This window comes from Cetorhinus maximus, chromosome 28, assembly GCF_964194155.1.
Source record: "Cetorhinus maximus chromosome 28, sCetMax3.hap1.1, whole genome shotgun sequence".
NCBI classification, from domain to species: Eukaryota; Metazoa; Chordata; class Chondrichthyes; order Lamniformes; family Cetorhinidae; genus Cetorhinus; species Cetorhinus maximus.
In genome coordinates this window covers 24,122,416-24,193,716 of record NC_135906.1, presented here as the reverse complement: position 1 = coordinate 24,193,716, position 71,301 = coordinate 24,122,416, and the positions used below count along the sequence as shown (strand labels likewise).

The 71,301-nt window shown below is 48.8% G+C and overlaps 2 protein-coding genes across 2 annotated transcripts; one reads left to right on the top strand and one right to left on the bottom strand.

Moving 5' to 3' along the window:
- Positions 1-12,373: 12,373 nt before the first annotated feature.
- Positions 12,374-19,046, top strand: gadd45gip1 (growth arrest and DNA-damage-inducible, gamma interacting protein 1). Its single transcript, XM_078531451.1, has 2 exons — positions 12,374-12,795; positions 17,725-19,046. The coding sequence occupies exons 1-2, from the start codon at positions 12,410-12,412 to the stop codon at positions 18,014-18,016; spliced, it is 678 nt and encodes a 225-aa protein (XP_078387577.1). The 5' UTR covers positions 12,374-12,409; the 3' UTR covers positions 18,017-19,046.
- A 1,970-nt stretch (positions 19,047-21,016) lies between these two features.
- Positions 21,017-63,668, bottom strand: LOC144668945 (tetratricopeptide repeat protein 39A). The gene is made up of 16 exons (XM_078531439.1): positions 63,541-63,668; positions 56,968-57,044; positions 52,815-52,882; positions 50,390-50,454; positions 48,312-48,411; positions 47,289-47,354; positions 45,538-45,646; positions 44,038-44,105; positions 40,827-40,886; positions 39,001-39,162; positions 35,219-35,310; positions 33,287-33,407; positions 30,296-30,407; positions 24,624-24,738; positions 23,818-23,934; positions 21,017-21,156 (listed from the first exon to the last, which is right to left on the bottom strand). The coding sequence occupies exons 1-16, from the start codon at positions 63,657-63,659 to the stop codon at positions 21,042-21,044; spliced, it is 1,566 nt and encodes a 521-aa protein (XP_078387565.1). The 5' UTR covers positions 63,660-63,668; the 3' UTR covers positions 21,017-21,041.
- Positions 63,669-71,301: the final 7,633 nt, after the last annotated feature.

The following is a 71,301-nucleotide window of genomic DNA, read 5'->3' as shown; positions in this document are numbered from 1 at the left end:
TGTAGCACAGTAGGTACTCTTACCTCTCAGTCAGTAAGGCTGTGGGTTCAAGTCCCACTCCAGAGACTTGAGTGCAAGATCCAGGCTGACCTTCCCTTTGCAGTACTGAGTACCGTGCCTTCCCTTGGAGGTGATGTCAAACTAATATCCCTGTCCGGCGGATGCAAAAGATCCCATGGCACGTTTGTGAAAAGGAGCAAGGGAGTTCTTCCCCAGTGTCCCAGCCAATATTTATCCCTCACCCAAGCAGAAGCATCTTAAAACTATCGAGCAGCTGTATTGAACTGCTTCATGCTGATAGATATTAGCGCTCGCCACCATTTCTGTTTGATGCAGATCTATGAAAGTTCTGCCCAAAGGGCTGGCTTCATGTGTCACTTCGCAATGTCTGGTGGAGGGTCAAGTCACTTTCCGTTTGCTCGAGTCGGGGAATAAGCAGCACCTCAGCTCCCAATCTACGTTCCCCTGCTTGGAGTTGATGGGGTTGTACTCCTTTCTTAATTTCTCTCCTTATTAATTACTGTCCCCTCTCTTCCTTCAGCTCCTCCAACTGTCTCTGTACTTTGACATCTCTCTCTCTCTCTGTCTCTGCTCCTTCACCCCCCCTTTCTCGGTTCCTTCCCTCTCATTCTTCCTTCCTCCCCCTCACCCTCTCCATTCCTTCCCTCTCTCCATTGCTCCTTCTCTTTCCCTCTCTCTTCCTTCCTTCCCACTCTCTCTCTCTCTCTCTAGTCCTTCCCACTCCCCCCACTCTCTGTTGAAAATCTACTTCAAGCCTCCCACTCTCGCTTCTGTCTCCTCTGGAGTGAGAAGCTGCGGGTCCCCTCACACCCCCTCAGCCTTCTCCCGCTCCTACAATTCACAAGCTCCCAGGCCCAAAGCTGGGGTGCGGCCTAGCCATTACAGCTCGATTTATCCCATCTGCTCTGCAGTTTGCACCTTGAGGCTTTATGAATAATTCTCCCCGTGCCAAAAGCTTTCTTCGTGAACACTCAATGGGGTCTAATGCTCCTGAACCATGTCCAGGCACTATCACAAGTGCAGTAAACTGGGGTTGCTCTAGACCTTTAAATGGTGTCAACAAGTGCAGCAGGCAATCGATTTCACACTTCCCCAAATCTTCCAGAAGCTGCAGCCATAAGGATGGTCTGGGCTAGGCTGTTGCACATGGCAGCCAACAGGATACACTTGTAGCAGGATAACCAAGCCAAGCTTCTCACCCACACACTCACTGCCTTCCCCTTTATTGCAGCAGCGTGCCACAGCAGCTCCCTCTGGTGGCCAGGCCAAGAGCACCACCGAGGCCGCTTTCGACCGTGGCAGCTGGGGTTCAAGAGAGGAAACCAGCCCGGGGACCCCCCCCCCCCAGCCCGACCCAGAACCGTTTGGAGCAGACAAGGCGCTCAACTGCTTCCATTAGCAACCTGACCCTTACCGACCTCCCCTCTTCCAGCCGCCCCCCTTCCCTCGCTGCCAGCCTGCCCCTGATCAGCCTTTGCGAGCAGACCTGGGCTGGGTTGGGAGAAAAATGGTTTAAAAAATTAATGGCTGGCACTAGGGAATCATTGAGCTTTCAGGACATGTTCCTTCTCTCTCCCTCTCTCCCCCCCCCTTCTCATTCTCTCTCTCCCTCTCTGTGCTCCCTCTTTGTTCCTTCACCCTCCATCTCAGTCTCTGTCTCTCTGTACCTTTCCTCCCTCTTTCTCTATTCCTTCCCTCTCTTTGTCTCTCTGTGCTCCCTCTTTCCTTCCCTCACTTTCTCCCTTTCTGCACTCCCTCTTTCCCTGTTCCTTTCCACCCTGTCTCCCTATATATATATCTTTTCTCCTTCTTTCTCTGTTCCTTCCTTCTCTCTCTCTCTCTCTCTGTACCCTCCCTCCTTTTTTCTCTATTCCTCGCACCCTCTCTCGTTCTCTCTTATCTGTTTATTCCTTTCCTTTTTCCCTTCCATTTGTTTTGCTCGCTCGCTCTCTCTCTCTCTCTCTTGGTTTCTTCGCATCTGAACATAGGGAACCATTTTAATAATTCAGACTGTGCAGCTGTCTTTATTCTTTAGCTGGCTGCGCACATTAAAATGGGATTGTTAACCCATCATTATGTGCCTCATCCAGTGTCTACTGCAGCGATCATTGGGACAGCGGTGAGACCAATACAAACCTTTTGTGTTATTTGTTTAAGGGTTTTTATTGAATTCAGCAACATTAACACCCATTATACTATGTTACAGGTTATATAGGTACCTGCAGACGAGACAATAGGTTCCTTTTTAGTTTTTCCATTGGAAGTGGGTGTCGGTGGCTAATTCAGCATTTATTGCCCACCCCTAATTGCCCCTGAGAAGGTGGTGGGTGAGCCGCTTTCTTGAACCGCTGCAGTCCACGTGGTGTAGGTACATCCACAGTGCTGTTAGGGAGGGAGTTCCAGGATTTTAGCCCAGTGACAGGGAAGGAGCAGCCGATATATTTCCCAAGTCAGGATGGTGAGTGACTTGGGGGGACACTTGCAGGTGGTGGTGTTCCCCATGTGCCTGTTTCTCTTGCACTTCTAGCTGGTAGAGGTCACGGGTTTGGAAGGTGCTGTCGAAGGAGGCTTGTTGAGCATCTTGTAGATGGTACACACTGTGCTGCCACTCTGTGTCGGTGGTGGAGGGAATGAATGTTTGTGGTGGGGTGCCAATCAAATGGGCTGCTTTGTCCTGAATGGTGTTGAGTTTCTTGAGTGTTGTTGGAGCTACACTCAGCCAGGCAAGTGGGAGCATTCCATCACACTCCTGACTTGTGCCTTAATTGGAGTGAGCTTAGATTGGGAAAGGTAGTTCGACCAAGTAACCAATGGGAACCGGGTTAGGTCAGCGCTTTTGAGGTGGGCAGTGGGTGTCCTGAGCCTCTCTGGTCACCCAGTAGTCCCAGCATTCCTTTAGCTATGTGTACTGATGATGTCAAGGAGCAGAGTGCAATAAGAAAAAGAGAGGGACAAGGAGGTAATAGCACAGGGTGGGGTAAGAGAAGCCGTTGTTGGAGATGCCCTGGCCATGACTGGATAGTGGAGAGTCCACCCAGGCAAGAACAAGCCCATTCGACTGGGGCAAAAGAATCACTGTTCACCCAATGGCCCCAATGACCTATTAGTTGAGGGGCGGAGGAGGGGTGGGAAGGGCTGTGTGCATTTTTTGGGAGTTAAAGAATAAAGATTAAGGACTAACGACAATGAAACCACACTTTTACTGGCACAACTGCCAAAGTTAATGCGGACAATGGAAAGACTGAATGTCAGGAGGACTGTGATCGTTCCCATTGACAATCCTTCTTAAAAAATGGAAGTGCATAAAATGTGTGGCATAGGAGCAGGTCATTTAACCCAACTGGTCCCTGTCAGTATTTATGCTCCACATGGACCTCCTACCACCCTACTTTATTTCACCCTATCAGCACAACTTGGAGAAAGTGCAGACACAATGGGTGGACTGGCCTCTTTTGGCGCAGTAACCATCTGATGAGGTTACTGACGTATCTGAATTAACACTGGCCATTGAAATTCGGTTTATAGAACTACTCTGGGCGACTGAAATTTGCTGATTCTATTCAGCTCCTCTATTTAACCTCAGTGCGCGTCTGATGAAACCAAGGCTCACCACACACAAAGAACGAGGATGGAACAGTACTATCACAGTCCTAATTTTCCGAGGAATTCTGATGTTGGGATTCCCTTAAGAATAAGCAATCGTTCAAATTAACAAACGATAACTAAAGTTAAGCCAAACCAAAGATCGGCCAAAGTCACAAATGGCAGCAGATCGGGCCTACACCCATTGGAGTTTCGAAGAATGAGAGGTGACCTTACTGAAACACATCAGATTCTAAGGGGGGGTTGTCAGGGTAGATGCTGAGAGGATGTTTCCCCTCGTGGGGGGAGTCTAGAACTAGGGGGCACAGTTTAAAAAGAACAGGTCTCCTATTGAAGATGGAGATGAGGAGGAATTTCTTCTCTCAGAGAGTTGTTAGTCTTTGGAATTCCATCCCCCAGAGAGCAGTGGAGGCTGGATCATTGAATCTGCTTGTGGAGTAGATGGCGGTGTAGTGGTAACATCACTAGCCTAGTGGCCTAGCCTAAACTCTCTGAGAAAATGAGTTCCAATCCCACAACAGTAGCTTGTGGAATTTAAGATCTAGAATATAAAGCCGGTTTCAGTGAATGTGAAGCTATCATTTTTTTGTTGCTTAAAAACCCATCTAGTGTCCTTTAAGGAGGGAAATCTGTCATCCTGGCCTACATGTGACTCCAGACCCACAGCAATGTTGTTGACTCTTAACTGCCCTCTGAAATGGCCTAGCGTGCCACTCAGTCGGGAGAGTGGCACGAAGTGAATTGTTTTTGCAGAGGGCCAGCACAGACCCGATGGGCCGAATGGCCTCCTCCTGTGCTGTGACCATTCTGTGACCCCGTTGCACGGTTCTGCATTTTCACAAGGAGCGAGTGAGAGGGGCTGAAAGAATATCGATAGCGGTTCTGACATAGGAGTTACATTGTCCACTCCTCTCCACAACTGATTGAGCTCAGAGCTAACTGAAGGTATTTGTCATACTGAGCTCACCAAACTAACTCGTGTACAGTGTGGTACCAGAAAACAATACCTATTTAGAGCAATCAATTGTCTGTAAAAGTAAATAAAGCATTTTCTTTGCTCACATTTCCCTAGCCATTTTATTTATTCCCCTCCCTCTCACTGTAACCCTACCCCTAATTCTGGCCTTTTGCACTTCCCTGATTTTTATTATATTACTCCACCACAACCTTATGACTTTGAGGTAAGTCTGAGCCAGAACTTAATCCTCTCATGATCTAATTCCTGTGCTATTCCACACTTACCTCCAGCACTCCCTCAACTCTGTCTCCAACAGCACCTCAAGGAAGGGAGACGCTTGGCACAACCCACACCTGTGGTCTTTCAACATGGAGAGGCTGTTGGCTGCAGCTACCACATGGTCCTGGCTGACCAGGAGACTCTCCTACTCTTACCACCTGCATATCAGAAGGGTTTGCAGGCTGATAATCAACCTGTTTGTCCATGTTACAAATGCATCCTCAACGGCCACCAAGTCCTACAGTGGGACTAAAACCTGCAGCTGGACACTACCCACTGCACCACAAGACTGCCTCAACTCCCGCAACTACCCGGTGTGTGGCTCAGGTGTCACCCTCCCTGGATGAATAGTCCAAGTCTCTCATCTCTCTCCTCATAACTCAGGCCCAGGTACCAGGGATCAGCCTCCTATCTTTCTCTGCACTGTCTCCAATGCTTGACTATATCCCTTGTGCCTCACTTTATACCCATCGGTGCAGTTATTGTGGAAATGTAGCTTGAACCTGAACTCCAGACCAAGCGTAATACAAAAAGAAAGATTTGTATTTATAGAGCATTTTTCATGACCGCCATATGTCTCAAAGAGCTTTACAGCCAATCAAGTACTTTTTGAAGTGTAGTTACTGTTGTAATGTAGGAAGCACGGTAACCAATTTGTGCACAGCAAGCTCCCACAAGCGGCGAGGTTTTTTGTGATGTTGGTTGAGGGATACAGCTGGGTCAGTACACCGGGGCTAATCCCCCTGCTCTTCTTTCAAACAGTGCCTGGGGACCTTTTACACCCACCTGAGAAAGCAGATGGGGCTTCAGTTTAATATCTCTTCCAAAAGACAGCATCTCCGACTGTGCAGCACTCCCTCAGTACAGGTGTGTCAACCTTGATTTTTGTGCTCGAGCCCTGGCGTGGGGCAATGAACACAGAACCGAGGCAAAAATGCTACCAGCTGAGCCACGTTTACACACGTAAGGATGAAGCATTGTGAATTTCCTTGGAGTAGGGGCTCTCACTTGACTTTAATCCACATTCAGTTTGGGCTGCACCCCCCCACTTCACAATAAAGCCCTACATGCCTGACAATAAACACACACTAGCAATTGAGAGGTGGTGGTGTAGGGTAGTGGTAACGCTACTAATTAGTGATCTAGCAGGTCTAGGCTAATGCTGCAGGGATACAGGTTCAAATCCCACCTTAGTAGCTGATGAAGTTTAAATTCAATTAATAAATCTGGAAGTGAAATGATGACCATTAAGCTATCATTGATTGGTGTAAAAGTCCCATCTGATTCACTAATGCCCCTTTAGGGAAGGAAATCTGCTATCCTTATCTGGTCTGGCCCTACATGTGTCAACTACACTGTGGTTGACTCTTGAAATGGCCTAGCAAGCCACTGAGTTCAAGTGCAATTAGGCTTGGGCAACAAATGCTGGCCTTGCCAGCGACACCCACATCCCATGAAAGAATAAAGTAAAAAAATTATGAAGGGAGCACTGACTGAGGCTCTTTCCTTTCGAGAAGACAGAAGGGAGGCCTTTCAGAGGTTGTTAATGTAATGCAAGGGCAGACACCCTTCCACATATGGAGAAGCCCAAAACTAGAGACCATCAATATTAGATAGTCGCTAATAAATCCAATAGGGATTTCAGGAGGGATTCCTGTACCCAGGTGAAAACAAGGAGCTCCCGACTACAGGGTCACTGAGGCAAAAAAAAGCATAGATGTGTTTAATGGGAAGCTAGCTAAATGCATGTTAGAGAAAGAATAGAGGGGCACACTGAAAGATGAAGAAGGGCGGGAGAGGCTTGTGTGGAGCATAAACAGCAACATGGAGCAGTTGGGTTGTTCTGAGCGCTAAACACTCTGTAAATCTATCATGTAAATAGAACTCTTAAATAGCAACAGCAGCGAGAACAATCATAGAATTTAAAGTGTCTCATCAGTCTTTGTTTTAGCATCTATGTGTGGACCTTTAATCAGTTTTACTTTTCTCCCCGCTTTACATATCGGTCACTAAATCACAGAGTTGTTACAGTGCAGAAGGAGTCCATTCGGCCCATTGTGCCTGCACCAGCTCTCCGAAGGGGCAATCACTTAGTGCCACTCCCCCACCTTCTCCTTCTAACCCTACACGTTCTTCCTTTCCGGATCACATTCTGACTCTCTCTCTCTCTCGAATGCCTCAGTTTAATCTGTCTCTACCACACTCTCACTCGGTGCGTTCCAGACCTTGGCCACTCGCTGCGTGAAATAAGTTTTTCCTCCCGTCTCCTCTCCTCCTTTTGCCAATTACCTGAAATCTGTGCCCTCTCGTTCTGGGTCCTTCCGCAAGCGGGGAACAGTTTCTCCCTCTTGCTCTGTCCAAATCCCTCATGACTTTTAATTGCTTCTCTATCAAATCTCCTCTCAAGCTTCTCTTCTCAAAAGGGGAACCATCCCAACTCCTTCGATCTATCTTCATTACTGAAGCTCTTCCTCCCTGGAGCCATTCTGCACTCTCCCCAGTACCTACAGAGCTTTTCCCAGAGCGGGACACAATACTGCAGCTGAGGCCAAACCGGCGTCTTGTACAAGATAAATTAGACACAGCTTTTGATCCCCGGTTAGTCCACCTACCTGTGTAAAAGGTAATGTTCTGCAGTTTGTTCTGGTGGCTTCACTTTCTGTCAGAGGGAGGACAATCTCCTCTGTGACCCCCCTCCCCTTCTCAATCAGTCTCCTCCATGCCTCCTCAGCTGTCCTCTGCCTGCTTTCTGCGTCAAGTCTCGTAGGGAGCGCGGGTGGATCCCAGCCCCTGGCTTTGGCCTTCAGCTTGGTCCGCAGGCTGTCGTTTGGACCGGCACCCGAGCCCCGGACCCCGTCGTCTGTCACCCGTCTGGCTGGGAGACGGTCAGCGCCCTGTCGAGATGGCCTGTCGTGGCCGATCTTCGTCTCGGCCTGTAGGCCCCGCGTCCCCTGCTTTGCCTGGAGACGCTCCCTTTGGGTGAAATATGGCGCTGGGCCCCAAACGCCGTACCCTGCCGCCTTCCGAGTTTGGAGGGCAGCCGCTGCTGCCTTCCGGCTTTCCCGAAGGGGCCACGGGAAAGCCGGAGCTGGGCCTCGAGCCTTGGCCGCGGGCCCCGGCGGCCAGGAGGAGCCTCCCCCCGGGGCTGGGGGGCGGGCCGGACTCGGAAAGCCCGGGCCGCGGAAGGTGGGGCCTCCTCCTTTGGCCGGACGCCCCCTCTGCAGCCCCAGGAAGGTCGACCACTGGCGGCTGGCTACCTCCGGGAGCGGGGGCGAGAGGCGGGGGCCACGCCCCAAGGGAAAGCGGGCGGACGGAGGCTTGGGCGGTGTCACTGCCAAGCCGGGGATTGGCCCATGGTCCAGCTCGCTGCTCTCCAGCGAAGAGTAAGCAGAAGAAGTCATTTCTTCGTTGTCGTCCGGGTCGTACTGCGCTCGCTGTGGAAAATGCCTGAGGCTTGTCGCGGTGAGGAAGAGACTGAGAATCAGCTCCCTTCGAAAGGCTAACATTTCTGCGTTCCTAACTTTCTACCTAAATCCCAGTTCAAGGCTGCCGTGGTAGTGACAGGCCTTGCAGTCGGTTTTGGATTTCCCCTCCCTCCTTGCTCTTTATATCCCATTGGCTTCCCTTGCTGAAGAGGTTAGCACAGGAAGCTGTCATCTCACATCCTCAAGTGTCATTGAAATCTCTAGTTTTATTGAATCAATAAATCATTGGGCGGAAGGAGAGGGAGGGGGAGGAAAAAAAACTTCCCCATCTTTTTAAGAATTCGGTGCTAACACCTGTTGTTTGAGGCTGTTGGCGTTAGTGCTGAAGATATTCGCATCTATAGTCGGCCAGGCGAACAGATTTGTGTATTAGCAACAGCAGAAAGCAAGATCTATTTGCAGAAATTAATAACAACTAAATATAAACCTAATCTTTGGCTCGTGATTCTGCACTAATCCTTGCTCGGTTACCCGGACTTGCCAGGCTTCTCCGTCGGGATCCTCATCTCCTCTGGGCCTCCCACCTTGCACCCCTCCGTAAGCCTGAGGTCATCCAAAACTCTGCTGCCCCCCCCACCCACCTCCCCCACCAGGCACCAAGTCCGGTCCACCCATCGCCCCCTGTGCCTCCTGACTCACACTGGCTGCCAATTCGGCCATGCCCTGGTTTTAAAATTCTCGTTCCTGTTTTCAAATCCCTTCATGGCCTCGCCCCACCCCCACCCCACCTCCCTATCTCTGTAACCTCTGCCAGCCCCACAAACCGCAAGCCCTCCCCCACCGCCAACCCAACCCCCACCGCCCCCCACCGGCCCCGAGATATCTGCGCTCCTTCAATTCTTGAGCAGCACCAATTTTTATCACTCCACCATCGGCGGCCGTGCCTTCAGCTGCCTGGGCCCTAAGCTCTGGGATTCCCTCCCTAAACCTCTCCGCCTACCCCTCTCTCTCTCTCTCCTTCTTTACCGATGTTCCTTAAAAACCTGCCTCCTTGACCAAATTTTCAGTCGCCTGTCCTCGTATCTCCTCACGTGGCTCGGTGTCGAACTTTGTTTCGAATTGCCTCGGGACGTTTTAACCACACCAAAGGCGCTACACAAATGCAAGTTGTTGTTGTATTTCCCAGGCCCGCTTTGGAAGTAATGGATGTTCTGTCTTTCACTCCTGATGGCTGCCATCAACCCACAGCCCCTGGCCCTCAAAGGAACAGACAGGTGACCACCGAGATGGAAACTCAGGCAAGGGATGCCAGCGGTGTGCCCGTGCCAGTGGGCACAGAGTGCGCTCCTGCCTCTGACTGTACAGCTTTCAGCGGCCTCTCCAACAGACGCAACAGGGCTAGGTGCTGTACGGGGAAAAGCTAAACAAAGGAGGAGGGGAGCCATGGAAATGACTGGCCTCCAACCTGGTTAATGTTATGGGTCTGTGCTTATGCAAATGAGGGATGGTGCCCGTGTGCACTAGTCCATTGGCAGGATAGGTGCACCAACGCCAGTGTTCTCGCTCATGCCAACATCCCCAGCACCGAAGCATTGACCACATTCGATCAGCTCCGCTGGCCGGGCCACCTCGTCCACCTGCCTGACACAAGACTCTCGAAACAAGCATTTGACACAGAGTAAGCCCCAGGAGGGCAGAAGAAATGCTTCAAGGACACTCTCAAAGCCTCCTTGGAAAAAGTGCAACATCACCACTGACATCTGGGAATCCCTGGCCCAACACCACCCCGCAAGTGGAGGGAAAGCATCCAAGAAGGAGTTGAACACCTCAAGTCTCATCGCCAAGGGATATCTGAAGTCAAGGTTCAACAGTGAAAGGAGCGCATGGCAACCCAGGCATCCCATCCAGCTGTTCCCCCTACCACTGTCTGCCCCACCAGTGAGAGAGCGTAGGTCGTGCACTGGATTCTTCAGTCACCTGAGAACTCATGTTTAGTGTGGAAGCAAGTCATCCTCGACACCGAGGGGCTGACTAAGAGAGACTAGTCTGTGTGCTGGGAGAGCAAATCAGATAATGACACCTTACATTAACCCATGCCTTTCAGGTGTATCGGAAATAAATACTGGGAATCCACAGCCCGGGCAACACATCAGGAAGGCTCACATTAATGCTTCAGGCAAAAACGCCACTCATTTTGTGAACCTTCAGTAACATTAACCTGGGTTTATACTTCACATCCTGATTTTACATCCCCAGAATGGTCTGCTTCGGTTTAATTTGTGCTGTGCAGCATTTGCGTAACAGGAACCACCAGAATTGAGGGACCAACCGAGTTCTCCACTGAGGTGGTCCCCCAGTGTGGATTCTGCTGTGGATCTGTAAGCACCTGTCAACCTTCTTTGCTTTCAGATGTTAAATCCAAAGTGGAAAACGCAAAGTTGGAGTTTCTGTGTTAGAGAAAGGGTCATTGAACCTGAAAGGAGTTCCCACCAAGCAGAAAATAGGGTTGTCAGATCAATAACTCAAACCATTCAAGGTCAGATTTAGAGGAAGGTGCTAACTCTGGTAACGAGTTCTCCAGAAAATGTAATTTCTTGTTGAGTGGTTTTGAATCCACCACAATGAAACGTGTGATGTCCTGGCAACGCTTAAAAGCCTGTTTTATTGCAAAGCTTCCATTTGATCCAGCCATTCCTTTAGTAAACTTTCATGCTGAAGGCAAGGAGATTCTGCATATTAAAGCCTTTTCATTCCACACATTAGGGATATCAGCTGGAGCACTCTTGCCTCTGAGTCATGAAGGCTGTGGGTCCTAACTCCCACTCCAAAGGCTCTAGGTTGACACTGCAATGCAGTTACTGAGGGAGGTGCTGTTTTTCAAATGGGATAACAAACCCTGCCTGTCCTCCTGGCTGAATGTAAAAGATTCCAACGTGTTACATTGAAGTAGAGCAAGGGGAGCTCTCCCAGGTGTCCTGGTCAATATCTACCCCCCCCACCAACAGCTAAAACACATGTTATCCGGTCATTATCATATTACTGTTTGTGGGATCTTGCTGTACGTAAAGTAGTTGCAGTGTTTAATACATTACAACTGATTCAAAAACTCAGGGTGTGTGGTCAGTGGCTCACATGGTAGCACTTCTGCCTACTGAGTCAGGAGCTGCTGAGTTGGTGCCCCACTCTACAGCCTTGTGCAGTACTGAAGGAGCACTACACTGCTGGAGATGCTATGTTTCGAATGAGACATTGAACCATGAGGGCCCCATCTGGCCTCTCAAGTGGATGGAGAAGATCCCAAGGGACTATTTCAAAGAAGAGCAGGGGAATTATCCCCAGTGTCCTGGCCAATATTTATCCCTCAAAGGCCTCAACCAACATCACTTATAAAAAAAGATCATGAGGTCGTTAACACATTGCTGTTTGTGCAACGCAAATTAGCATTTCCTCCAACAGTGACTACACTTCAGAACGTACTTCATTAGCTGTAAATAGTGCTGCCAACTGTGATTAAATGTATTCCTGGAGGTTTCATCACATGACTTTCCCCCACGCTCCAGCCATTAGTCAGCCAACACATCCATCCTTGTGACGCACTGCCTTCCTATGCCAAGTGGTAAGCAAAACGACTCATTACCCAACTGGATGATGTTTGACTGTCAGCCAAACAGCCTTTTTATCTCATTTTGAATAGTTTTTATATCTTGTAAAGCAAAATGCTCAAAAGAAAATGACAAAAAAAAACAATCTCTTTTTTAATGTCCCTATGGATGGATTTTTCTCTAGGTTGCACACAGCAGTGTCCTGGAGATCGATCTCCAATTCCTGGAGACTCCAGGCCAATCCTGGAAGGTTGGCAACCCTGGCTGTGAGGCGCTTTGGGAACATCCTGAGGCTGTGGAGGGCGCTATAGAAATGCAAGTTCTTCATTGCTTCAGTGACACCAAATTAATGTTAAGAAAGATGGATATTGTTATGTGAAGGGTTAAGAAGAAGTACTAACTAACTGTTTTTAGTGTGTCTGGGTGTTGGGGGAACTTCAGGAACTACTTTTTAAAAAGTTCTTGAAAACTTTTCAACAGGCGCTTGAAAGCCACCCCTGAGGTGAGGACCCGGTTTCAAGATGGCGGCGCCCATGTTGCGCGGCCTCCCGGCGGCTTTGGGCGGCTTCGGGCGGGGGTTTTGGGCGGCCGGCAGCGGCCTGCGGCCCCCGGCGCCCCTCCGGATGGCCCAGGCCGCTTACAACGCCCGGCGCCTGGGCCTGGACCTGAGCGGCTTCTACCTGCCGCACGCCGGCAGCCCCGAGTGGCAGCGCGGCCCGCGGGCCCTCCGCAAGCTGTACGGCCGCTGGGGCAGCGCCTCGGGCGTCGAGGCCGCCTCCCTGTGGCCGGAGCCCGGGCAGCTGCAGGAGCTGGTCCGGCACCAGGCCGAGTGGGAGCCCAGCCTGCAGCAGATGTGGAGCAGCCTCCGGGCCAAGGAGCTGGAGCAGCAGAAGAAGCAGCGGGAGAGGTGAGGACAAAGCTACATTTCTGTAGCGCCTTTCACATCCTCAGGGTGTCCCAAATAGGGGGGTTGCCAACAACAGCGGGAGAGGTGAGGAGGAGGGGAGGAGACAAAGCTACATTTCTGTGGCGCCTTTCACATCCTCGGGGTGTCCCAAATAGGGGGGTTGCCAACAACAGCGGGAGGGGGGAGGAGACAAAGCTACATTTCTGTGGCGCCTTTCACATCCTGGGGGTGTCCCAAATAGGGGGGTTGCCAACAACAGCGGGAGAGGGGAGGAGGAGGAGGAGGAAGGGGGAGGAGGAGACAAAGCTACATTTCTGTGGCGCCTTTCACATCCTCGGGGTCGCCCAAATAAGGGGGTTGCCAATCCTCCAGCATTGGCCTGGAGTCTCCCAGGAATTGAAAATGGATCCCCAGGGCGCTGCTGTGTGCAACCCTGGAGAAAACCCATCGGGACATTTGAAAAGATTTGTTTATTTTGTCATTTTCTTTGTCATTTTCTTTGAACATTTCTCTTTACCAGATATAATCCCGTGTACAAGATTATGAGGGGCATGGACAGGGTGGATAGGGAGCAGCTGTTCCCCTTAGTTGAAGGGTCAGTCATGATGGGACATAAGTTCAAGGTGAGGGGCAGGAGGTTTAGGGGGAATGTGAGGAAAAAATTTTTACCCAGAGGGTGGTGACAGTCTGGAATGCGCTGCCTGGGAGGGTGGTGGAGGCGGGTTACCTCACATCCTTTAAAAAATACCTGGATGAGCACTTGGCACGTCATAACATTCAAGGCTATGGGCTAAGTGCTGGTAAATGGGATTAGGTAGGTAGGTAGGTCAGGTGTTTCTCACGTGTCAGTGCAGACTCGATGGGCCGAAGGGCCTCTTCTGCACTGTGTGATTCTGTGATAAAAGTATTGAAAATGGGGGAGTGGGGGGGGAGCTGTTTGGTTGACAGTCAAGCATCATCCAATTGGGTAATGAGTCTTTTTACTTCCCAATTGGCGTAGGAAGGCTGTGCGTCACAAGGATGGATGTGTTGGTGGACTAAAAGCTGAAACCTCCAGGAATTGGGTGGATACAGTTCTTCCATCTGAGTTCCCCACTTTGTAGCTACCCTGTTAATTGCAATTGGCAACCCGATTCTCAAAGTACTTCACAGCCAGTGGAGTACTTTTGAAGCATCTGTCTTGTCTTTCAACCACCTTTGTTCCGAGGGTTGGCCGCACTACAAGCCATCTTTCTCCACTGATCCCTATTCTCTGCTGCCTTCACTGCCTTTTCCATAGAGAAGCCAGTCCACGTTCTGATATTATCCATCCATGCCATCTTCGGTCTTCCCTTGTGCATATTTTCCAGGTATTTTGCCTTACGTCGCCTCTTTTTCCAAACACTTCCCCCCCACCCTGTTCACATCACTTGTCCAGAATATGTGGAACTTCCTTAACATCGCTGCCTCAAACAAGTTCCTCTTAACCCCAGCTTTCTCAAGCACCCACTCGTTTGTCCGTTAGGCCGTCCGTGACACACACAATCTCCGCCTGAGTCCTTGCAGTAACAGTGAAGGAATGGCGATATAGTTCCAGGTCAGGATGATGAGTGGCTCAGAGGGGAACTTGCAGATGCTGGTGTTCCCATGTATCTACTGCCCTTGTCCTTCTAGGTGGTAAAGGTCACGGGTTTGGAAGGTGCTGTCTAAGGAGCCTTGGTGAGTTGCTGCAGTGCATCTTGTAGATGATACACACACTGCTGTCGCTGTGCGTCAGTGGTGGAGGGAGTGAATATTTGTGAATGGGGTGCCAATCAAGTGGGCTGCTTTGTCCAGGATACTGTCGAATTTCTTGAGGCAAGTGGAGAGTATTCCATCACACTCCTGACCTGCACCTTGTAGGTGGTGGAGATGCTTTGGGGAGTCAGGAGGTGAATTACTCTGCAGAATTCCCAGCTTCTGACCTGCTCTTGTACCCACATCCCTGTGACCCTTCATCCTTTACTCTGTTTCTCTCTCTTTCTACACAGAATGCTGTCTAACCTGCTGAGTTTTTTCCAGCATATTCTGTTTTTTTCAAAAACCCCGTCCAACTCAGTCTTCATTTTAAATTGATTCGACATCACCTTTATTTGGGCAAGAGATTTCTAGTGTATCATTGGGCGGATACAGTTCTTCCATCTGAGTTCCCCACTTAGAGTATGCAACAGGATAGCTACTATCTTTTTAAAAGATGCTCAACGTTTCTAAACTCAGGGGAAAACGAACCAAGTTTATGCAACACGTCTTCATAATTTAACACTCTGAGCCCTGATATCATTGTGGCAAATCTGTGCTGTACCCCTTCAGAAGCCGGTATATCCATCCTGAAGCACAGCGCCCAGAACTGAATGCATTACTCCAGGTGGGGATCTGAGCAACTACTGAAGCTGCCACAAAGCTTGCACACGGGATCTCTGTCCACTGAAGCATCGCTTTTACATTTCTCAACCCACCTTGGCGATAGAGATTAACCTTCCATTGCCCTTTTTAATTTCTTTCTCTACCTGTGCAGCAGCGTCTAGTGATTTGTATTACACGGCAATCCTTTCACTCCTTCACAACCACGTTAGATTGGAAGCCTGTGACGAGTGGTGTACCGCAGGGTTCAGTGCTGGGACCCTTGCTGTTTGTAGTGCACATTAATGATTTAGACGTGAATACAGGAGGTATGATCAGTAAGTTCACAGATGACACACGAAAATTGGTGGTGTTGTAAATAGTGAGGAGGAAAGCCTTAGATTACAGGACCATATAGATGGGTTGGTAAGATGGGCAGAGCAGTGGCAAGGGAATACACAATGAATGGTAGGACCCTAGGAAGTACAGAGGATCAGAGGGACCTTGGTGTACATGTCCATAGATCCCTGAAGGCAGCAGCACAGATAGATAAGGTGGTTAAGAAGGCATATGGGGCACTTGCCTTTATCAGCCGAGGCATTGAATATAAGAGCAGGGAGGTTATGATGAAGCTGTATAAAACGCTAGTTAGGCCACAGCTGGAGTACTGTGTGCAGTTCTGGTTGCCACACTATAGGAAGGATGTGATTGCACTGGAGGGGGTGCAGAGGAGATTCACCAGGATGTTGCCTGGGCTGGAGCGTTTCAGCTATGAAGAGAGACTAGATAGGCTGGGGTTGTTTTCCTTAGAGCAGAGAAGGCTGAAGGGGGGGTACCTGATAGAGGTAAACAAAATTATGTGGGGCATAGATGGGGTAGATAGGAAGAAACTTTTCCCCTTAGCGGAGGTGTCAATAACCAGGGGGCATAAATTTAAGGTAAGGGGCAGGAGGTTTAGAGAGGATTTGAGGAAAAAGTTCTTCACCCAGAGGGTGGTTGGAATCTGGAACTCACTGCCTGAGGGGGTGGTAGAGGCAGAAACCCTCACAACAATTAAGAAGTATTTAGATGAGCCCTCAAAACACCGTAGCATACAGGGCTACGGGCCAAGTGCTGGAAAGTGGGATTAGAATAGATAGGTGCCTGATGGCTGACATGGACATGATGGGCCGAAGGGCCTGTTTCTGTGCTGTATAACTCGATGACTAAAAAAAAAATCAAGACATTCGGGAAGGAATTGGGTTATTATCTGAAAAGAATGAAATGTGCAGGGCTTCGGGGAGAAGGCGGGAGGGGAGGGGAGGGAAGGGGAACTGGTTGGCAGCTCCTTTGAGAACCAGCACCAGCCACGCCAGGCCCAATGGCCTCCTGTGCTGTAACCATTCTACGATTCAGCATTAGCGTTTTGGTCAGGCGACCCACAGGCATGCGGGCGTCACAGCTACACCACGACCCAGGGAGCGCCCCCAAAACAGCGAGGGGGCAGGAGGACCCCCGACGAGGCACTGCAGCCTAAACCTGCACACGGGGGACCTGGCTCTTTGTGTAGTGGATCTTCCCAGCTGCAGGTGCACAGTGTGAATTGTCATGATGTCCTCGCCCCCTTGACAGCTGCTTGAATGAGGTGCTAAGCGCAGGTTTTTAGCAGCAGGTGTGAAAATGCAGAGCAGCAGCAATTGGTAAAATCAAAGGCCAGAAAGTGCTGTGTGGTTTATGGCCACAGTGATGATTCAGGGCCTCTTCCTCACTGACCTCTGTTCAAAGGTTTGCAACTTTAGGGCCTGTTTCAACTGTGCTTATGGGCGATTTGTATAATCAGCTAAACTGTAAAGCTACAAAGAAGAATTTGAACCCCTATTCAATTTTCACACGTTTCAAACGCTTTTGTCACAGGTTTAAGACAATAAGCAAAAGAACCCGAGGAGGAGACAGTTTTACTTTTTACATTTTATTTACACAGAGGGTTTGCAATGATCTGGAATCAAGTTGGTGGAGGAAGATTCAGCCATAACTTCCAAAAGGTGATAGGAACCTAGAAGCAGGAGTAGGCCATTCGGCCCCTCTGCCATTTAACTAGATCATGGCTGATCTTCCCTTAAGGGAAAAGAGAGAGAGAGGCGGAGAGGTTTGGGAGGGAATTCCAGAGCTTTGGGCCCACCCAGCTGAAGGCACGGCCGCCAATGGTGGAGGGAAAGGAATGGGATAGGAGGCCGAAGTCGGAGGGGCGTAGGATTCTTGGAGGGTTGTCGAGCTGGAGGAGTTTAGAGTTGGAGCGGGGTGGTGGTGGGGGTGGGGGAGGGATGAGGCCATAGAGGAAGCTGAGAACAAGGGTAAGAATTGTTAAATACATTTTGAAAGTACTGGGCGGGCGATATTCCAGGCAATAATTAGACACCAAGCCAATTTGTGTTTCGGACAGGCGTGGGGGTTTATATTAAATTTGTTCTGTCGGGGAGGGAGGGAGGAGTCTGTGGATCCCTCTGACACGAGTGACCAGGATGAAATGTCGCCTTCTCTTTCTCTCCCCACCCCCCCCACCCCCCACCCCCACCCCCCACCGACTGTTTCCAGGCAAAAGCTGATGGCGGCTAACATGGCCAAGATGCCCAAGATGGTTGAAGACTGGAGGCGGGAGAAGCGGGAGCTGAAGACGAAGCAGAGGGAGGAGAAGGCCAGGAGGGAGCTGCTGCTGTCGGAGGCCCGGGAGCGCTTCGGCTACAGCGTCGACCCGCGGAGTTCCAAGTTTCAGGAGATGGTGAAGGAGCTGGAGAAAGAGCAGAAGAAGAAACACAAACTGATGAAGAGGCGTCAGAAGGAGGAGGCGGCCGGGAGCGAGGCGACAGTAAACGCAGGCGCCTCTTAAATTGACCCATGTTTACGTGGCCAGGCTTTGGGAGACTCTGCGAAAGCATTTTCGTGAATCTGATTGAACGGGCTTAACGAAATGTGAGGACTTTTGTCGTGTTCCATTCCTAGTGACCCAGCTGTTTTTATTGTAATATTTGCTCTTGACGCTGGCAGCGTCACATTAGATCGTCTGTCGTCCTGAGACACGGGTTCGGAGGCTGCCTTTGGCGTCGGTTTTTGTTTGTACAAATTGTCTCGGAGGCCGTTAAAGAATCCGCCGTCTAGCATTTAGACTGGGGGGAAGGTCGGAGCGGGCAAGGATGGCAGGTTCCCCTCCCCTCCAGGTCATTCACGAAACGAGCTGGGCTTTTCTTGACCGCGCGCCGTCGCTGGCTGCGACACCAGCCCTCAGATTACCAGATTTATTCCCGCCACCGCCTGCTACACTGGGATTCGAACTCTCAACTCCTCACCCAGCGCCAAAACCACTACAATTAAAACGCTCTTCAATGACCAAACCCGAAAGGATCGTTAGCCAAGTTTCCATTTTTATTTCCGAAAGTTAATTGACATAAATTAAAAATGATCTGATTTCAAACCGGTTGGAAATAACGCTGTATAAAATTCTTCTCGCTTAGTGCATGCAGTGCTCGGCTAAATCACCTGTAAATTCACGCTATTGCATCTCATCGAGTAAAGATAAAGTGGTGTAGGTGCAGTCTCCCAACAGACGGGCAAAACCAGAGTCAGCGGTGGTCTCAGGCTGACTGCCCACTGGGGTATCGATGCTGTTTGTGCTTACAATCCTGCTGGGTGATTTTTTTCTTTCGTGGGACGTGGGCATCGCTGGCAAGGCCAGCGTTTGTTGCCCACCCCTAATTGCCCTTGAACTGAGTGACTTGCTAGGCCAGGTCAGAGGGCAGTTAAAAGAGTCAAACACATGGCTGGGGGTCCGGAGTCTCTCACAGGCCAGACCGGGTAAGGGCGGCAGATTTCCTTCCCTAAAAGGTGAACCAGACGGATTTTTAACGACAATCAATTCCATGACTAGCTTCCAATTCCAGATTTTATTAATTGAATTTAAATTCCACCAGCTGCTGTGTGGAGATTTGAAGCCGTGTGCCCCCAGGCCTTTAGCCTGGGCCCCTGGATTATTAGCCCCCGTGACATTACCATTACGCCACTGCCTCCCCACTCCTGCGTCGCTCGATGACTTTCTCGGTTTAAAGGCAAGTGTTGCCGCCCTGCATTAAACCAACACGTGTCATACAACACACTGGAAGCTCTGGAACACAGCTAGAGGGCAGTCTGCCTGAATTTAGAATTGCCAAGCCTGATACTGGACTTGAGATAGCATCGAGGTTTGGAATCGTAGATTGAATTGCAAATGGAAATAAGACTTAAAATCTCCCATAACTCGCATCCCCCATCAGAAGTTTAAAAAATAAATAATGCTTTTGATTTCCAGTTCGCAATTTGGAATTGACTGTGCTATCCAGGGAAAAACTGGCTGGGAATAGTTACCGAGGGTGGCTGTGAGTCTTTTTTTTATTTCATGGGATGTGGGCTAGTATTTATTGCCCATCCCTAATTGTCCCTTGAGAAGGTGGTGGGTGAGCTGCCTTCTTGAACCGCTGCAGTCCATGTGGTGTAGGTACACCCACAGTGCTGTCAGGGAGGGAGTTCCAGGATTTTGACCCGGTGACAGTGAAGGAACGGCCGATATATTTCCAAATCAGGATGGTGAGTGACATGGTGGCGTTCCCATGTATCTGCTGGATGGTGGTGGGTTTGGAAGGTGCTGTCTGAGGAGGCTTGGTGAGCTCCTGCAGTGCATCTTGTAGATGGTACACACACTGCTGCTACTGTCCGTCGGTGGTGGAGGGAGTGAATGTTTGTGGATGGGGTGCCAATCGAGCGGGGCTGCTTTGCCCTGGATGAGCTTTGAGTGTTGTTGGAGCTGCACTCATCCAGTGGAAAATCTGCTATTTCCCTCCTCCAAAGGTGAGTGGCTTAAACATCTGGACCTCAATTGAAATTGGGGAGTGTAGTGTAGCAAATAATTCTAGAAAGTTGTTTCATTTTCCAAGGTTAAATAGCAAATCTTCTGCCCGAACTATCTAATCCCGTTCACCAGCCAGAACCTAAATCATTAACTTCGCGTCTGTAAAACCGAGGGGGGATTTGGCTATTCCACAGTTAGAAAAACAGGGAATCAATGTTAACACAACGTTCACTCTTATTTCAATGCAAAAAATGTAAAAGAGTGTTGAATGTAAAGTAGCTGTTGATGGAGGGAAGGTTTATTAATAATCTCAATCTCTAACACTACTCCGGGGGAACAGTCTAGATCCGGAATCGACTTATTTTTTTTTTTTAAAAACGCATTCTAAAAATTACATCAAAGTAAACATTAAATGAACAAAGTCACACTAACAAGGTGACCTCTAACCCCCCTGCGGCCTACGACAACAGGCTTGCAGCACTCCAAAAATAAAGCCTCGTTTTGTGTCGGACGAGGGTACAAAGGCTCTTTTTGTAAACGTCTTGCGGGAGCCGTTCTGTCATCTTGATTTGATGCCTTTGAAGTCACCGAAACAAAAACAAAAAATAATCACTTCACGTTCCGTTTGGGGCGAGGGTTCGGATGGACCTGTGACGCTCTTCAGGTGCCCAGAGCAGAAAAATCGATTGGAAAGCGGGACCCTGCGGTCCGAGGGCAATACGGCAGCTTGACTCGTCACCGCGGCAACACTTTCCACCTCCTCCCCTCCGAGGCACGGGACAATTTTTAACAACCCGCGGGAGCCTTGAGACTTGGCGCGGGCAGTCCAGCAACCCCAAACTCTCAAATATCCCGCTGCGTTAAAAATCGACGCACACCCCCCCCTCCCGGCTAGGTATACCCTGGGGCGTAAGCGTTTCGGTTTATTTATAACTCCTCCTCCTCTCCCACCCACCCCCCCACCCACCCCTCCTCCCAACCCACTTTTAACATCTACTAAGTCCTCCATCGCTTCTGCGCTGGGTCGGGTTCACCTCTAAAGGGCGGTCACTTCAAACCCATTCTCGTCCTTCTCTGCCTTCAGTTTGGAAAGAGCAGCGTGTATTCGGAAGAGCGTCCTGGATTCCATGGAGTAGTCCTTGTAGTTTTGCCTAAGAGAGAGCGCGAGAGTTAAGAGGGAAATCATAAAAGGCCCTCCCAGCCCAATCCAACCCAGGACAGGCCAGTGAGACCCATCCAGCTTCGGTCTCGATGGGGGTAGGACTCTCACCTTTTGAGTAAGAAGGTGGTGGGTTCAAATCCCACACACCGATAGGCTTGAGTACTAAAATCGGTACGGACGCTCCCAGCGTAACGCTGAGGGGAGTGCCGCACTCTCGGAAGCATCGTCCTTTTGCACGAGATGTTAAACCCGCGCCTCATCTGCCCTCCTCGGGTGGTCATAATAAAATACCCGATGGTGCTGCCTCCGAAGACGAATTCTCCCCGGTGTCCTGGCCAATTTTTACCCCTCAACCAACATCACTACGAACAGATTATCTGGTGGTTATCGCGTTGCTGTTTGTGGCTGCCACTGTTTCCTACATCACAAACACTCACCGCACCTCTTTGGCTGTGAAACACTTTGGTGGGGGGTGTATTCTGTGGTCGAGAAAGTTGCTATACAAGTGCAAACCTGTCTTTTATCCTGTCATTTGGGTTGTTTTTAAAAACTCTCACCAATTCTTTTTGCTCACGCGAATGGGCAGAAGAATCCACACGCGGGAAAACAGGAGGTGGCCATTCAGCCCTTCCGGTCTGCTCTGTCATTTGATACCTCACCTCAATGACCTCGAATGAAGCGAGGAGCAAACTTGCATTTATATAGCACCTGTCACGACCTCGGGATGCCGTCCCCCCCCCCCAACCCCCAACAAGGTGCTTTACAGCCAGTGAAGTGCCAGGCTTCGCGGAACCCGAGAACCAATCAAAACCAGAGTTGAAGACTCAAGCTCGGTGCCAGATATCAGCAGAGATCCACAGGGGCTGTTTAGGGGTCATCAGCATAAAGTGTATCAGCGACCTAATAAGCTACAATTGTCTGAAGTGCAGGCACGTAAGGTGGTGTAAATTTAAGAGAGTGGGCCCTCCAGTTTTTATAGTTATCATTTAGCACCTTGAGCTAAAATCCAGGCTCTCGCTCCATTGCTGCGCTGAGGGAACTCTCCTTTCGGATGAAGCATTAAGATTGAGGCCCTGTCTGTGTCAGGTGCGCACAGAAAGATCCCAGGAACTATTTCAAAGAGCAGGCAAGTTCTCCCCACTGTCCCGGCCAATATTTACCCGTCAGCCAACATCACCGAAAACCGATTATCCCTTCGTTATTATCCCGTAGGATGTTGGTGGGATCTTGAGGTGTTCAAATCTGGCTGTCGCCCTACATGACTGCACGGACTCGGGCTGAAAGGCCTGTCGCTATTGTCGTTTCCACGCAAATCTACACGTGGAATGCGACACCGATCAGTGCAAACAGGAGGAGTCGGCAAGGCCAACTCGAAACGTTAACTCTGTTTCTCTCTCCGCAGATGCTGCCGGACCTGCTGAATATTTCCAGCACTTTCTAGTTTTACATCATGCGGGGGTGTGGGGAGGGAGGAGGGCGTGGGTCAGCGCCAGTTTACGGGGAGATCAACCTGCAGCGTTTGAATGTCCTGCTGAGTTTTTACCGTCACATTCTAGATTGGTTATTCTTGAAATCAACTTTGAATGGCTCCTAAATTCAACAGGAATTGCAAAAGATAATGGGTTCTGATAGATGAGCAAACAGCACCACCTACTGGAAAACCAGCTCCAAAGCAATTGTTGCCATTTTATCCCTTTCACGGAATTTGTCTCACCCCACCCCCACCACCCCAACCACTCTTATTTTAGGGTGTGTTTCCACGGAAACAAGCCACTTTTGAATGGCCGTATGTCTTCCTCGATAGTGGGGTACAATGGGCTATTTAATCATAAGTCCATCTCTTCTAGGCTGTGATGAAGCCACAATCTTTGTAGCCGTGGTCAAGTGCCCAATGGTATGGGAGTCAGTCACGGCACCTCCAAACCAGCAGAGGCTGCCATCGGCCACCCACTGGGGTGCAAAGCACGGCAAGTCCCGCTGTAGACGCACGGGCGCTGAAAGAAAGTCTGGGCTGACTGGTGACCTGCTCGTCATCGCATTCCTGTTTGCGGTAGCTGACCACGCACAAATTGGCTGCTGTATTTCCTCCATTGCAAGAGCGGCTGAAATTCAAAAAGCTACCAGGCCCTTTGGGAGGCTCTGAGGATGTGAAAGGTGCTATGTGAATGCACCCGTTTACCAGGAAGCGATCACCAGCTGGAGCCGAGAGACGGGAAGGGGAAGCGAAAAACTTTGTGTTTTAAACCAAGGCTGACGAAGACGCAACAAACCCACAGGAGATATAGTGGTAGCGACACTGGGCTAGTAATCCAGAGGCCGAGGCGAATGCTCTGGGGACGTGGGTTCCAATCCCACCACGGCAGCAGACTTCGGATAATAAAAGCCTGGACTTGAAAGCTAGTCTCAGTAAAAAGGTGACCATGGAAACCCATCTCGTTCACTAATGCCCCTTCGGAGAGGGCATCCTTACCCGGTCTGGCCCACATGTGACTTCCAGAGACCCACAGCAATGGTGGTGGACTCTTAACTGCCCCTCCGAAACAGCCCAGCAAGACGCCCAGTTCAAGGGCAATTAGGGACGGGGCGACAAACGCTGGCCTTGCCAACGACGCCCACGCCCCGCGAAATAATTTTTTTAAAGAGTACTCACTTCGCTCTCCTCAGCCACTTAATGGCTTCTTCTTTTCTTGCCTGTTGTATAAAAAGCAGACTGAGCTCCAGGAGTGCGTTTGGAATCAAGTAGTGGTCGTATTTAATGTTCTTCTCACTGTCGACAGAAGGGGTCGGGAAGATTAGTCCCGTCGTCTATTCGATTCCGTAGTGGCTACATTCACCACCCTCCTCCCAAAGGCCTAAATTTTTTTACCCGGGGCGGGTCCAGGGAGCAGTCAGGAAACGGGCTGCCGGCCGGCCAATGAACAGCCAGCGCGAAATGCGCGCTGGAAAGCTCAGCGCTGCCGGGGTGAGGGCGGGGGGAACGCGGAATGAGAGTTCCCCCCCACCCCAGCTGCCCCGGGGAGCAGGGCCCACCTGCACACGATCTAATAAAGGTTTAAAAAGCTTGCAAAAAACAAAAAAAAAGCGTCCGTGCATCGTCACCAATCGCCTGAAAAAAAACAGCTGATAAAAATGCTGCCCGCGGGAAATTAATTTTATTTCACGGCGGGAATTTCATCCCTAACCCTCTGGACGAGGAGGTTCGATGAAAAAATGCAAAAGTCCCGCCTGGCTGATTCGCCACCTTCCGCCAAACGTAAGGTCGGACGAGGCAACGAAAAGCCGGAGTCGATCGCGCCGTTAATGGGCTCAGTCACCCTCTTCATTGTCGGCGGGCGGGCGGGCGCCGAAGTGAAATATCGCGCCAGTGCGCGGTGATGTCAGGACGCTCGCCCAACTTCTTCTCGCACGATTTAACGCATGGGGCTTGACATCCTGCGTCCAGACTCTCGTACTCACTTGTGGTATATGAAGACAAAGCATTGCTCGGCTTCCAAGATTTTTCCCAAATGCCTCAAGCACAGGCCTTTCAAGAGTTTGACCACGCATTTGTCGTCAGTCAGGTATTCATTAGCTAGGGGGTTAAGAACAGGCAGTTAGTCTGATGGAACATCACCGCGGTGGCGATCGCTGCTGGGATGCGGACGGGGTGACTTCTGAGGCAATCGTACACTCTCGACGCTGACTCTCACTGGGGTACAGTTTTTGTGGGCTTTCCCCCCCCCGCCTTTATTTCGGACAAGTGAAACCAGGCGGTGTCAACAGGCTTGAAGGTGCCCAGGGGGATAGGAAAGACGATTCAGGTCCGGCCATCTCGCCCCCCACCCCTTTTTGTTTACAGTGACTCAGCAGGTCGTTCTCTCCCCCAGGAGCCTGAGGATCATGAGTTCAGGTCCCACCCTGGACACTTGAGCACAAAATCTAAGCCGACACTCCCAGTGCAGCACACGGAGGGAGTGCTGCACTGTCAGAGGTGCCATCTTTCAGGTGAGGCATTAAACTGAGGCCATCTCAGGTGGGCATGAAAGATTCTATGATTCTATTTAGAACAGGGGGATCTTTCCTTTTAATCTAACTGATCTCATTTCCCCAACATTGTCTCTCACCTGACTCCTGAGGTCAGTGTCTGACACCCTTGGACACGTCCCTATTGGGTTTGGCCTTCTCAGGCGATGTTCAAAGAGTGTTTTTTGTGTGAAGCCATTTGCTTGTCATTGGCATAACTCTCATTTTCAACTTAAAAAGCAATCTTTCGTTGAAATTATTTTCTTAATGTAAAACGTGCCCTCGGTTTCCACCCTTTCCTTTAATCTTTCATGGGATGTGGACCTTGAGCTGAGGGACTTGCCAGGAGTTCAGCGGGGCAGGTAAGAGGCAACCACGTTGTTGTGGATCTGGAGTCCCGTGTAGGCCAGACCAGGTAAGCAGGGCAGATTTCCTTCCCCGAAAGGGGCATCAGTGAGCCAGATGGGTTTTTACGACAATCGACGATGGATTCGTGGCCACCATCACTGACGCTAACTTTCAATTCCAGATCTTTTCTCATTGAAATCAAATCCCACTAGCTGGCCCGGGTGGGATCTGAACCCGTGTCTCAGAGCGTTAGCCCGGAGCTCTGGATAACCAGTCCAATCACATCGCCTCACCTCTACTCAGCTCGCCTCCACTCCGCTCCACTCCACTTGCCTCTACTCTACTCGCCTCTCCTCTACTCGCCTCTCCTCGCCTCTACTCTACTCGCCTCTACTCTCCTCGCCTCTACTCTCCTCGCCTCTCCTCGCCTCTACTCTACTCGCCTCTACTCGCCTCTACTCTACTCGCCTCTCCTCGCCTCCTCTACTCGCCTCTACTCTACTCGCCTCTCCTCTACTCGCCTCTCCTCGCCTCTACTCTACTCGCCTCTACTCTACTCGCCTCTACTCTCCTCGCCTCTACTCTCCTCGCCTCTCCTCTACTCGCCTCTCCTCTACTCGCCTCTACTCTACTCGCCTCTACTCTACTCGCCTCTCCTCGCCTCCTCTACTCGCCTCTACTCTACTCGCCTCTACTCTACTCGCCTCTACTCTCCTCGCCTCTCCTCTACTCGCCTCTCCTCTCCTCGCCTCTACTCTACTCGCCTCTACTCTACTCGCCTCTCCTCGCCTCCTCTACTCGCCTCTACTCTACTCGCCTCTACTCGCCTCTACTCTACTCGCCTCTCCTCGCCTCCTCTACTCGCCTCGCCTCTACTCGCCTCGCCTCTACTCGCCTCTCCTCTACTCGCCTCTCCTCTACTCGCCTCTACTCTACTCGCCTCTCCTCTACTCGCCTCTACTCGCCTCTCCTCTACTCGCCTCTACTCGCCTCTCCTCTACTCGCCTCTCCTCCACTCGCCTCTCCTCCACTCGCCTCGCCTCTACTCTACTCGCCTCTACTCTACTCGCCTCTACTCTACTCGCCTCTACTCGCCTCTACTCTACTCTACTCGCCTCTACTCTACTCTACTCGCCTCTACTCTACTCGCCTCTACTCTACTCGCCTCTCCTCTACTCTACTCGCCTCTCCTCTACTCTACTCGCCTCCACTCTACTCGCCTCCACTCTACTCGCCTCTCCTCTACTCGCCTCTACTCTACTCGCCTCTCCTCTACTCGCCTCTACTCTACTCGCCTCTACTCTACTCGCCTCTACTCTACTCGCCTCTACTCTACTCGCCTCTCCTCTACTCGCCTCTCCTCTACTCGCCTCTCCTCTACTCGCCTCTCCTCTACTCGCCTCTCCTCTACTCGCCTCTCCTCTACTCGCCTCTACTCTACTCGCCTCTACTCTACTCTACTCGCCTCTACTCTACTCGCCTCTACTCTCCTCGCCTCTCCTCTACTCGCCTCTCCTCTACTCGCCTCTCCTCTACTCGCCTCTCCTCTACTCTACTCGACTCTCCTCGCCTCTACTCTCCTCGCCTCTACTCTCCTCGCCTCTACTCTACTCGCCTCTACTCTACTCTACTCACCTCTACTCTACTCGCCTCTCCTCTACTCGCCTCTCCTCTACTCGCCTCTACTCGCCTCTCCTCTACTCGCCTCTACTCTACTCGCCTCTCCTCTACTCGCCTCTCCTCTACTCTACTCACCTCTCCTCTACTCTACTCGCCTCTACTCTACTCGCCTCTACTCTACTCGCCTCTACTCTCCTCGCCTCTCCTCTCCTCGCCTCTCCTCTACTCGCCTCGCCTCTACTCGCCTCGCCTCTACTCTACTCTACTCTACTCGCCTCTACTCTTCTCGCCTCTACTCTACTCGCCTCTACTCTTCTCGCCTCTACTCTACTCGCCTCTCCTCTACTCGCCTCTCCTCTACTCGCCTCTCCTCTACTCGCCTCTCCTCTACTCGCCTCTACTCTACTCGCCTCTACTCTACTCTACTCGCCTCTACTCTACTCGCCTCTACTCTACTCGCCTCTACTCTACTCTACTCGCCTCGCCTCTACTCTACTCGCCTCTACTCTACTCGCCTCTACTCTACTCGCCTCTCCTCTACTCGCCTCTCCTCTACTCGCCTCTCCTCTACTCGCCTCTCCTCTACTCGCCTCTCCTCTACTCGCCTCTACTCTACTCGCCTCGCCTCTACTCTACTCGCCTCTACTCTCCTCGCCTCTACTCTCCTCGCCTCTCCTCTACTCGCCTCTCCTCTACTCTACTCGACTCTCCTCGCCTCTACTCTCCTCGCCTCTACTCTCCTCGCCTCTACTCTACTCGCCTCTACTCTACTCTACTCGCCTCTACTCTACTCGCCTCTCCTCTACTCGCCTCTCCTCTACTCGCCTCTACTCGCCTCTCCTCTACTCGCCTCTACTCTACTCGCCTCTCCTCTACTCGCCTCTCCTCTACTCGCCTCTCCTCTACTCTACTCACCTCTCCTCTACTCTACTCGCCTCTACTCTACTCGCCTCTACTCTACTCGCCTCTACTCTCCTCGCCTCTCCTCTCCTCGCCTCTACTCGCCTCGCCTCTACTCTACTCTACTCGCCTCTACTCTTCTCGCCTCTACTCTACTCGCCTCTACTCTTCTCGCCTCTACTCTACTCGCCTCTCCTCTACTCGCCTCTCCTCTACTCGCCTCTCCTCTACTCGCCTCTCCTCTACTCGCCTCTGCTCTACTCGCCTCTGCTCTACTCGCCTCTGCTCTACTCGCCTCTACTCTACTCGCCTCTACTCTAATCGCCTCTACTCTACTCGCCTCTACTCTACTCGCCTCGCCTCTACTCTACTCGCCTCTACTCTACTCGCCTCTACTCTACTCGCCTCTCCTCTACTCGCCTCTCCTCTACTCGCCTCTCCTCTACTCTACTCGCCTCTCCTCTACTCTACTCGCCTCGCCTCTACTCTACTCGCCGCTACTCTACTCGCCTCTACTCCACTCGCCTCTACTCTACTCGCCTCACCTCTCCTCTACTCGCCTCTCCTCTACTCTACTCGCCTCTACTCTACTCTACTCGCCTCTACTCTACTCGCCTCTACTCTACTCGCCTCTACTCTCCACAGGCCACACACTGGCCAGGATTTTTCGGCCCCGTTGCGGGTGGGTCCCACCCTGGGTGATGCGGTGCCCCAGCCAGAAGTCCAGTGACTCACGGCAGGACCGGAAGATCCCAGCGGTGGGCAGGTGGGTGCGGAAAACCCCGCCCACGATTCCATTCTGTCTGATCAGCATTTTGGGCTATTGCTTCTGAATCCACCAGCGGGAATGGGATGAGGTATCTTCTGACATTGTCCCCTTTTCTACAGAGACATTTTGCGATTGCAGAGATATTTTAAAACCCTTGTAAACCTGTTGCACACTTAGAAACTTAGTGTCATTTCTGCCCTGCTCTGAGATGTATAAAATATACAAAGAGTTAGTCTTTAGCAGTGGAAGTGGAGTCTGATAGATTTTTGATCTACAGGGAACTTGGGGATTATTGGGGGGGATGGCAGGAAAGTGGAGTTAAGGCCACAATCAGATCGGCCACAATCAGATCAGCCATGAAGAAAGCAAATGGCGGAGTGGGCTCAAGGGCTGAATGGCCTATTTCTATCCCAGTTTCTTATGATCGCTGCACAGTTGGGCTTTCAGATCATGCGGGTGTCGCTGGCTAGCATTTATTACCCAGGCCAGCATTTATTACCCAGGCTAGCATTTATTACCCAGGCCAGCATTTATTACCCAGGCCAACATTTATTACCCAGGCCAGCATTTATTACCCAGGCCAGCATTTATTACCCAGGCCAGCATTTATTACCCAGGCCAGCATTTATTACCCAGGCCAGCATTTATTACTCAGGCTAGCATTTATTACCCAGGCTAGCATTTATTACTCAGGCTAGCATTTATTACCCAGGCTAGCATTTATTACTCAGGCTAGCATTTATTACTCAGGCTAGCATTTATTACCCAGGCCAGCATTTATTACCCAGGCCAGCATTTATTACCCAGGCCAGCATTTATTACTCAGGCTAGCATTTATTACCCAGGCCAGCATTTATTACTCAGGCTAGCGTTTATTACCCAGGCCAGTATTTATTACTCAGGCTAGCATTTATTACCCAGGCCAGCATTTATTACCCATCCCTAATTGCCCTTGTTCAGAGGGCATTTAAAAGTCAACTACATTGCTGTGGATCACATGTAGGCCAGACCAGGTAAGGATGGCAGATTTCCTTCCCATTAGTGAACCAGATGGTTTTTTACGACAATTGTTTCATGTTCATCATTTGACTTTTTTTAATTCCAGAATTTTATTGGATTCAAATTTCACCACGTGCCATGGTGGGATTCGAACCCAGGTGCCCAGAGCATTACCCTGGGTCTCTGGAATACTAGTGACGATACCACTATGCCACTGCCTCCCCTGTACTGGACTCCACTGCAGTTTTTGAATTCTCCGGCATTCCCAGGCAATCCTCCGCCAATGCCACCACAAACCCATTAGCTGGGTCTTTATCCCGTTTGCTACTGGTGGGATCTTGCTGTGCGCAAATTGGCTTCGGTGTTTGCCTGCATAAGTGGAAGTGGAAGCACAATTCACTGAATGTAAAGCATTTCGGGGCATCTTAAAGAGAGACATAGCAAAGCGCTAAATGTAGGGTGTCCCTTTGCGATTAAGTTCAGTACGTACGTGTTGCCTGCTCCAGCACTGTCTCAGCTTCACTGATGGTTCCCAGCATCTCTTCCGTCAGCTCCCGCTGTTTGCCAATGACTGCAAAGCCATTCCACATATACATCATCTCCTATTGAAGTGAGAGAGAGAGGGGGGGAATTGGGTGGGGAAAAGAGAATCTACTGGTCAATTTCTAAGAAGGTTCTCGTCCCTGTAGTGTTCAATTGTTCTGTGTTCGATTATGTGCATCTGGTAACTAATCCAAGCTCACTGAGCTTGATTGGTTAGGCCTGAGTGTGGACTCAGAGCAAGTAAACAGACGCCACAGAAACTGAGCTGTAAGCATGAGTGCAGACATTTTGTGATTGCAGAGATATTTTAAAACCCTTGTAAACCTGTTGCACACTTAGAAACTAGTGTCATTTCTGCACTGCTCTGAGATGTATAAAATATACAGCAGTCCTCAGGGAGCTGCAGATAAATAGGCATTTGGTGGTACAGAACTTGAGTCTTGTTAGAAAAAGAGACACACTATCAAATCTTTTCCTCCTGCACTTATCAGAATAGCTCTCAAGAATTTTTCAACAGTAATGGGGGAGCAATTTATACTGCGTGAGAAGAGAGAGCTGATTGGTTGGCGAGTGGACCCTGATTGATGGAGGCGTTGCCATGGAGAATGCAGCATGGAACAGTTAACTGCAAAGCTTTCTTCAAATTCAAACCAGGCAGGCTGACTCTGATTTGTCAAGGCATTACCCTGAGGAATGTACCCAGGGAATGATTGTTCCCTAACTTTTTGTTTAGTTGAAAAAAAAAAGGCGCAATGTGTGGACATGTTCCTTTTGTCTGCCCGATTTGAATTTGAACAAAGCTGGGTAGTTAACTGCTCCATGGCAATGCCTCCACCAGAGAGTCTACTCGCCAACCAGTTAGCACTCTCTTCACAAGCAGTGTAAATTTCTGTTGCTCCATTAGTGTTGGAAAATTCTTACGAGTTATTCTGATGAGTGCAAGATGAAAAGCTTTGACAGTATGTCTCTTTTTAGCAATACTCAAGCATACAACAGTTTAATCAACTCCCCATTGCCCCAAGCTCCTTTTACTACAGCTTAGACGCAGATGTTAACCTGTTTGGAAGAAAAGGGTTAATCAGATTGTCCCGAAGTCTATTAATCTCATACAGCTATTTATTTCTCTCTATATAGTGAATAGCTTTTAACTTTTCCCTGTTAAATAAGGATGCAAGTCACATAGATACAGTAACCCACTGATCTGTAGTAGTCATACAGCATAGGAGACCATTCAGCCCATCAGGCTTCTGCCAGTTCTTTAAACGTGCAATCCAGTTAATTCCACTCCCCTGTCCTACCCCCAAAGCCCGGCAAATCTTTCCTTTTCAAGTATTTATCCAATTCCCTTTTGAAGGTTCCTACTAAATCTGCTTCCACCGCCCTTTCAGGCAGCGCATTCCAGAACTCATTGCGTTTTTAAAAAAAAAAACAATTTTCTCATCTCCTCCCTGGTTTTTTTTGGCAAATAGCTTAAATATGTGCCTCTGATTACCGACCCTATATTAAAATATTAATGTTAAGAAATTAATAATTAGGATTAACTTTAAACCTGTTCAGAGAATAAGCCTACTCAAAAATATTTCAGTGCCTACTCCAGAGAATCAGTTAACAGCAGGTTAGTCCTGTGGAAAGATACATCTGTGAATGCACCATCCTTGATAAAAGCCCAGAGAGTAGTATAGATTTATAATTAGGAGTTTCAATGGTTAGATTCAAGAGGGAAACTATTGCGAGCGACGTAGGGGACTTGAATCAGAATGGAAAAAGAACTTGTTAAAATTAAAATTATTGGTAAGGGACAAGGGAGGAAACTCATTAAAATGCACCTTTTCTGGAGTCATATGCGATAATACAGAAACGTGAATTGTCACTTATAGATGAAAACCAGATAAAAGGCAGGGGTTGTTACAGATACACAAGACTGAAAGGCCTACAGCCTGTAAGCCAAGCTCGGAAACAACCCCCTAACTAAACTCGTAGGGTTTGTTCGTAAGTCCTGCTTCTTTAGTTGTATTTCTTTACTGCAGTCTTAATAAATCTGCAACATTCAATATTACAAACGCTATTAGTTAAAAAAAAACAAGACAACTATCCCTCCTACAGTGCATTTATTTTAAATCCCACTGGGAACTCTTTAATGGCCACTGGGAGAGGAAGACCAAGAGCTCAATCTTGCCATAGCGTCCCACCTCTGACAGTATTAGACTGACGGGATAAATTGTAAACAAGCCACAAGCCAGAGCTGAGGAGGCCACTGGCTGTATCAAGCTGACTCTCACCATTTTCTTCCTCGACCCACATTCTCGCCCCGTTGAAACGAAGGTTGGCTGCACTGTTCCTATTCTCGCTCGTTCCCACAAAATGGGGTGGTTGACTCTTCACCACCTTCCGAAATGGCCTAGCAAGCCGTTCAGTAGCAAGTTGTCCACTGTGAGGTTCAGACCCCAGCTCCACCTCACAGGGGTACTCAACGCGAGGCATACTTTGAAGGACCAAAGGAATAAAAACCGGATGAACCACTCAGCAGAAAGGACAGTAGCACGCCCAGCCTAGTCAACCCTGCTAAGTCCTCCTCACTACATCTGGGGGCTTGTGCCAAAATTGGGAGAGTTGTCCCAGAAACTAGTCAAGCAACAGCCTGACATAGTCACTGAATCATACCTTTACAACCAGTGTCCCAGCCGGCTCCATCACATCCATTGAACAAATAGAACAAAAAACTTTAGCGCCTCTCAAGTCTTTCTTTGCTTCGAACATCTACACATTTACAGCCCAACCTAAAGCACCTGCTCCCCCTATCCTGTTCTTCTCTCTTGATCTTTTCACTCTGGGGCATCCAGGACGTAGGCCTTTCACCTTTAAGAAGGTGGCCTGTTTTTAAACAGACCTCCTCGCGTAGGCTGTACTCGCCAGGGGAGGATTCGGTGTGGGAACTCACCAGGGCCGGCACAGGCAGCCTCACCGCGTCGTTGGACTTGTATCTCCTGGCTTTTCTGATAGCAAACTTCTCAGTAGGAGGTGACTTTCCAGCAATCTTCTGCTTCAGCAGTGGGACTTGCCTGCACAAGAGAGAGGGAAAAACAGATTAAGAACTCAGTAAAAAAAACATATGACAGAGACAGATTAATAACAAACTGCACAGAGGCTGCAAGTTGCAGGCTTGGGTTTTTTTTACTGTCTGTACTCACTGTGCATTTGGTTTTCAAACAGGTTACAGTAACATGAATCTTGCTGAAGAGAGAGCCCTGTTGCCAAAGCTTTTCATCTTGAACTCATCAGGACAAACACAAGAATACCAAATTTCAAACAATCACAATTTATATTATAGGAGAAAAAAAAGAGTGCTGATTGGTTGGCAAGTCAACTCTAATTGGCTAAGGTGTTGCCATGAAGAAAGCAATGGGGAACTATAAACTCCAGGTAATTTAAAAAAGCCAAAAGGGTTGAACATATTCCTTTTGTTTGTAGAGAACAGGTCCCTGTGTATGAATATATGTTGCTTCTAGCAAGCATAAATGAGTCACATTTCAAACTCAAATTTGTGGTTAGTGTAGCTATTAGCGCACTCAGGATTGTTCAGCAAGTGCTGCCTTATCGCGGAATCACATCTAACAGTCGACATTTTGTTTTGGGTTTTACAAGCACGGGCTGGTTGAGTGCGGTCTGTACCCTACCTACAATCCTGAGTCTCTCTTTTCAGCAATAGTCAAGTTCTGTACTACCAAGCAACTGTTTATAGGAACATAGCATTGGAGAGAAAATAAAACACCAAAGGTCCATCTCGCCTGCCTTCTGCCATCCTGGTAGTGGCATGATGCATTTATAGACCTGTGGTCTAATCACAGCAATCAATCTCTATCAATTAGCCTACAAAAGACCCAGGCATGACAAGAAAAATCCCTTCTGAAGACCATAGATCCAAAGTCATCTTTTTCCTCCAAAACCTGCTATACTTACCACAAGTCATGTCTCAAATTACTCATGTGCCATATTCCAAAATGCTATTTTCTGACAGAAATCTAATTAATCTGATATACTTAAGCAAAGCAAGCTGATTACCCAAGGGCAGCAAGGTTGGGTGCAATGATCCCAGACTATTTGCCAAAATGTCGGACGATACACGAATGCTAATGCCACACCCATTCAGTCCATCAAAGCATGCCTCATGCTGAGTCACCCTGCATACCCCTCCTGTGAGGTGGAGCTGGATCGGAACCGTCACCGCAGTGAACAACTTGCCTGGATCAACTTGGTCAACTCCCCAACGATCTTCAGCTGGCAAGTTGTGGATGCGCAATTCTGCACGGATCAGTATGGGAAAGGCACCAGTGTCACATCCTGGATCAAAGATTTGGAATGGGAATGAGGGAAAAATACACCGACCATGTTCTATAAAATAAGGAACGGACTGGTGGGAATTGACAGAAACAAGTACCTGGTGCCCTCCAGCAACGACAAAACACGAGGGAATCCTCCACACAAAAATACAAAGACCATCTGTTCTCAAGACAGCGTATCAACAATCCCTCTTCCCAAGGACAACCCCACAATGGAACAAGCTTCCAAAGGAAACAGTCACAGCCCCATCACTGGAAATCTTCAAGACCCATCTTTAGGTTATTTCCCCATTTTTAGGTTATTTCCATTTAAAGGTTTTCATTATCAGGACTACCAGTCTCAGCAGGTCATGCCTGGTTTATCTAGTGCTACCCAGATAAATGTTGGCGGAATGTGGATATGAGCCTGCTATGTCGACACAACTAAAGCAGAAGCGGGAGTATATATAGCGACGTGAAAAATTGCCAGGGGGGAAAATCGGTCACTCTGTCAGCGGAATGGGAAGAAATATTCCCAAGGAATTTTGACTCACCTGAACAGTTCAACTTCATTGTCCCCAAAGGGTTTTGATTCATGTGCAGGTAACATGCTCAGGTATGCTGCTTTCATGTAGACATACATAGCCTAAAGGGCAAGAGAAGAAAACAGCATAACTGGTTGACTGCTAATCCATTGTAGGACAACAATTTCCAGAACTTTCTGTCAAAAGCTGCTAAATAAATAGCTTGATAAATGCGCTTTTTTTTTTGTCCCATCCACTCACGAAACCTCACCATCATCGAGAGCTCAAACTAAATTTGCTCTGTCCAGATGTTTCTAGAATCTCCTTGGATTTGAAATGACATGTTGGATTTGTAAACATTGTTGAAGCAGACAGGAAAAAGCTCGAAGATGATAATGTTAAAACCGCGTAGCTAAAAGCTGGGGTGGACTCTGGCATGACCATCACATCTGATCTTGTTCTCGCCTGGCGCCTGCTCTTCACATCATGGGTCATACTTTCCCTCCCACCATCCCCAGAAAGGACAAAGCCTGGCATTCTCACCCAGTCTGGCCTGTGTGTGTGACTCCAGCCCCATAATCAATGTGGTTGATTCTTAACTGCCCTCTGAAGGAGCCCAGCAACCCATTCAACTGTTTGACAGGGTGGACGCTAATGGAATGTTTCCCCTCAGGGGTGGGGTAATCTACAACTAGGGGAGAGGGGTACAGTTTCAGAATTAGAGGTCTCCCATTTAAGACCAAGATCAGGAGGAAGAATTTCTCTCAGAGTGTCGTTAACCTTTGGAATGCTCTCTCCCAGAGAGCAGTGGAGACTGGGTCATTGAATATATTCAAGGCTGAGTTGGGGGTCGGGGAGTGGGGGTTGGGTGCAGACAGGAAAGTGGAGTTAAGGCCACAGTCATGATCTTATTGAACAGCAGGGCAGGCTCGAGGGGCCAAATGGCCTACTCCAGCTCCAATTTCTTATGTTCATATGTCCTTATCAAAGCCGCTACAAAAAGTGGCTAAAGAACGGTGGCCCCACCACCGCCATCTCAGGGCAACTGGGAATGGGACATAAACGCCAACCTTGCCTGAAAACCCACAGCCCATGAATAATCTTTTTAAAAATAGCTAACGTCCAATCTCCGTCAGCAGGCCTGATGTTCCGTAGGAAACATGTTCCTTTGTAAACATGCAGGCCAGCAAGTCAAACACACCAGTGTTAGAAAAGAGGTTAAGGTTACCTTAATCTCCACAAGACCTTGGACCGCCAGTTTTTAAACTCATTCATGGGAATGTGGGCACCGCTCTGGCAAAGCCAGCATTTGTTGCCCATCCCTAGCTGCCCTGGAGAAGAGGACAGTGGCATAGCGTTCCTGGACTAGTGGACCAGAGGCGCGGGCTAATGCTTTGGAGGCACGGGTTCAAATCCCGCTACACAGCTGGTGGAACTTAAGTTCAATTAATGAATAAAATTTGGAATTAAAAAATTAAAGCCTCAGTAATGGTGACCAACTATCAGATTGTCATAAAACCCATCCGATTCACTAAGGTCCTTTAGGGGAAGGAAATCTGCCATCCTTACCTGGTCTGGGCCTACATGTGACTCCAGACCCACAGCAATGTGGCTGGCCCTTAACTTCCCTCTGAAAAGGCTGAGCGAGACACTCAGTTGTACCAAACCGCTACAGAAAAGTCAAAAAAAGTACCGAGAAGCAGACTGAAGGGACTGATTTAGGGTCGTGTTAAAACATAACTCTACCCAGGGACCATGTGTAGAGTTGCTGACTATCCGGGCATCTCTAAATATTGAAGATTAACCCCCAAGAGAGTGCTGGGAGCAAATCCTGGGGAGAAATACAATACAGCATTTAAAAAGGTTTCTTTTTTAACATTTTTTAATTCTAAAGAAATTGAAGATGGAGAATAGAGCCATTTCATGAGCCTCCTCCTCATTCAGATACCATGGCCTAAGAGGGCCTTGGCGACCATGGACTTCCATTCGATTGGTCCATGATTATGCTTGGCAAAGTGCGGCAGTGGTTTGCCATTTCCACCTGCAGTATGGCTGACGTTCAGGTGTATTGGAAGGACTTAGAGGTTGATTCTCAACCTGTTTGGCCACATTATAAATGCACCTTCCACGCCCAGCAATTCCTCCTGAAGCGGGACTTGAACCCAGGGCTTCTGGCCCAAAGGTAGGGACATTGCCAGGGTGCCACCAGTTTCATGAACAGTCAAAATTAATCCCACTGAGAAACAGAGATTGTTCCCTTTCTAATTGGCCATGGGAAGGAGAATGGACCAATGGCGGGATTTTGGGGGCAGGGTGGTTGGAGACAGGAGGTCACGTGGCAAAACCTCCAGGAATACACCCAGCGACGCCAATGTGCACTTCCCCCGCCATGTCATTCTCTGGGACTCAGGGTCTCCTTCAAAACATGATTGGTTGCAGGATGTTGGATGTGCCAGAATTCAGTGCTTGGACTGTCTCCCTCGCTTGCTCTTGAGGCTGCAGGAAGTGCCCTGGAGGAGGGAGGTGGGGGTGGGGGTGGGAGGAGGGGAGCAGAGTTATCCCAGCTCCCCAGAGCTCTCGTTGCAACTTCCTTTCACAGAATCACACAGTGCAGAAGAGGCCCTTCGGCCCATCGAGTCTACACCGACACGTGAGAAACACCTAACCTACCTACCTAATCCCATTGACCAGCACTTGGCCCATAGCCTTGAATGTTATGATGTGCCAAGTGCTCATCCAGGTACTTTTTAAAGGATGTGAGGCAACCCGCCTCCACCACCCTCCCAGGCAGCGCATTCCAGACCGTCACCACCCTCTGGGTAAAAAAGTTTTTCCCCACATCCCCCCCACTAAACCTCCTGCCCCTCACCTTGAACTCGTGTCCCCTCGTGACTGACCCTTCAACTAAGGGGAACAGCTGCTCCCTATCCACCCTGTCCATGCCCCTCATAATCTTGTACACCTCGATCAGGTCGCCCCTCAGTCTTCTCTGCTCCAACGAAAACAACCCAAGTCTATCCAACCTCTCTTCATAACTTAAATGTTTCATCCCAGGCAACATCCTGGTGAATCTCCCCATGGCTCTGTACTTGAGAGTTGCTCACATTGCTAAGAATTACAAAGGGTTTACAGCGCAGAAACAGGCCATTCAGTCCGTGCTGGTGTTTATGTTCCACATGACCCCCCTCCCAGGCTACTTCATCTCACTCTATCAGCATATCTTTCTATTCCTTTCTCCCTCATGTGTTCATTCAGATTCCCCTTTAATGCATCTATACCATTCACATCAACCACTCCCTGTGGTAGCGAGTTCCACGTTCTCACCAATCTCTGGGTAACGAAGTTTCCCCTGAATTCCCTATTCTATTTATATAGCACCTTTAATGTAACAAATCATCCCAAGGCGCTTCACAGGGGCATTATAGAACAAAAGAAGGACACCGAGCCACTTAAGGATTTATCTTACTATTAGGCCTTACCTCAGGATCAAGTTTGACTTGCCTCCACTCCGGTTTCAAGGATTCGGAGATGGGCCGATTTACTATACTGGATTTATTATACAATAACATTTATTATACTGGATTTATATGTGATTATCTTATGCTCATTGCCAATTAGTTTTGATCTCCCCATAAGTGGAAACACTTTCTCTACTTCCAGTCATTTTAAAACCCTCTGACGGGTCACCTCCTCCTTAAAATCGGAGGCTGACGATGTGGAGAATCTCCGTTCCATCATTCTTGTGGCGTAGGGTGTTCCCGAGGTCAAGTGTTTAAACCCACCAGCCACTCAAGCGTTAGCGGGTCCCTCACCTTAGACCAGCGATTCTCTTTGCTGAGGAGGTCAGCGTAGAAGTAGGCGACCTTCCAGAGCTGCTTATAGGTGAAGCACCACATCAGCTCCCAGTAGCACATGTGATGGAACTGCTTCCAGGCCTGCTGTGCAGCACAGCCTTCCTCGAACCTTCCAATTGCCTACACCAAACACACAGTAGAAGTTACAATACCGTACCGTCTGGCTTCAGATAGGGTGAAATTTTGCTGTGTGATATTAGTAACAAGTATTTCAGAAGATACTCCATTTTAATAGGAGTTCCTGCCCAGGAGTTCCTCAGGGTAGTGTCCCAGTCCCAACTATCTTCAGCTGCTTCATCAATGACCTTCCCTTCCATCATAAGGTCAGAATTGATGATGTTCGCTGATCATTGCGCAATGTTCAGCACCATTCGTGACTCCTCAGATACTGAAACAGTCCACGTCCAAATGCAGCAAGACCCGGACAATATCCAGGCGTGGGCTGACAAGTGGCAAGTAACATTCACTCCACACAAGTGCCAGGCAATGATCGTCTCAAACAAGAGAGAATCTAACCATCACCCCATGACATTCAATGACATTACCCTCGCTGAATCCCCCATTAACAACATCCTGGGGGTTACCATTGACCAGAAAGTGAGCTGGACTGGCCATATAAATACAGTGGGTACAAGAGCAGGTCAGAGGCTGCGAATTCTGCAGTGAGTAACTCACCTCCTGACTCCCCAAAGCCTGTCCACCATCTACAAGACAAAAGTCAGGAGTGTGATGGAATACTCCCCACTTGCCTGGATGAGTGCAGCTCCAACAACACTCAAGAAGCTTGACACCATCCAGGACAAAGTCTGCCTGATTGGCAACCCATCCACAAACATTCACTCCCTCCACCACCTACGCACAGTAGCAGCAGCGTGTACCATCTACAAGATGCACTGCAGGAACTCACCAAGGCTCCTTAGGCAGCACCTTCCAAACCCACGACCATTACCATCCAGAAGGACAAGGGCAGCAAATACATGGGAACACCGCCACCTGGAAGTTCCCCTCCAAGCCGCACATCCTGACTTGGAAATATATCGCCGTTCCTTCACTGTCGCTGGGTCAAAATCTTGGAACTCCCTCCCTCACAGCACTGTGGGTGTACCCACACCACAGCAGTTCAAGAAGGCGGCTCACCACCACCTTCTCAAGGGTAATTAGGGATGGGCAATGAATGCTGGCCCAGCCAGTGATACCCACACCCCTTGAATGAATAAAAAAGAAATTTAACATAAACTAGTAGCTCTCCCGTCCACTTGCTCTTGACGAGTTTGAGGATACTCTGTTTCAGAAAGGGAACATTATTATGAACAACAGCTTGCATCAACATTTCTTCATGTTTATTGTAGAATTGCATCTTGAGGTGCTTCACAGGCCTATTAGCAAACAAAATTTGACACCAAGCCACATTAGGAGATATTTAGGAAAAGCAATTTGGGCACAGCAAGCTCCCACAAACAATGTGCCAATGACCCAGAGAATCTATTTTTGTGAAGCTGATTGCTGGATAAATACTCCCAGGATACCAGGGATAGAGGACACCCTGCTCTTCTTCACAAGGGGCCATGGGATCTTCTAAGGCCACCGGTTTAACTTCCAAAAGACAGCACCTCCGACAGTGCAGCACTCCCTCAGTACTGCACTGGAGCATCAGCCTGCATCTCTTCAAGGAGGAGTGGGGACTTGAATCCACAACTTTCTGACTTGGAGGCAAAAGTGCTACTCACTGAGCCACAGGGAACGAGCCCCAGCCACAGAGTCCACTTCACAGGGAGGGTTCTTACCTCATCAAGGTTCCCTTTGATTTCTTCAATCCTCCCCGAAAAGAACAAGAATATCGCCCCCTGCGGAAAAAGCAGCAACAGGATCTCACTGGCAAATCGCAACTCTGATTGGCTGCATTCTGGACAGTGCATCACATGACCTCCCTGCCTCCAACTGCCCCACCCAGTTGAACAGCCTCCCCCCCCCACCATCGTTTTTATGAGAAGCGGAACAAAACACTATTTTTTAAGTGCCTGTTTGAATCCTCTCTGGGGGTTACTTGCGGTAACGGTTCAGGTAACCTGAGAGAACAACTGCAGGGGCAAAGTAGCAGAGGGCAGTGCTAAGGGGTGATTTGATCGAAGGTTTCGCGATATTAAGAGGAATAGATAGGATAGATCGGGAGAAACCATTTCCACTGGTCGGGCAGGCTAGGACTAGTTGGAATAGTCAAAACATTTGCAGGAGTGAAATTTGAAAACGCATAAAGGATGTTAGAAGTTTGGAACACTCTCCCACAAAGGGAAAGCAATCAAACTAATCAAGCCGAACTTGGTAAATTTCATTAACCAGAGGTGTCAAAGGGATACGGGGCAAGGGCAGGTATATGATTATAGGTCACAGGTCAGCCTCAGGCTCAAAGGGCTAAATGGCCTCTTCCTGTTCCTACGTTCCACCTCTTTCCGGCCCCTGGGTGGCCCCTTGGTTCTTGGAATTTCTCACACTCGAGTAGCGCCAGCAGGGAGTGAGATGTTAGTGATCGGAAGGGGAAAGGGGAGATGAGGACTGGTGAAATGGCCACGTGTGACCCTGGAGGGAATCCCGGCAGCACTGTGGCCCAATTGCTACTTGCAGCCAAGATATAAGATCAATGGGACCGTCAATGCCTCGAAGAAGGGGAGCAGGTCACTCCTAAGCACATATTTCACCCCCTGGCTTACTCTATACTTTGGCAAGCAGAGGGGTGTTAGACTATCAGCCAGAGCTAACTTCCTTGCAATCCTCCCCCACCTTCCCATGCATCAAACTGCACTGAGAAGCCAGTTTTGAAAGTCAACACAAAAAAACAATAGAAGCTTTTAGAAAAATAGGAGCAGGAGTAGCTCACTCCACCCTTCGAGCCTGCTCTGCCATTCAATATGATCATGGCTGATCTTCTATCTCAACGCCATGCTCCCGCTCTCTCCCCAAACCCCTTGGTGCCTTTAGAGTCTAGAAATCCATTTCCTTCTTAAATATATTCAGTGACTTGGCCTCCACAGCTTCTGTGTGTGGTAGAGAATTCCACCCTCTGAGTGAAGACGTTTCTCCTCATCTCCGTCCTAAACGGTCAACCCCGTATCCTGAGACTGTGACCCCCCCTGTTCTAGACCCTCCACCCAGAGGAAACATCATCCCTGCATCCAGTCTGTCCAGCCCTGTCAGAATTTTATACGTTTCAACGAGATCCCCTCTCATTCTTATAAACTCCAGTGAATACAGACCTAGTTGACCCAATCGCTCCTCGTATGACAATCCTCCCATCCCAGGAATCAGCCTGGTGAACCTTCGCTGCACCCCCTCTAAGACAAGTATATCCTTTCTTAGATCAGGAGACCAAAACTGCACTCAATATACTCCAGGTGTACAGTCAGTAAAAGACGTGGGTTTGCAAGCTGCATTTAATCCTTGCAGGATGGGTTGGGGACCCAACTTTACACGGCCAGATATACGTATACGTAGGAAATAGTCGTTTGGCAGTACAGAGCTTGAATATTGCTGAAAAAAAAGAGACGCATTGAAGTTTTTCATCTTGCACTCATCAGGACACTTCACAAGAATAAGGGGAAAACAACAATTTATACTGTATGGGAAGAGAGTGCTGATCGGTTGGCAAGTGGACTCTGATTGGTAAAGACGTTGCCATGGGGAATGCACCAGTGATGGTGACTGACAGTTAACTGCCAAGCATTATTTGAAACTTAAACCGGGCAGCTTGACCCTGATTGGTCAAGGCATTGCCCGGAGGAATGAGTCAGTGAATGGCTGTCACTTATTTTGTTCAGCACTATCTTTACATACTGTATTAATTGTTGTTTACCCTTATATTGGTATTCTTGCAAAGTGTCTTGATGAAAGCAGTACAAAATATGTCTCTTTTTTCAGCAATATACATAGGAACATAAGAACTAGGAGCAGGAGTAGACCACATGGCCCATCGAGCCTGCTCCGCCATTCAGTATGATCGTGGCTGATCTTGGGCTTCAACACCATTTTCCTATCTGGTCCCCATATCCCTTACTTCCCCGAGACACCAAAAATCTGTCTATCCCACAGCCTTAAATGTATTTCAACATTGGAGCATCCACAACCCTCTGGGGTAGAGAATTCCAACGATTCACAACCCTTTGGGTGCAGTAATTTCTCCTCATCTCAGCCCTAAACAATCGGCCCCTTATCCTGAGACTGTACTCCCGTGTTTTAGATTCCCCGACCTGCAGAAACAATCTCTCAGCGTCCACCCTGTCAAACCCCCTCAGAATTTTGTAGGTTTCAGTGAAGTTGTCTTCATTCTTCTAAACTCCAGAGAATATCGGCCCAATTTACTCAGCCTCTCATCATTGGCCAACGCCCCCCATCCCAGGGGCCAATTTAGTGAATCTTCGCTGTACCGCCTCCAGTGCAAGTATATCCTTTCTTAAACACAGTATTCCATTTTATTTCAACATAAAATGTCCTGAGCAGATCAATAGTTGGCAAAAAAAAAAGTTATAAACAAGTAAATAAATAATAAATTTTTAAAATAATGTAAGTGTTGCAGCTTTTACAAGTCACCCATGGAATTAGCCCAGAGTTTATGAATGGGTAGTGGTGAGTTTCAGAACCATTATTTAATTGAACAGATGTGGGTTGGATCAGACTAAGAGCCTTCCCAAGCTTTGGTAGGAGGATGGTTTTGGATTGGCCCTCCAGCTTTGAGAGCCTGCCCTTGATTGGACAGCAAGAGCACCCTCTGTCCACTAAATCACCAATTTAGGGAAAGTCGCTGCCTGGGGACTGTTGCCCACACAGTGCGGGGGTCATGACCCCCATTTGACCCTGACATCGAGGTCCCAACCCAAAATCCTGTCCCTGGGCCTCCCACACGATGTAGTGGCCTTAAAGGGACAGGCCGGACGCCAAACTATATCAATGGATAGCTATTGGTTCGACATTATAAGCAAACAGAAAAAATGGAGGTGCAGCTCCTACCTTGGGATAGCGAGTGAGGTAAGGTTGAAGGAGAACCACGGCATCGGTGATTTCCTCCTCTCCCGTTCCTAAAGCCAAGAGGAAACAAAGCAGTATGAAAACAGCATTTCAGAGTCTGGCTACAAGGGACAGCCTGGGATTGAACCACCAACTTGCTCTCCCCAAGGGATGTTTCATAGCACTCCACAGGAATATCTCCGAGGGAAGCCACGGACAGCAAGTTACAATCCACCTGAAGAGGGGAAGCTCCATACAGAGAGAAGCAGCAGTTCAGGGCCGGCTGCCCAGTTGGGAAAAATCAGCTTCCATTAAATAAAGCTGTATAGTAACAATGGTAACGGCACCTCCCAAACCCCCTCTATCACCTAGAAGGTCAAAGGATGGTAGGGCGCATAGGAAGGTCACCACCTCCACTCACCATGCCGATTTGGAAATATATCGCTGTTCCTTCACTGGGTCAAAATCCTGGGACTCCCTAACAGCACTGTGGGTGTACCTACACCACATGGACTGCAGTGGTTCAAGAAGGCAGCTCACCACCGCCTTCTCAAGGGCAACTAGGGATGGGCAATAAATGCTGACCTTGACAAGGATGCTCACATCCCAAGAATGAAGTTTAAAGAAAAAAGCAATAAATGTTAATTCATTAACGTTTCCAAGGGCAGAATTTTTAGCTCAAGTGTAAAATAGCGCATGGCAACGTCGGGCAAGCGTCCCGATGTCATCCCGCGCAATATTCCGATCAGCGGCCGGGCGCGCGCAAGAGTCAAATCCTGTTCAAATCCCACTAGGGGCGGCTGGTTGTGTTTGAATTCAATTAATAAATCTGGAGTTGAAAGCTAATCTCAGTAATAGTGACCGTGAAACTATCATTGTTAAAAACCCATCGGGGTTCACTCATGCCCCTTTAGGGAAGGAAATCTGCCACCCTTACCCGGTCTGGCCTGGCCTACACATGACTCCAGAGCCACCACCAGCAACGTGTGGTTGACTCTTAACTGCCCTCTGCAACCCAAGGGCAATTAGGGATGGGCAACAAATGCCAGCCTTGCCAGCATTGCCCCCTCCCCTCCACCCCCACCCTCCCCAAAGGAATAAAGAAAACAAAAACTCCAGATGGAATTTAGGAAACAAAAAAAAAACAAACCTGGGAAATCCCTCTCCCACCCCCTCCCCCCTTAGACTTGGAGACCAGCCCAGGAGACTCACAGTCATTGAGAAATCGCTTTCGGAGCTGTGTTGACGGTGGGTCCCGGTGGGCAGGTCAAAGACAAGTGGGTGAAGTTCGGATACAGAACAGCCCTGATCTTTTGAACAGCAGAACAGGCTGGAGGGGCCGAGTGGCCTGTCACTGTGTTCTCTGCTGGCTGGCAGGAGGGTGGAGGGATAGGGACAAGGGGGAGAAGATCCCTTAACAAGTGCCTCCCCTCTCGAGTTATCGTTACCAGGGCGATGGGAGCCTGGCTGAAATAAACCTTGAGGTAATCCGTTTTCTCTTACCAAGTATGAATGTAAGGAAGGTATAATAGCACAACAGCAGCATGACACAGAGAATCGCCCGGAGATTAGGCACCAGCACTCCATCATGTAACTGGGACAGACCATATTCCTGTTGGAAAATACATCAGCAACATCAGACTCAGAGCACAAGGAGTTTGAGTCGTTACTTTTAAACCTATGGCAGTAGGAGGTCTTGTGGTGCAATGGATAGTATCCCTACCTACAGACCAGAAGCTCTAGGTTCAAATCCCACTCCCGGCTCAGATCCTGTTGGTGAGGGGAGGAGTGTTCGAGACTCAGCTTAACGGGCTGACAATCAACCGGGGAATCCTTCCCCACAGTTCCCCATAAAAGGGGGGAAAATGTGTGTGTGTGTGTGTGTGTGTGTGTGTGAAGGTAGGCCTTTTCTTAAAAAAACTGCAACAACAGCTTACATTTATATAGCACGGTTAACTAATAAGATGTCCCGTCACTTTACAGGAGTGTTACCAGACAATGTTGGACACCGAGCCACACAAGGAGGTGTTAGGAGAGATAGGAGAGATGACCAAAAACCTGGTCAAAGATGTAGGTTTTAAGAAGCGTCTTAAAGAAGGAGCGGGAGAAGTTTAGAGAGGACATCCCAGAGCTCAGGGCCTAGGCAGCTGAAGGCACCAGCCGCCGATGGTGAAGCATTGATAATCGAGAAGGCACAAGTGGCCAGAATTGGAGGAATGTGGAGATCCTCAGATTAGACAAGACACTGGGGTTTTCCAGTGTGTCACATTGCAGGAGCTGTCTAAAACTCAAATCACCGGCTGCAGTAAAGCATTCAATCTCCAGATAACCCTTGAGCAGAAAAAATTACCCTTGAACTTCCGACTTTATACTTCAGATAGCAATCCTGCCCACTCTTCCTTGTTACCATTTCGCTGGCAAACGAATGTTATCTTTTCCCATTTAACCTCTCAAACCTTTTCATAATAGATCACAGCACAGAACATGTACTCATTTTACATCTCTTCAGAAAAGATGTGCTGGGGAAGAATGCCAGATGCATTCATTAATGCATTATTTAATATCCTTTAATTAACCAAGGCAATTATGATTCAAACTAATTGACAAAGAGGGGAACACGGTCTGTTTCACACGAGTACAGTCATCTCTCTAATTAACAAAGTCACAGGGTACCATCGGAGTCTCAGCTCTTAGAATCAGACCGTACAGAAGGAGGCCATTCGGCCCATCGTGCCTGTGTTGGCTCTTCGAAAGGGCTGCTCCATTAGTCCCTGTCTGCCTGCTCTCTCCCCGAGCCCTGCAGATGTTTCCCTTTCCAAGTATTATCCAATTCCCATTTGAAAGTTCCAATTTTGCTTTCACCGCCCTTAGAGTCAAGTGCGTCCCAGACCATAACCACTCGCTGAGGGAAAAACATTTCCCCTTACCTCATGTCTGGCTTTTTTTTGACAATTGCTTTAAAAGGTTACTCATCCATCAATGATAAAATGCTACATTCCCTCCATCACAGCACCCATCTCTTCAACAAGTCAGTGGTTTTCATCTCCATAAAGCATTCACCGAGAGGTCACTCTTTGTGGCCACCCTAAACTTTCCTTTCACCGGTTGCAGCCGACATTTCTCCTTTGCGTACCCTGGCATACCCTGGAGTAACTGCCCTAGATTCGCCATTTACTCCCACGTGTATGTCTACAACAGGTCCCTTCTCCGTCACCTCCCTTCAAGGTGAAAGTGGCCAAAGATCTAGACCCTACCTTGTCACCAGAGAAGCCAGCAAATTCCAACAATTTCAGGATCCGTGTGGGGAACAGTGACAGCGTCTAAAGACAAAGACAAAAGACAAGTCAAAAAAAGGAAGCTGTTACCTCACAAAAGACCAGGCGACTTCACAAATGCTTGGTTACCTGACCGTTTACCGTCTGTTTTTCCTATTGAGGGATGCGATGGAGGGGAATTGGAAGAGGTTCCAACTTCCGGCAACCAAGTAGCAGCATCGAGGGCTTCCCGGTCAGGGACAGCATGGATTAAATGCAAATTAAAGCTCCTTGTGGCGCAGTGGGTAGCATCCCTACCTCTGAGCCAGAAGATCTGGGTTCAAGTCTCACCCCAGGACATGATGGGCAAGTAAGGTGCGTTTATACCGTGGGCTAAACACGCTGAGCGTCGACATGGAAATCCTTCCAACGTACACCAACGGCAGGAGGTAAGAGTGGGAGAGATTCCTGGTCATCCATCACCACCATCCATTGCTCCAGGTCTAGTGTGGATGCTTCCAACCCATCTTCATGTTTCTAATTGAGATTATGGATTTTTTTGCTCACTTATGGATACCTTTCGTGTTACAGTTGGAAATTTGGGCACACATAGACTTAAGAGCCCGCACACTTGGAAAAGCCACCCTGCTTTTCTTTGAAATAAGGCCGTGGGGACCCTTTAGACACAAACCTCGGTTTAGTGTCTCATCCCGAAAGACCCTCCCCCCTCCCCTCAGTTCAACGCTGAAAGCATCGGCTCAGGTTTTGCAGTGGCCTCTCTCGTGAGCCCACCACCTTCTGAGTCCGAGGCGAGGGTGCTTCCCCGCTGAGCCAGGGCTGGGCGACTGGCGTGTGATTGAATCTAAATCACCTTAAGGAAAACCCGACCTTCTCATTCAGGCCCAAGGACAAGTTACTCCGTACTCCTGTCCCGCCCGTGGCCACGGGGAGTTCCAACGCTTCCCCTTTGCCTTGAGCCTCCCCCACTTTGGACGCAAGGTCACCCCTAGTTTCCGACCTTACCAGATTAAACGCTCCAATTCCCAAAGAAACACCTCCTTCTAAGTGCGAGTGATTCGGCCCTTTACTGAAGAGGTTCGATTGCAGAAAGTTGTGGAGCTCCCTGTCATCACAAAAGGGAAAAAAGCGTTAGGACCTCAAGTGAGACGGGAGCTCAGCAGGAAAGTGAGCCCTGCGCCCAGCTGTGGGGCAGACTCCAACATAAAACAGCTGAGGCTGATGAACTCCCTGAAATATATATTTTAAAAAAAGAGCTGGCAAAGTATCTGATTGGAAATGACGTCCAGAGATCGACAATGAATTTGCAACGAAACAGACATTTTTGGTGAGCCTGGAAGTGGCAGTGATGTCCTGCTTAGAAAGAAATCGTTTGCATTTATATTCCACCTTCAGGATGCCCCAGAGTTATCCGACCAGCACCTTCAGAGAGTAACTGGAGATGGGCAATAAACACCAGACTTGCCCGCATTCCAGGAATGAATTAAAGAGAACCTCAAGCTCTGCCAGTGTTTGGGGAGTTGATCTAGGGAGCAGCTGGGTGCTAGAGGGCCAGTTTCTGGATTATGCCAAGTTAATCGATCTCACCAGGGCAGCAGTCTGGATATTCCAAGGAGCCTCAATACCCCACCCCCCACCTCCAAGTTAGGGAGGGTGGTATCAGCCGGGGATTCTACTGCACTCTATCTAGTGCCCCCTTACTGGAGACTGGGTGATGACATGATGGAGCCTGGCTGAGATGCCGAGATAAAAACAGAAAACGCTGGAAAAACTCAGCGGGTCTGACAGCATCTATGAAGAGAGAAAAAACAGAGTTAACGAAACATTAATTCTGTTTCTCTCTCCACAGACGCTGTCAGACCTGCTGAGCTTTTCCAGCATTTTCTGTTTTTATTTCAGATTTCCAGCATCTGTAGTATTTAGCTTTTATCTGTGATGCCGTGGTGGTCGATAAGCCCACTAAGCTACGAAGGTTCATACATGAAGGATGACAACTTGCATGAAGTAACAGAGAGTGAACAATGTCTTCCAACCAGCACCCAAGGATAAAGCGACTTGCATTTATATTACAAAGTATTTACAGTACAGAAACAGGGTTTCTATGGTCTATGCTGGTGTTTATGATCTATTAGAAAGCCCTAATTAGACTGCACCTGGAGGACTGAGAGTAGTTCTGAGCACAACACCTTAGGGAGGCTATGTTGGCCTAGAGGGGGTACAGCATTGACTTACCAGAACGATACTTGGACTCCAATGGTTAAATTACGAGGAGAGATTACACAAATTAGGATTGCATTCCCTAAAATTTAGAAGGCCAAGAAATGATTGGGTCAAAATTTTCAGGACATTAAATGGAATAGATAGGGTAGGTACAGAGAAACTACTTCTGCTGGCTGTGGAGGGTAGGCCTGGGGGGCAGGGTCTAAAAGTTCGAGCCAGACCTTTCAGGAGTGAAATTAGGAAACACTTCCACACACAAAGGGGATGTAGAAGTTTGGAACTCTCTTCCACAAATAGCAATTGATGCTAGGTTGATTGTTACATTTAAAACTGAGACTGAACGTCTTTTTGACCAGGAGTATTAAGGGGTACAGGACAAAGGCAGGTATATGGAGTTAGGCCACGTGATCTCATTGAATTGCAGGACAGGCTCGAGAGGCTGAATGGCCTCCTCCGGTTCCTACAAGTCTCCTTCCCCCCCTTCTCCATCTAAACCCATCAAGATATTCTCCCGTTCCCCTTCATGTGTTTATCCAGCTTGCCCTCAAATGCATCCATACTATTGGCCTCAACCGCTCCCTGTGGTAGCGAGTCCCACATTCCCACCGCTCTTTGGGTAAAGAAACTTCTCCTGAATTCCCGATTGGATTTACTTGCGATGATACCATATCTATGGCCCCCGGTTCAGCCTTCAACCACAAGCGGAAGACGGTTTGGTACTTTTAACAGAGTAAAGTATCCCAGGGCTCTTCGCAATAGTAATTAACAAACCAAAAAAAAAAAAAAAAAATTTTTTTTGAGTGTGGGTGGGGGAAGGGAGAAAATTACAAAATGTAAAATGGGAAATAAAAACCTGAACTCACTTGTAAATCATGAAGCTGTTCCTGACTTTAATTCCACCCTTGATAAAACTGACCATGTTCTCATCCTGAAAGCACAAAGATAGGATGAGAGAATTCTCTGACCCTTCTCTGCTGAAGGGTCATGAGGACTCGAAACGTCAACTCTTTTCTTCTCCGCCGATGCTGCCGGACCTGCTGAGTTTTTCCAGGTAATTCTGTTTTTGTTTTGAGAGAATTCCACACCAACTGTGCTGTTTCTGTATTAATATGCGTAAAAGAACCAAGTAATTTAGAGGGTAGAATTATTAAATGTTACTAGTCTAGTAATCCAGGGGTCCTGGTTAATGCTCTGAGGACGTGGGCAGCTGGTGGAATTTAAACTTAGTTAATAAATCTGGAATTGAAAGCTAGTCTCGCGAAACGATCACTGATTGTCCTAAAAACCCATCTGGTTCACTCATGCCCTTTAGGGAAGGAAATCTGCCCTCCTTACCTGGTCTGGCCTACATGTGACTCCAGATCCACAGCAATGCAGTTGACTCTTAAATGCCCTCCGAAATGGCCACTCAGTTCTCAAGGGCAATTAGGGATAGGCAATAAGTGCTGCCCTAGCCAGCGACACCCACATCCCATGAACAAATTTTTTTTTAAAATGTTAAGTTTGATCTCCTGATCCTAGTCTATGAACGAGTTGGAAAGGGAGTGCATAGGGATTGCAGGTTGGATAGGATTGTACATGATTGCCTTGCCACGCACATAGGAAGAGCCCACTGCAGTGAGACTAGTGGTGGATTCCTTCCTTATCTCTGCAACCTCCTCCAGCCCGACAGCCCTCTGAGATTTCTGTACTCCAATTCTGGCCTCTTGCGCCTCCCCAGATTTTAAACCCTCAACTGCCCAGTGAAGTGGCCTAGCAAGTCACTCAGTTCAAGGGCGATTAGGGATGGGCAACAAATGCTGGCCTTGCCAGCGACGCCCACATCCCACGAAATAATTTTTAATTAATTAGGAATTGGGTGGGACAAAGCATTTGATCAATGGCTGTAGATTCTAAGAGTCTCGGTTAAAATCAATTCCATCACTTATTGTTAGGGTTGTATGTCAAATGGATTTGGCATTTTCAATCAAGTTCCTCATGGTCATGGTGGGCCCTAAGAAATAGAAAAATTGCTGTTAACGTCTCACTGTAATCAGGGAGTGGCCAAAAGTCTCTGTCACTAATATCCCGCAGCTGACCAGTACAAAAGCATATAGCCCAAAAGAAAAGATTAGAAAGAAATCAGGAGAAAATGTCATTTCCATATAACACATTTACAAATACACGTTTTACTTTATTTTTATTCTTTCACGGGCATCGCTGACCAGCATTTGTGGCCCATCCCTAATTGCCCTTGAACTGAGTGGCTTGCTGGGCCATTTCAGAGGGCAGTTAAGGGTCAACCACATTGCTGTGGGTCTGGAGTCACACGTAGGCCAGACCGGGTAAGGATGGCAGATTTCCTTCCCCTAAAGGGACATTCGTGAACCAGATGGGTTCTGACAACAATTGAAGATGGTTTCATGGTCACCGTTACTGAGGCGAGCTTTTATATTCCAGATTTATTAATTGAATTTAAATTACACCAGCTGCCGTGGTGGGATTTGAACCCTGTCCCGCCAGAGAATTAGCCTGGGCCTACCAGATTACTAGCCCAGTGACATTACCACTACACCACCGTCTCCCCCAAATTACATGGCTAACGGTAACTGGGATGATATGCTGTTTATATATGGGCATGATTGTTTTGCATTTAATCTTCAGTGAAATCTTCTGCCACTATCAGTGTCCCTCTAAAGCCAAGGCTTTGTTAGGTAAGCCTAGCCACACAGGGCAGAATTAATGCTGCTTGACCAGGAAACTTTACAAATTGTAAAATGCTTTCAAGTATGGCTCTAGGTCAGAAGCACCCAGCACTGAATGAGTGAGTTCGTTTTCTCTTTAGGTTATCTTGTATCTGTAGCAGAGTGCAATAGACCAATAGCGCATTTAGATATGTGTTATCTTTAAAGAACAAACTTGCACCTTTCACAACCTCAGGATGACCTAAAGCGCTTAAGGGGGCAGTTTGGAAGTGTCGTCACTGTTGTAATGTCGGAAAATGCAGCAACCAATTTGGGCACAGCAAGCTCCCACAAACAGCAATGTGATAATGACCAGGTAATCTAGGGCTTTTGTTCTGCTGATGTTTAAGAGATGGATATTAGCCAGGACACCGGGGAGAATGCCTTAGCTCTTCATCGAATAGCGCTGTGGGATCTTTTACATCCACCTAAGAGGGCAAACGAAAGCTTTATAATTAGAAAAAATATTTTAAGAGTGCAATGTCAGAAAGGAAGGGCTGACATTGGCATTTCCACTGCCTTTGGATCAGGCTGCTTTATCTGATAATGAGTTTCCCACTCTTACCTGTAAGAAGGTGAGGGCCGCTCTCTGCAATAAACACTCTGCATAGCAGACCTCTGCATGGACTTCCTCTGTAAAACAAATTGAAGCATCTAATCAGAGGCAGGCAGGTACGATTAACCCTTGCAATCCTGTGTTTGCTGTTTATATTCTGATTGGAACAAGTCATTTGGCGCACCATGATGGTGTCGTGGTTAAGAATTGTTAATTCACGGGTGGCTGCCCCAGTCATGATCTTGGAAGTTTCCCGAATGCCTTAAGAACCCAAACTGGGTTCAACGTTGTCCTTTAGGGAAGTGAATTGTCATCACCACCACCCCTGGGCCTACCCAGTGACTCCAGTCCCACATCACGTTAACTCTTCGCCTCCCGTGAAATAAGCGGCCCAGTCGCGCCAACAATCGCTTGCAGCAGTTCAGAAGGGCAGAGGCCCATCACCAACTTCTCGACTCAACCAGGCATTGGGCAATAAATGCCAGCCTTGCCAGTGTAGCCCACAGCCTTGCGGGCAAAATAAAAAGATCGCCTGGGCTCTGGCAATTTCCACAGCTTTTGGTTCCAGGGCTTGAACACAAAAAAACCTAGGCAGGCACCCCAAGTGCAGCACTGAGGGAAATGCTGCACTGCCGGGTGAGCCATTAAACCGAGGACCCATCAGCTTGCCCGGCCGGCTGTAAAAAAAAAATCCCATGGCACTATTCTGAAGAAGTTCTCCCCAATGTCCCGGCCAATAATTACCCCTCATCACAAAATAAAAACAGATTCTCTGGGTCGTTATCGCATTGCTGTTTGTGGGAGCTTGCTGTGTGCAAATTGGCTGTTGCGTTTCCTATATTCCAACAGTGACTACACCTTAGAAAGTACTTCATTGGCTTCGAGATGCCCAGTCAATGCTTCAATTCTTCCAAAAAAAAAATACAACCACAGTAAGTTGAGTATCACACGGTCAGTGTAAAAACTCCTGCATGAGTCACCAGCCCCTAGATGTTGCCCTACGGCATGTTAATCACTTGCCTTCTCTTATTGAGAATGAAGCACATTGTTAGTAATGGAGGTGCAGTCTCAAGGAGCTGCAGAGCCTACTCCTGCTCCTATTCTTCGTGAAGGTGTGAATGCAGGAGCTTTACTCTGTATCGAAAGTGTGCTCAACATGATTTTGTCGGGGGGGTGGGAGGCGGGCAACTGATCTTGGTGGGGGGTGGGGGGCAATGTTGGAGTCATTTTGTTTCCCTGTGGCGAGATCCACTTACCTTGAAGACGATTAGAACAAAAAATTCACCAAAAGAGTTTCTGAAAAAAAATTAACTTTCTGTTTTCCCTTCAGCAGTTTCCTCCCCACCACTAATCCCCCCACCCCACCTCACCCACCTTTCCTCCCCACCGCCACCCCCCCCTCCTCCCCACTCGCATACCCCACCGTCGCTCTCCAATACGTTGTCCAAGTGGTCAGGTTACCTCCGACTATGGGCAGGATTTTTAACCTCGTCGGACGGGCGGGAGGGGGCCCGGGGATGGTTACGTAGCCGACCACTGCCCGCGATCGGGTCCTCCGACCTCGATTTCACGATGGCCGATTAACGGCCAGACAGCATGAACCGTGCGCTGCGATGCTGGGCGCTGCCTGGGCAGGAGGAGGGCGGGCGTGGAAGTTGGTGCATGTGGCGCGAGCGTCTGCTCTGAAACCGCCCCCCCTCTCTGAAGGAACAGAGCTGCCTTAGGAGGAGCTGCAGGTTTTTTTAAAAAACCGCAAACGTTTTTTATTTTTTAAAAAGAATTTTTAAAAATGTTAAAAACTTGTCCCCTCAGGGTGACTCTGCCCCATGAGCAGGGCCATGTCATCGATGAGATTCGAACGTTTTTGTCCTGTTCTTAGTTCCTGTCGGAAACCTCGTCCCGCCCGTGGATGAAGTTTCATAAAAAATCCAAAGGCCGCCTGGACGAGTCACCTGAAGTGAAAATTTCCATTTAATTGTTAATTTTACGGACTTGGTCATCGCGCACTCGTGTGTGATATTGCAGTCGGCGGGCAGGACTGCAATATCACACACGAGTGCGTGATGACGTCGGGACGCTCGTCTGATGCCATCGCGCGTCATTTTACACCCGCCCGTTCAGCCAAAAGCTCTGCCCCAATGAGAGGCAAAGGGGCGTCTTAGCCTCCTCCACTCCTGACACACACACACACAACCAGCAGGTGTCACCGGAGAGCTATGGGAGCAGGAAGGCTGATGGAGAGTGCCCGGAGTTTGGGATAGTCCCAGAGGCTCATTAATTACACTGGCCCGGCTGCTGGCAATGCTGCCAGACGGTAACGCAGTGCAGACAATGGATTGAATTTTGCATTCGTGGACTTTGATAAACCCACATCGATCTTTAACAAGGGAAGTGCACCTTCATTATGGAAAGTTATTTTGGCCGAAGGTGTTTTTTTGGGACAGAGATGGACAAACAGATTAACACAGCGCAAAAAAAGGGGACCAGTTGGCTCATCTTATTTGTGATAGAAAGGCTGTCATTGTCACCTCTGTCCCTGCCTCCTACAATATATGGAATGCAACAGTTTCTTCTCAAGAGTAGTTAGGGATGGGCAATAAATTCTGGCCTAGCCAGTGATGCCTACCTCCCACGAACAAATTTTTTAAAAAAAGACTGGATCGCCATAACAAAGAAGATTGCAAATAAGGGAACAATCCAAGATTTGATTGTATATCTGATCTGCACTAATAGCCGAGTGGGTGAATTGCCCAGTTTTATACTCAAGACACAGAGTTCTGGGGAGGTCCCGGATGTGGAATACTATACGCTTACAAAAGGGGGAGAGGTTATGCTCGAGCTGCATCAAGCACATAAGAAGTCACTGTGCTCAATTCTGGCACCAGGAAAGATATATTGGCCTCAGAGTGGCTGCAGAGCAGGTTCACCAGTTTGATCAAACGATAACAACAGGCTGGATAGGCGAGGGCGTGTATTCCCCTGAGTAGAGAAGATTAAGGGATGATCCAATTAAGGGTGGTTAAGATGATTAAAGGGTGGATAGAAACTATTTCCTCTGATGGGGGCAGTCCAGAAGGAGGGCGGGGCACAGCCTGTAAATTTGAGCTGTGCTGTTTAAGGGAGATGTCCAAAAGCACCACCCCACGCAAAGGGGCGTGGAAATCTGGAACTCTCTCCCGGCCCCCCAGGTCGGTGTTGAGGCTGAACAGTTCAGTTGGAAACTGCTTGTTAGGCAAGGGTATTACCAAATATTGACAGATCAGAAACAGGCTGTTAGGCCCATCTGGTCTATACTCTACTTCTAACCCTATCAACGTATCCCTCTATTCCTTTCTACCTGATGTTTTTAATCAAACTTACCCTTACGCACATCTGGACTATTCAAGGTGTTGGAACCAAAGCAGGTAAATGGAGTTGAACTACCACTATGATAATGGCAGAACAGGCTTGAGCAGCCGAATGGCCTCCTCCTGTTCCATGGAAGCCTCCCTGGGCCCAACTAGGTTTCCAATCGGCGCTGGAGTTTGCTAAATCTCAGAGGGGCCAGCGATACAGGTGAGGAATTGGCCTCAGTATCCCTGGGAAGTGGGTTGGACGAAGACAAGAGTCGTGCTCAGCTCCGAGGCTCCTCCCAACTGAGTGGAGCTGTCAGCACCGATCGTACCGTTCAGGGTTTACCCGTGGCAGCTCTGTGTGGCACAAACGAAAGCACCAGAGAATATTTATCGCGGTTAAAGGGAGACCTGATGAGCTAGCACAGAAACGATAAGCTGAATAGCCTCCTTTTGCGCTTTTCCAATTCCAGCCTCTTGCGCATCCCTGATTTTAATCACCCCACCGTTACTGGCCCTGCCTTCAGCTGCCTGGGCCCTAAGCTTTGGAATTCCCTCCCTAAACCTCTCCACCTCCCTCCCCTCCGTTAAAACCTACCTCTCTGACTGAGCTTTGGGTGACCTGCAGGAATACTTCCTTCTGTGGCTCGGTGTCGGGTATTGTCTGATGAAAGCTCCTGCGAAGAAGCATCTTTGGATGGTTTACGAAGTTTAAACGGTGCTATATAAATACAAGTTGTTGTAACCTTGGAATGATTAGTAGGGAAAATGAAATGAGCGGCTTCATCTCCGCAAAGCTTCATTTTCTAAGCAGTGGCGCAAACACAAACCTTCTGTGAAGTGGTCACCGGCTGGTTTGGTCACAAGACTCGAGAGCGAACCAACCACGGTCGACTTCTTCCGAAACCTGTTGGGGAACAAGTGGCCGATTAAGGCAAACTTTCCAGTTGGGCACTCCCGAAATGGGAGCGTCCACAGGCACAAGCCACACATAAGATCACAAGAGGATGGGAGCAGGAGTAGGGCCATTCGGCCCCTCGAGCCTGTTCTGCCCAGGCTCAACAAGATCGTGGCTGATCCGATTGTGACCTCAGCTCCACGTTCCTGCCCGTCTCCCCATAACCCTTTGCCTCCCTCGTAGATCAAAAAAACATTTAACTCAGCCTTGACTGACTATATTCACTGACCCAACCTCCACTGCTCTCTGAGAAAGAGAATTCCAAAGATTAACAACCCCCCAAGGGAAGAAATTCTCCATATCTCCATCTTAAATGGGAGGTCCCTTATTTTGAAACTGTGCGCCCCCTAGTTCTAGATTCCCCTATGAGGGGAAACATCACAACTACCCTGTCAAGCCTCCTCAGAATCTTAAATAGTTCAATGAGATCACCTCTCATTCTTCTAAACTGCAATGAACATGGTCCCAAACTGCTCAACCTTTCCCCAGAAGACAACCCCTTCAGGCCAGGAATCAGCCTGGTGAATCTTTTCTGAGCTGCCTCCAATGCAAGTATCTCCCTCATTAAGTCAGATGACTAAAACTGTACACATTACTCTAGGTGTGGTCTCACCAATGCAACTGGAGCAAGACTTCCCTTATTTACAATCCATCCCACTTGATAGGAACGCCAAACTAATTGCTGTACCTGCATGTTAACTCTTTGTGGTTCTTGTACCAGGACAACTAGGCCCCCCCATTTGGGAAGTGACCTGTCCACAGTCTGTCAGATAAGCGGATGGAAAACACAGGCTGCACGATAGCCAGGGTGGGTGGGTGCGGGAAGGGAACTGATCCCAAAGTTTGCCAGTGTATTAATGGGGTGCAGATCTAAACAGGACAGCTCCTTCAAAGAGCTAGCACAGACAATGACAGGCCGAAAGGCCTTCTCCTGCACTGTATGGTTCTATAAAGTGAAATTCATTGCAAAAGTCATCTGCAATATACCACATATTGGCATTGACAGTAACTATAAGGATGCCAGGTGTGGGTAGGGGCAAATGCCACACTGCTTGGCACAAGGCCTTCTCCTGAGGTAATGACTGGGCACATTGTTGCAGCAACAAAGGGACCTTACACTCCTATTTCTTCTGATCTTCCTACATCTGGACATGTCTTAAAAAACCAACCTTGGTGTCCCCTAAAAATTCCTCCATCAATCTATCTTTTCCTACTCTCCACAATCTCATTGGGCTTTCCTGCACTTTGAACCTTGGCCTTTCAGTTAGGCTTCTCAATGGATCCCAACGGTCACTGCATGAGGAATGGGCACTTGGCTGAGGTACCAGACAATGACTGAGAGCCGTGGATCTAGACCAGTTGGAACATGTTCCAGAAAGGAGTCAAACTTTCCGGAGAAGATAAAAGCCACCACCATATGGGAGATGGTGACATACTGGCAATGTCAGTGGGCTAGATCCAGCAGCTCATGTTAATGTTCTGGGAGCATGAGTTCAAATCCCACCCCAGCAGCTGATGGAATTTAAATTCAGTTAATAAAAGTCTGGAATATAAAGCTAGTCTCAGTAATGGTGACCATGAAAGTATCATTGGTTGTTGTAAAAACCCATCTGGATTGCTAATCTTTTGGGGAAGGAAATCTGCCATCCTTACCTGGTCTGGCCTACATGTGACTCCAGATCCACAGCAATGTGGTTGACTCTTAAGTGCCCTCTGAAATGGCCCAGCAAGTTACTCAATTCAAGGGCAATTAGGGATGGGCAAGGAATGCGTGCCTTGCCACTGAAGCCTATATCCCATGAAAGAATAAAAACAAAAGTTTCTCGGACCAGGGATCTCAAGATCCGTGGGTCAGTTTTCGAATTCGACATTTCCAGCGAGGGTTATTTTTTATTTTTTCATGGGATGTGGGCATCGCTGGCTAGGGCAGCATTTGTTGCCCATCCCTAATTGCCCTTGAGAAGGTGGTGGTGGTGAGCTGCCTTCTTGAACCGCTGCAGTCCATGTGGTGTAGGTACACCCACAGTGCTGTTAGGATTCCAGGATTTTGACCCAGTGACAGTGAAGGAACAGCGATATATTTCCAAGGCAGGATGGCGAGTGACTTGCAGGGGAACTTGTAGGTGGTGGTGTTCCCATGTGTCTGCTGCCCTTGTCTTTCTAGATGGTAGTGGTCGTGGGTTTGGAAGGTGATGTCTAAGGAGCCTTGGTGAATTCCTGCAGTGCATCTTGTAGATGGTACACACTGCTGCCACTGTGCGTCGGTGGTGGAGGGAGTGAATGTTTGTGGATGTGGTGCCAATCAAGTGGGCTGCTTTGTCCTGGATGGTGTCAAGCTTCTTGAGTGTTGTGGGAGCTGCACTCATCCAGGTAAGTGGAGAGTATTCCATCACACTCCTAACTTGTGCCTTGTAGATGGTGGACAGGCTTTGGGGAGTCAGGAGGTGAGTTACTCGTCGCAGGATTCCCAGCCTCTGACCTGCTCTTATAGCCACAGTATTTATATGGCTAGTCCAGTTCAGTTTCTGGTCAGTGGTAACCCCCAGGATGTTGATGGTGGGGGATTCATTGAACATCAAGGGGCAATGGTTAGATCCTCTCTTGTTGGAGATGGTCATTGCCTGGCACTTGTGCGGCGAGAATGTTAGTTACCACTTGTCAGCCCAAACCTGGATATTGTCCAGGTCTTGCTGAAGCAGTCCATGTCCAAATTCAGCCTCTGAGGAGTCACGAATGGTGAACATTGTGCAATCATCAGCGAACATCCTCACTTCTGACCTTATGATGGAAGGAAGGCCATTGGTGAAGCAGCTGAAGATGGTTGGGCCTAGGACACTAACCTGAAGAACTCCTGCAGTGATATCCTGGAGCTGAAATGACTGACCTCCAACAACCACAACCATCTTCCTTTGTGCTAGGTACGAGCCCAACTAGTGGAGAGTTTTCCTCCTGATTCCCATTGCCTCTAGTTTTGCTAGGGTACACACTGTCCCCCCTGTGCATCAGTGGTGGAGGGACTAAATGTTGAAGGTGGTGGATGGGGTGCCAATCAAGCAGGCTTCTTTGTCCTGAATGGTGACAAGCTTCCAGAGTGTTGTTTTTAGCTGCACTCATCCAGGCAAGTGGAGAGTATTCCATCACACTCCTGCCTTGTGCTTTGTAGATGGTGGACAGCCTTTGGGGAGTCAGGAGGTGAGTTACTCACCACAGGATTCCTAGCCTCTGACCTGCTCTTGTAGCCACAGTATTTACATGGCTGGTCCAGTTCAGTTTCTAGTCAATGGTGACCCCCAGGATGTTGATAGTGGGGGATTCAGTAATGCCATTGAATGTCAAGGGACGATGGTTAGATTCTCTCTTGCTGGAGATGATCATTGCCTGGCACTTGTGTGACACGAATGTTGCTTTCCACTGATCAGACCCAAGCCTGAATGGTTGTCCAGGTCTAACTGCATATGGGCATAGACTGTTTCAGTGTGGCTGATTTTCTGTCCATTAATTGTGATATGCCCTCCCATCAGGGCAACCTCTGCAACGACCCCCCACCCAGTGAAACAAACTGACATGCACACTCCTCTCTCCGTCCAGCTTTTACAAAAGTTACTCAATCACAAATGGGTAAACTATTCTGCACACACTCAAAGACCATGTTGAATTGAATAACTTTTTTCATTCACTGGATGTGATCGAAATTGGCTGGGTCAGCCTTTGGTCCCCATCCCTAGTTGCCCTCGGCAAGGTGGTGGTGAGCTGCCTTCCTGAACCGCTGCAGTCCATGAGGTGTAGGTACACTCACAGTGCAGTTAGGGAGGGAGTTCCAGGATTTTGATTTTGAAGGAACGGCGATATATTTCCAAGTCAGGAGGGGACCTTCCAGGTGCTGGTGTTCCCATGCATCAGCTGCCCTTGTCCTTCTAGGTGATAGAGGTCACAGGTTTGGAAGGTGCTGTTGAAGGTTGCTGTCTAATGTGCAAAAGTCAACTATAAGAGCTGGAGGACTGTTGGGGTCTACGGCGCCATCCCCCAGGAAAAGATCAGTGCCATGGAGATCCTGAGAATAGTCGGGGACAAGAACATTTCAACCCACGTTGCAAAAGTTGGCGTTGTTACCTCGTGCCCCCTTCCATCAAAAGCAACAGCGATTGGTCAGTGAGTATAATGGTCATGAGGTGGGTCTTATGGCGCAGTGGGTGGTGTCCCTGCCTCTGAGCCAGAAGCTCTGGGTTTCAGTCCCAGCCCACAACTTGGTGGCCATAACATGGCCAACCTGCAAATCCTCCCAACACACGCCAATGGCGGGCTGTAAGAGTGGGAGAGATTCCTGGTCAACCACGTGATGGAGATAACATTGGAGCCTCTACCATCACGCTCCATAGCTCCAGGCTACAACAGGCATGTAAAAGCGTACATATATTGCCACAGCCACTCGGGACTCCCTGAGTGAACTGTAACACACCCCCACGATCGTCATATTCTGCCAAAATGATGGTGCGCCTGGAAACGAGTCCATTCTTATCAGTATGTAAGTAATTTCAGGCAAATACAAGAGCCAGTGGAGCTAATGAGACGCTTTGAAACAACATTGGTGTGAACTGCAAGGAACATTCAAATTCTGGCTGTCTACATTATCCAAATTAAATGAATAGAATGACCCAGAGTGACAGCAGCCTGTAACAAAACTGCAAAAAATATAAAATGATCAATTATTCTAAGACTTGAGCATCTAGTCTAGGCTGACAGTTAGCAGCACGGTATTCAGGGACTTCGCAGACTTTCAGCCAAGGTGTTACACACCAGCCGTGTCTGTGAGACCAGATGGATGGGAAAGTTAACCGTTGCTGTTATTCAAAAGGAGGGAGAGGGCATCCTCATATCCTGGCCAACGTCCGTCCCTCCGCCAACGTCATCAAAAATCAGATCAAACGGTTATTTATCCCATTGCTGCCTGTGGGATCTTGCTGTGCACCAAATGGCTACGGCCTCTGCCTGCCATCAGGGTGGCTGTGGGAGAGCTCTGGGGCGGCAACAGGATGGGGAAACGTGCTGTCGAAGTCAGTACAAGTTCCTTCATCCCCAGAGAACACCACCTGTTCACTGGGAGGATACTCTTTCGAGTTATCAACAGTCACAGATTGCAACTCCTTCGAGTACAATCACGGTTCTTGGTTTCCGGGAGTGGGACATGAACCCACAACCCTCTGATTCAAAGGCGAGGATATTGTTCCTCGTTTCAATTTAATTAATGACAGTCAGGGACAAGATTACTGTATTCAGGATCTAAATGGTTCTTGGATAAAATACTTCGGTGGTTAAGATAAGAAAGTACAAAAGGGACACTGAGCTCATTCCACAAAGCATGGGTGTTGTAGAAGAGTTCAGAAACAGGCCATTTGGTCCAACCGCTCCATGCAAGCCTCTCCCATTCTACTTCATCTCACTCTATTGGGATATCCTTCTATTCCTCTCTCCCTCATGTGTTTATATAGCTCCCCCGTTAATGCATCAATGCTATGCATTCCACCACTCCCTGTGGCCATGAGTTCCACATTCTCACCGCTCTCTGGGTAAAGGAGCATCTCCAGAATTCCCGATTGGATTTATTGTTCACTGTTGTGCCTGGTGACAGATGCCTCAGAGCCAATTGCCTGTCCACCCCGTCCATTTGCGGAGTGACCTGTGGCACCCAGAGGTGCTAAACGAGAGACCGGTACCTGGCTCCTCAGTGCCAGCAACAATCTCACCACCCCCCCCAGTCTGCTAACGTTCCACAACCTCAACCTCAACCACTGTCAACTCCCAGGCCAGTGCACTGGGGTCCTCTTGGTTCTCACTGTGATCTCAACTCTCCTGGCCTCAGTCATAACCCCACTAGGCCTCCATCTGGTTCCAGGTCACCAATGACAATCGCAGCCTTGACCCCCAACCCCCAATCTCTTTGGGGATGTGGCATGATGGGGGAATGATTTGACAAAATTCTGAAAATAATAGTTTCACCTCCGCTATAAATAAGGATATAATCGTGCTCTTTCACCATCACATCGGCTCACCTTTGACCCCCAGCAGACTGTAACTAAAGCCTCCAACAGACCCAAGACCCTTAACTCATTTCCCCCACCTGCCCGCCACCCACCTCCACCCACCCCTCCCCCTGCCACCCACCTCCACCCACCCCTCCCCCGTGCCACCCACCTCCACCCACCCCTCCCCCCACCACCCACCTCTCCTCCCCCCACCTCCACCCACCCCTCCCTCCACCACACACCTCCACCCACCCCTCACCCCCTCCACCACCCACCTCCACCCACCCCTCACCTGCCACCTACCTCCACTCACCCCTCCCCCACCACACCCACCTCCACCCACCCCTCACTGCCCCCCCTGCCACCCACCTCCACCCACCACCCCCGCCCCCCTGCCCCAACCCACCCATCACCAGCCGCTGTACCTTTGGCAAATCTCCTGTGCTTCCTTCATCGTGTGACCAGCGCTAATGATATCATCGTGTTCAAAGGTCATCATGGCTTGCATTTCCAAAATGGTAGCGTATATCAGAGCATGGTACATGCTGTTCTTCACCCTGTCAAACAAACGAGAAACAAGTTACTGAACTCCAGTGTCCGATTTGGTAGGACTCACATGTCCAAATCAGAAGGTTTGAGCACATCACCTCAGTTGACAACCCGGCACTGCACCAAAAAAGATTAGAGGTGTTATCTTTCAAATATACATTCAACTAAGGTGCTAAACTCAGCCTTCAGCCCTGCCTCAGTTCATTTCCTGAAGCCCTTGTCCTGCCTTGGTTGCCTCTAGACTTGACTATTTCAATGTTTGCCAATACCCTCCTGACCTGCCTCTCACCCTCCATTCAAACCTCTACAGCCCATATCCTAACTCACACCAATCCCGTTCACTCTGTCAAGGGTGAGAGTCCTACCAACTATCATCATCCCTGTACTCACTGACCTACATTGGCTCCTGGTCCGACAATGCACCAACTTTAAACTTCCGACAATGCACCAACTTTAAACTTCTCATCGGTCCTAAGCTCTGGAATTCCCTGCCTGAACCTCTCAACATCTCTACCTCTCTCCTCCTCCTTAAGACCCTCCTTCAGACCTACCTGACTGTCCCATCTATCTAACACCACCACCTTCTCGAGGGCAATTAGGAGTGGGCAACAAACGCTGGCCTGGCCAGCGACACCCACACCCTGTGAAAGAATAGATTTTTTAAAATCTCACACGTCTCGGTGATAACACTGCTGTGAAACACCTTGGGACGTTTTGCTGTGTTAAAGGCGCTATATAAATGCAAAGTTATTGTATGACAGCAGCAGTGTTCAAAGAGCAGGGAGGTCCACTGGTGTTCCCGGCCAACATTTGCCTCAACCAACCCCATCATCAATCTGCTGGACCATTCGTTTGTCTGTGGACAAATGGGCCTTCTGTTTTAGTCTACACAATAACAGCCAGTGCTCTTCGAAAAGGGGTCCACTGGATGTGAGGAATGCATCCTAAGGACATCTTAAGATATGATTTGCAAGCAGAGCCTTTGCTTGCTTTAAGTTTCAGTAACAGAATTACCCTATCGAAAGAGAAACTTCATCTCCATGGAGACAGGGAGAGAAAAATCGCAATTGGATTGATCCCTCAAAGGATGTCCAGTGCGGTCAATGAATGAAAAAGGCCACTATTCTCTAACAAACTAGCAATATGGCTAAGGTTGCCAACCCTCCAAGGATTGGGCCAGGAATTGGAAGATCAATCTCCAGGACACTGCCGTGTGCAACCCTGGAGAAAAAATCATCGGAACGTAAGAAAAGATTTTTTTTTTTTGCCGTTTTCTTTGAACGTTTCTCTCTACCAGATACGAAAATATTTAAGATGGGGAGAAAGGTTGTTTTGCTGACCGTCAAGCGTCATCCAATTGGGTAATGAGTCTTATTGCTTTCCAACTAGCGTAGGAAGGCTGTGTCTCACAGGGATGGGGGGGTTGGTTGGAGCTTGGGGGGCAAGTCAAGTGATGAAACCTCCAGGAGTACATTTAAATCACAGCTGGCAGCCCGAAATATATCTGATAACGATAGAAGAACATTGATCAGAAACGTCCATTTCTCGTTCCGCAGATGCTGCCTGACCTACTGAGCATTTCACGACATTTTCCTTTTTCATTTCAGATTTCCTGCACCCACAGTATTTTGCTTTTACATCCAATAATGCGGTCTCTTTTGACAAAAGAAAAATGCTATTTGCTCAATTTTGGCTTGACAATATCTAAACTACTTCGTTCAACTACATCCCTCTCTTGATGGGGTATTTTGATAAATAACTCCCCTCTCGGTATATCTCAAACTACCTCTGTTCCAGTTTTTTTTTATCCATTCACAGGACCGACTGACTATTGACCTATTGATTCCTAGTGACTCTGGCAATGACATAAGCCATGCAAGTGAGGAGAGCGGACAGTTTTCATAACCAAATCACAAAAAGCAGGGCTAGACTGGGAAATCTTCCAGTCTGTTTTATTTTTCCATTCATGGGCTTCGCTGGCTTGGCCAGCATTTAATACCCATCCCTAGTTGCCCTTGAGAAGGTGGTGGTGAGCTGCCTTCTTGAGCCGCTGCAGCCCCATGTGGTGTAGGTACACCCACAGTGCTGTTAGGGAAGGAGTTCCAGGATTTTGACCCAGTGGCAGTGAAGGGACAGCGATATATTTCCAAGTCAGGATGGTGAGGGACTTGGAGGGGAACCTCCAGGTGGTGGTGTTCCTATCTATCTGCTGCCTGTGTCCTTCTAGGTGGTAGTGGTCGTGGGTTTGGCACTAGCCGCCAGATGTTAGTAAGGAGGACTTTGCAGGGTCAATAGGGCTGCGATTGTTGTTGTCGTTTCTGGTGCCTAGGTCGATGCCGGGTGGTCTGTCTGGTTTCATTCCTTTTTTTAAAGTCTTTGTAGCAGTTTGATACAATTGGGTGTCTTGCTTGGCCATTTCAGAAGGCATTTAAGCTGTGGGTCTGGAGCCATGTGTAGGCCAGACCCAGGTAAGGACGACAGATTTCCTTCCCTAAAGGGGCATTAGTGAACCAGATGGGTTTTTAACAACAATCGACAATGGTTTCATGGTCATCATTAGACTTTGAATTCCAGATTTTTATTGAATTCAAATTCTACCATCTTCCATAGCGAGATTGGAACCCAGGTTCGATTTACCCTGGGTCTCATGGATTATTAGTCCAGCAACAATACCACTACGCCATCGCCTCCTCTGAGTTACCAGTTACCACCAAGGAATAGCACCTTCAGAGACCTTTCCCTCCCCACCTTCAACGAGAATAATCACTCCTGCTCAGGGCGATCTCCCAGACTGATCACCCTGGTTTCCGTTGCTATGGTAGATGAGGGCTGGTGAGTGGAATTTCCCAGATTTCTCCCCCATCCGGGTACTTGCTGTGGAGATAGTACAGCGAAGGTTCAATAGGTTGGTCCCTGGAAAGAGGGGGGTCACCCTATGATGAAAGGCCGAATAAACTGGGCCTGTATTCTCTGGGGTTTAGAAGAATGAGAGGCGATCTCATTGAAACCTACAAGACTCTGAAGGGGTTTGACAGGGTGGGCGCTGAGAGATTGTTTCCACGGGTCGGGGAACCTGGAACATGGGGGCACAGTCTCAGGATAAGGGGCCGATCATTTAGGACTGAGATGAGGAGAAATCACTTCACTCACAAGGCTGTGAATCTTTGGAATTCTTTATCCCAGAGGATTGTGGATGCTCCATTGTGGAATATATTTAAGGCTGGGATAGACAGATTTTTGGTCTCTCAGGGAATCAAGAGATAGGGGGAGTGGGTGGGCAAGTGGAGTTGAAGCCCAAGATCAGCCATGATCGTATTGAATGGTGGAGCGGGCTCAACATGCCTACACCTACTCCTGTTTCTTATTTCCCCTTATCCCCCCGACTCTAAAAGTTCTCTCCCTCTCCCAGGACAAGACACGGTTTTGGGTGAGGTGCAGGGTATACATGTCATGATAGCGCCTGTTCGGGACTGGCTGGATGGAGATGAGGGCGATTGCTGGGTTGGGCTGGGTTATTTCACCATGGCTGATACCACAGTCCAGACCAATCCCTGCCTCATCGAATGGCCACGTGCAGGTACCTCCCAGCAGCGATCGGCAGACGGGGATCAGTACCCTGGAGACCCTGCTGATGCATAAATGCCCCACTCTCCAAAATTACATACGCTAAAGAAACGTGGGTTATTATTGCCTTTTCCCCGATCAGGTTAAGGGTCATCCAGGCCAATCCTAGTAACTCTACTGCCACCCCCAGGGCTTATTTGGCCCAGGGCAGATGTGGGGGCAAAGAGGTAAGTCAACTTGGGATCTTCCTTTTCTCTTTGTCTCAGTACCAGGCTGGGTGCCACATGAAGACATAAAGCAATGGTGATTCGTGACAGACATGGATTCGCTAGGCCGAACAGCCTCCTTCTGCGCCACCATGATCCTATAACTGTGTCTCTGTGCTCCGAAAACTCATGTTAATCATTTGTCACTGCTCCATCCCCGCCCCATCAAACCACCCAGCAGTTTGCGACTTCCGTTGAGCACACGAGAAGGGAACGGAGACCTTCCCCCGTGCAGGGACACTCCCCGCTTCTGAGTTTAGAAGCTGTCCTAATGACCCATGTCCCCCAGCGCCAGAGGTCGCAACACGCCCAACACCGCAGGGTTGCCAACTTGGGCTTAGTGGTAGCATCTTGCCACCAAGTCAGCGGTGAATGGGTTCACGCCTCACTCAAGATCTGAGCTGATATTTCAGCGCAGCACTGAAGGAGTGCAGCAGTGTTGGCGGTGCCGCCCGCCGAATGAGACATTAAAGGCATCTGCCCTTTCAGTGTTACGCTCCAGGTGGTGAAGGGTAGAATGGAACCACACTTACTTACAGGGACACACACATTAAAAACATGCACCTCCAAAACACAACAAGCCCAGATTCAGTCTGCTCCTACTTACAGCTCAAGTGAATCCCCAGTTAACGCCAACAACCCACGTAAAATTAAACACTCAAAGTTAATATACAATTATCACTCAAGTGGGCCTAAAAGATCCCGTGGCACTATTTAATGATCAGCAGGGGTATTCCGGACAACATACCTTCCTCAACGAGCACTAAACAAGATAGCAGATTCACTGGTTTTTTTTTCATTTTATCACTGTTCATTTGCCAACAAAACAGCGTTGACTTCCATAAGTAATTCAACCAGAAAAATGCTTTGTGATGTCCTGCTGATGGGACGTTACAGAGATTCAAGCTGTTTCTGTCTACCTCCGTTCTTTAATTGCCCCCATTAATGCTTTGTTTCTTTCCTCTGAGCTGATTCATTCTGATACAATGAGAAGGAGCATTAACCACGAAAAGGAAGGGGGGAGGAAACTTCAGCAGCAGATCGCAAACTGCAGGCCCTCCTTCTTCCCGAACACTTTGTAAACATACAGGCGAATCCTAGTGACTCTGGCAATGACAAAAGCTATGCAAGTGAGGAGAGCGGACAATGTAGATCAGCTGGTTCACTACCCCTACCCCAACCTCCCCCCATCTACTATCCCCCAGTTTTCATACCCAAATCACAAAAAGCAGGGCTAGACTGGGAAATCTTCCAGCCTGTTTTTATTTTCCATTCATGGGCTTCGCTGGCCGGGCCCAGCATTTATGGCCCATCCTTAGTTGCCCTTGAGAAGGTGGTGGTGAGCTGCCTTCTTGAATCGCTGCAGTCCGTGTGGTGTAGGTACACCCACAGCGCTGTTAGGGAGGGAGTTCCAGGATTTTGAGCCAGCGACAGTGAAGGAACAGCCGATATATTTCCAAGTCAGCCTATTCTCCTTAATCCCAACACCCCACCTCCCACACCAGTAATAAGCTTTTGCCATTACTAGGCACTGATAAATTTGTCAGCACGCGTGTACGGGTAGGTTTTTGCAATAGTCGGGAACTCGCCCATCGTTGGCTGCAACATTAGCGGCTGTGCCTTCAGTCATCCAGGACATAAGCTGTGGAATTCCCTCCCCAAACCACTCTGCCCCATCCTATCTTCCTTGGAGAAACGTTTTAAAACTTGCCCATTTGGCCGATCTGGTGGTCATCTGCCCTCTTTGGTGCAGCATCCACTTTTTTTGTACAATTATACTTCCATTTTCTTCGAATGGCGCTTGATAACCACAGAGAATTTACACTCTGCCCAGTCCACTAGTCGATGTGGCTCATCTCACGCAATAATCAACATCCTGGGGGTTACCATTGACCAGAAACTGAACTGGACTAGCCATATAAATACTGTGGCTACAAGAGCAGGTCAGAGGCTGGGAATCCTGCAGCGAGTAACTCACCTCCTGACTCCCCAAAGCCTGTCCACCATCTACAAGGCATAAGTCAGGAGTGTGATGGAATACTCTCCACTTGCCTGGATGAGTGCAGCTCCAACAACGCTCAAGAAGCTTGACATCAGCCAGGACAAAGCAGCCCACTTGATTGGCACCCCTTCCACAAACATTCACTCTCCCCACCACCGATGCAGCAGTATGTACCATCTACAAGATGCACTGCAGCAACTCACCAAGGCTCCTTAGGCAGCACCTTCCAAACCCATGACCACTACCATCTAGAAGGACAAAGGTAGCAGACACATGGGAACACCACCACCTGGAAGTTCCCCTCCAAGTCACTCACCATCCTGACTTGGAAATATATCGGCCGTTCCTTCACTGTTACTGGGTCAAAATCCTGGAACTCCCTCCATAACAGCACTGTGGGTGTACCTACACCACATGGACTGCAGTGGTTCAAGAAGGCAGCTCACCACCAGCTTCTCAAGGGCAACTATGGGTGGGCAACAAATGCTGGCCTAGCCAGCGACACCCACATCCCATAAATGAATTTTAAAAATGTTTTTTTGTTAAATAACAAATTAAAAAAAGGTAATGAAGCTGTAACCTCAGATGGAGTCAGAACGATGGTGCCAAACACCAGCGTCAGAGAAGATCCCATGCCGCTATTGCAAAGAAGCAGTGCAGGGACATTCACCTGGATATCTGGCCAATACTTACCCTTCGGCTAACAATTACTAAAACAGATGATCTGATCAGATTGCTCTTTTTGGATCTTGCTGTGCCCAAACTGGCTGCTGCATTCCATCAGCAACTTTGTTTCAAAAGCAGTTCACTGACCGTAAAACGCTCTGGGGCTTGCTGAGGTTCTGGAATGACTTCCCGCTTTTCTCCTAACTGGCTCAGCTCCCTGTCCTCGCATTCCTGATTCTCCATCAGGGGAGAATCATTCCTCCATATCTCCCCTATCGAACCAGTTTCACACTTTAAAAGCCTCAATCAGATCACCTCTCAATCCTCTGCATTCAAGGGAATACAGTCCAGCCAGCTTCAGGCAACCTGCCCTCAAAATGTAATCCTCACAAACCATTTAAAACCCCGGTGATAAACCTCACTGCCTTGCGAGCTCCTATTCTTCAAGGATCTGCTAATCTCCAGCCTCAGTTGCCGCTAATAATATCAGAATCCACAGAGAGGCGATAATTAAACTGCTGTTGACACATGAGGCAGGAGCCAGGAAAGGTATCGTTTACTCAAGGCCGGGGAACCAGCTTCTGAGTAAACTGAAGTCCACGTCAGCAAATTCTGTACCACCGCCCAACACAGTACCAACGAATCACTGGCAAGCTTTCAGGTATTTTTTTTTTTTGTCAGGTCCGGCTTTTCCGCTCCCATTATTTTCTGGAAAATTGCGAATCCTGCTGGAGGACCCTCGAGTAATGGTGAGGCTTCCACGGGGAAGCTGCCGAACCTGAAGATCTTATCGAATGGTGCAGCAGGTTCAAGGGGCCGAATGGGCCACCCCAGCTCCTAATTCTGATGTTCTCGTATCCTGGAAGAATTTCAGAAAGAAATTCCAGGCAAGATCAAACTTCCCTTACGCAGACAGACGCAGAACCACACAGACAGACACACTCTCTCTCTCTCTCTCGCACATTCATTCACGTACGCTCATTCCCTCTCTCTCTCTCACTCTCACAGTTGCTCACTCCCTCTCTCTCTCTCTCTCACAGATGCTCGCTCCCTCTCTCTCACTCTCACAGATGCTTGCTCCCTCTCTCCCTCTCTCTCACAGATGCTCACTCCCTCTCTCCCTCTCTCTCTCTCACAGA

Bases quoted from the DNA above. Each gene is read 5' to 3' on its own strand.
- gadd45gip1 (XM_078531451.1), top strand. From the start codon at position 12,410: ATGGCGGCGCCCATGTTGCGCGGCCTCCCGGCGGCTTTGGGCGGCTTC. The intron at 12,796-17,724 runs GTGAGGACAAAG...GACTGTTTCCAG, and splicing joins CAGAAGAAGCAGCGGGAGAG to GCAAAAGCTGATGGCGGCTA.
- LOC144668945 (XM_078531439.1), bottom strand. From the start codon at position 63,659: ATGTACCATGCTCTGATATACGCTACCATTTTGGAAATGCAAGCCATG. The intron at 50,455-52,814 runs GTAAGAGTGGGA...TTGTGCTTTCAG, and splicing joins CGGCCCTCACCTTCTTACAG to GATGAGAACATGGTCAGTTT. The intron at 40,887-44,037 runs GTAGGAGCTGCA...CTTTTTCCGCAG, and splicing joins ACCTCACTCGCTATCCCAAG to GGGGCGATATTCTTGTTCTT.